Source organism: Cricetulus griseus, chromosome 4, assembly GCF_003668045.3.
Source record: "Cricetulus griseus strain 17A/GY chromosome 4, alternate assembly CriGri-PICRH-1.0, whole genome shotgun sequence".
NCBI classification, from domain to species: Eukaryota; Metazoa; Chordata; class Mammalia; order Rodentia; family Cricetidae; genus Cricetulus; species Cricetulus griseus.
In genome coordinates, this window is record NC_048597.1 from 221732423 (window position 1) to 221796244 (window position 63822).

The 63822-nt window shown below is 44.7% G+C and overlaps 1 protein-coding gene and 1 pseudogene across 1 annotated transcript; one reads left to right on the top strand and one right to left on the bottom strand.

Moving 5' to 3' along the window:
* The first annotated feature begins 21526 nt into the window (after positions 1 to 21526).
* Dync1li1 (dynein cytoplasmic 1 light intermediate chain 1) lies at positions 21527 to 59188 on the top strand. Its single transcript, XM_027415305.2, has 13 exons — positions 21527 to 21770; positions 21969 to 22042; positions 39670 to 39786; positions 40426 to 40656; positions 43380 to 43549; positions 46727 to 46820; positions 50881 to 51016; positions 51516 to 51627; positions 53359 to 53418; positions 54878 to 54922; positions 55539 to 55659; positions 56829 to 56981; positions 58289 to 59188. The coding sequence occupies exons 1-13, from the start codon at positions 21625 to 21627 to the stop codon at positions 58399 to 58401; spliced, it is 1572 nt and encodes a 523-aa protein (XP_027271106.1). The 5' UTR covers positions 21527 to 21624; the 3' UTR covers positions 58402 to 59188.
* A 222-nt stretch (positions 59189 to 59410) lies between these two features.
* On the bottom strand, positions 59411 to 59920 carry LOC100771079 (annotated as a pseudogene).
* Positions 59921 to 63822: the final 3902 nt, after the last annotated feature.

Sequence of the window (63822 nt, forward strand, 5' to 3'; positions counted from 1 at the left end):
TCAGACTTAGAGAAGAAGCTCTCAGCGAGGACAGCCTATGTCTCTTGGTGATCTGTTCCTGTAACCCCTGCCAGCTGATACATGGAATGGTCCCACCATGAGACAGAAGAGCCTAGGTAGACTGCTGGTTTTGAGGACCCCATGTGGAGGGGCTGCAAGCTAACAGCCAGTTGCAAGCCCACACTAGACTCTCTGGAGCCAGAGATGATGTCAGTGGATTGCACTGGCATAAGTAACTCCAAACAAGACTAGTGGGACCATACCGCTGAGTCCAGCTAGAAACCATGAGAAATAATGAGAGAGAGAGAGTGTGTGTGTGTGTGCACACACACACACACACACACACACACACACACACACACACACGCCCGTGAGCATAGAAGCCAGAAGAAGGCATCTGATGTCCTCATTCAGAAGCCTCCATCTATTCTTTTTATTTATTTATTTATTTATTTATTTATTTATTTATTTATTATTTTTGAGACAGCATTTCTCTGTGTAATAGCTCTGGCTGTTCTGGAACTCGCTTAGTAGACCAGGCTGGTCTCCAACTCACAGGGATCCACCTGCCTCTGCCTCCCTAGTGCTGAGGCTAAAGGCCTGCAACACTACTGTCTGGCTTCCATCTATTCTTTTGAGGCAGGTCTCTCCCTGAACCTGGAGCTCATGTTTTCACAGCCAGGCTAGAACCCGACAAGCCCCAGGGATCCTCCTTTCTCTGCCTCCTTCAGACAGGTGCTGCAGACACATGTGGGATGCTGGACTAGTTACTACCTGCGTCCTGGGATCTGAACTCTGGTACTTATAATTACCCAGAAATCCTCTTCCTGCCCTGCCTCCTCTCCAGCCCCAACAGCACTGTTGTTCCAGGCTGTAGCCCTTTGCAATGGCTTGCTATTCAGTCGTGGTGGTGGTGGTGGTGGTGGTGGTGGTGGTGGTGGTGGGTGGAGGTCGGGACTCAGCCTTCTCCAGTTTGCTTTTGTCTGGATTGCCACTGTTCCACATGGGTGAGGGGAGGAGGGAGTGGAGACATAAAAGGTGTAGAATTTTGAAAACAGAAATTCCTCTAAACTCATGCCCTGTCATCTCCCCAGCCCTCTGCACCACATGTCTCCGAGCCCTGCGCCTCCGGTGAGGCAGACCGCTGGCGACCTGACCCGACATTCTCTTTCCTTACTTAGTAGCACCGCTCGCTCCGATTTTAGCAATCTCTCTGACAAAAGCAGTCTATTTCGGAGCCTCTTTTGTAAGGAGCGACCGCAAGATGAGAAAGTATAATGGGCTTTAAATGGAAGTAGTCTGTGAGATTAGCCAGAGAGAATCCCCAAGCGGAGCTGACTACAGGAAGGGTTTCTTTTGTTCTTCTGTCTTTCCTTCCTCCTGTCTGGAACGCTGATGCCAGATGCGTTGGCTGGAGCTGTGGTTGTTACCTCGCCCCATGAGGTGACTAGCGATGAAGAACATGAACCAGGAATAGCAGGATTCATCGAGAAGACTGAGGGGCTGGAGAGATGGCTTGAGGACCTGGGTTAGTCTCCAAGCTCCTAGCTCCCCCCCTCCCCCGCCACGTGGAGGCTCATAACCATCTGGAATAACAGTTCCAGAGGATGTGATGGCCTCTGTGGGTATTGCACGCATGTGGTACATAGATATACATACCTGCAAAACACCCATACCCATAAAATAAAAAGAAAAAAAATTACGACGGGGGTTGGTGGAGCATGCCTTTGAGACCAGCACTCGGGAGGCAGAGGCAGGCGGATCTCTGTGAGTTCGAGGCCAGCCTTGTCTACAGAATGAGTGCCAGGACAGGCTTTAAAGCTACAGAGAAACCCTATCTGGAAAAAAAGAAAAAGCAAGCTTGAAAAAGGGAAAAGAAAGAGAAGACTGAATCCCTGATGGCTCATTGGAACGGCCATTTAGCTCTGTATTACCTATTTCCTTATTCCACGGAGGGAACAAGGAATAACTTTTTTGAGCTATGGTTGATGCCTTCACCAACGTGTCTGTAAGCTTTAACATTTATATCAATTGTGTTTCTGGCTCTGGTTTCTTAGATGGGGGGGTCCCACAATTACTCTTCAAAGGCTATGATGGTCTTCAGTTGTTTTTACGGTTGGTCCACAGGCTCATGGTGGAGCCGCACTGGAGGAAGTGGCTCTCTGAGGGGCTGGTCTTCAGGTATATAGCCCCACCCCACTTCCTGTCCATCTCTCACAGATAGTCCTTGGGATGTGGAACAGCAGCTTGAGGCTCCTGCGGTCACAGACTTGAGGGGCTGACACAACCACAGATTCTGGTGCAAGGATTTGATGAGGGGTACGGGGCGGGGCGTGCTGGGGAGCACCAGATATGAAGTCGGGGGTGAAGAGAGCAAAGGCAGAATGGCTAAAGATCAGACTCCTGCTTTAGGCAGCCGGGTCAGACGTGACAAAATGACAGGGGATCGGGAATATTTTGGCTTCAGCTCCACTGCTCGTGGGTTGCCGGGAGCAGTGGCTCTCCTTGCCTGGGCTGGCCTGCTTTCTGAGATGCGCCTGAGCAAGCCTGCAGCCAGGCCAGGGCTCAGGCGGTCTCAGTCACCACAGTAGGAAGTGGTCTGTTGGGAGCCGTGTGTGCTCAGGGAATGTGAGCCCAACTCTGACAAGGTCTGCAGAATAAACCCCAGACCTGGGAGGTCTAGTCTTCAACAAGATGTAGGTGATCTTGTGTGGTGCTTTGCTCTTTCTGGTGCAGGGTGTGTGTGTCTTCTGCATATGTGTGTGGAAGCCAGCCAGGGGTCAACCTCAACCATTGTTCCTCAGGTGTCATCAACCTTGTTTTTGTTTTGTTTTTTTTAAAGATTTATCATGATTATTTTAAATTACCTGTGTGTGTGTGTGTGTGTGTGTGTGTGTGTATGCCTGTGCACGCGTGCGCGCGTGTGTAGGCGTGGTTGTATGTACATTATTAGTTCAGGGGCCTGAAAAGCATGTCAGATCTCCAGCTGAAGTGGCACACTGTTGTGAGTCACCTGGTGCTGGCATCTGAACTCGGGTCCTTCCTAAGAGCAGCACCACTGAGCCATCTCCCCAGCCCCTCTGACCTTGTTCTTTTACACAGGCTCTCTCACTAACCCATTCAGCCAGACTGGCTGGCCAGCTAGCCCCAGGGATCCCTCCATCTCTGCCTCCCAGGGCTGGGATGACATACGTGTGTCCTGCCACATCCACCTTTTGTCACATGGATTCCAGGACCTGAAGTCAGATCTTTGTGCTTAGAGCATTTTGCTGACCAAGTCATCACTCAAGCCCTACTCCGGGTGTTATCGCCTCTCTGAACAGCAGACTTGGCTCCTCCCGAACATTAACTCTGGCTACTAGGCACTCCTCCAAACCTCATGGTTCATCCCAGTGCAGGAAGAGACAGTCTGTTTTACTGGGCAGGGCCAGCTGATGAAGAAGGAGGTGGCTTTTGGGTTCCTGATAACAAGAAGAACACAGCTGGCTGGCTGGTCATCTGGCATGTCCCCTTTCTGTGTTCTGATGCCAATGAGTTTCTAAAAACAGCCTAAGCCTGGAGTCTGAGGGCCTGGCCGGGTCTGGAGCAAAGACTCTGCTCTCAGAGGGCTTTGTCCAGGCCTGACATGGGTGTCCAGGACAAGTGGTGGAGAACTGCCAAAAACGACAAGTGACTTAATGCTTTGTCTGAGAACAAGGAGAATGTTAAAGGATCTGTCTAGGGCCTTTGCAAGCTCAGGGAGTCTGGGACCGAATGTTGCTGGCCTGCACAGTACTCTCCAGCCAAGGAAAGGCAGCTCCAGGCAACAGACTTTTTTCCCTTTTCAACATGTAGCCCAGGCTAGCCTCCAACTTGCTATGTAGCCCAGGATAACCCTGAACTCTTGATCTTCCTGCTTCTACCTCCCAAATGCTGGCATTATAGACATGTGTTGCTCTGCCCAGTCTGTGTGGTGTTGGGGACCAAACCCAGGGCTTTGTGCATGCTAGGCAAGTGCTCTACCGACTGAACTACATCCCCAGCAGACTTTTGGGCTCACTATCTTGTGTATGTGTGTGTCTGCAGTCTGTCTGTCTGTTGTCTGCATATATGTAGTATGTGCATGTGTTGCCTATGTGTGGGGGGTGCATATACCACATGTAGCTCTGTGTGCAGCTGCAGAAACTGGATGTTAGGATATATTTCCGCAGCGGCCTCGCCACTGTTTTTTTTTTTTTTTTTTTTTGAGGGTCTCTCACTGGACCCAGAGACAGACTATCTAGCCTGCAAGCCCCCAGAAGCCCCCAGAAGTCATCGGTCGTCACCTGACCTGTGCTGGGTTATAGATATGTGGGGCCATGCCCAGCCTTAAATTGCAGAGTAGAGTTGAACTCAAGTCCTCATGCTTGCCTAGCAGGCACTTTGAGCACTGTGCTAGCTTTTGTCAACCTGACACAGACTAGAGTTGTTTGGGAAGACAGAACCTTAATTGAGAAGATGGCTGCCATCGGATTGGCCTGTCGTTGAGTTTGTGGGACATTTTTCTGTAGTGGTTGATGCTGCAGTGCCGTCTTTGTGGGCAGTGCCACCCTTGTACAGGTAGGTGGCCCTGGGTTGCCTAAGAAAGGATGGATGAGCAAGCCATGGGAACAAGTCAGTAAACAGCATTCCTCCCTGGTCTTTGCCTCAGTTCCTACCTGACTTTCCTTCATGATGGACTTATAGCCAAGTAAAGCTTTTCCTCCTAATTTGCTTTTGGCCAGTGTTTTACCACAGCACCAGAAACCAACCTGGAGGAGCCATTGAGCCATCCTATCAGCCTGGAGTCATCATCATCTTTTGACCCTGTAGTCCTGTAAGGGAACACTCAGGGGCTGAGTCTCTCTCTCTCCCTCTCCCTCTCCCTCTCTCTCTCTTTCTCCCTTTTTCTCTCTCTCTCTCTCTTACACACACACACACACACACACACACACACACACACACACACCATTAGCCACAGTCAGAAACTCAAAGAAGAATGGCTAAATGATTTATAGCACAATCGGACATAGAATATAACTGCAATTCTAGAACTATTTCAAGTAATTTTCTTTTTTGTGGGTCTGGGGAATCCAACCCAGGCCTTGGGAACGTTAGACAAATACTGCATCACTGAGCTTCATCCCCAGCCCAAAGAACTTACAGAACCCTGTGAACTGTGTATGAGTCATAGAAAACTGGACATAAGGGTGCTGGAGAGATGGCTCAGTGGTTAAGAGCATTGCTCTTCCAAAGGTCCTGGATTCAATTCCCAGAACTCACACGGCAGCTCATATAGACACACATGCAGGCAAAACAACAATGTACATAAAATAAAAATAAAAAAATAATAAATTACTTAAAAAGAGGAAAACAGCGTATAAGACTATCCATGTAGAGGGATCCTAGATGGCTTCAATATTACAAAAAATCTGGAACCAGGCATAGAAATGCTGTCACCTCAGAACTTGGGAGGTAGGGGCAGGCGGATCAGGAATTCAAGGTCATCCATGGCTCTATAGATAGTTCCAGGCTGTCTTGGGTTACATAAGATCCTGTATCAAAACAAAAAGTGAAAAAAAATTAATTTGAAAAAGATCTGAAATTTATTTGTATATTTTATTTATATATTTCAAAAGCAAATTATAACTTCTCCCTTCTTTCTATCTATTTATTTATTTATTTATTTTTGAGGCAGGGTTGGATGATATAGCCCTGGATGGCCTGGAACTTACTATGTGGACCAGGCTGGCTTCACTCATAAGAGTCTCTCTGCTTCTGCCTACTGAGTGTCGTCGGGATTGCAGGAGTGAGCCACTGTGCCTGGCTTTTCATATTTCCTAAGTGTTCTATAGTTACCCAAAAAGCATACTGTTTTTTACAGGCAAAAGAGGTAAGAAAAGTGTTTTTGTCTCTTTAATGGAAGCATGAAAACAGTGTCCACGTGGGTCTCTTGTTTGTCTGCAAGAGCTCTTGTATGGGAACCAGGGACTGCACCGTCATCTCCGAGTCACTGAGTTTAATTGGCATGGCTGGAGGGAAAATCAGTATCACCCTCTCATTGCTTGCTATGACACGAGTCAGAGCTGTTGCAAGTGCTACCTTCTCAGTTTTCAGGTGAATTTCCATTCTGTCATCTGCCCAGATTTGCTGACTCTATAGAGAGAGGCTGACATCATTTATTCTTAGTAGGATGGAGTTGGGGGATGGGGACCACAAAGGAGAAGGTTCCCATTTGTGGTGGTTTGAAAGAGAATGGTCCTCAGAGGCTCTTATGTCTGAATGCTTGGTTCCCAGTTGGTGGAACTGTTTGGGAAGGATTAGGAGGTGTGGCCTCATTGGAGGATGACGTGTGTCACCGGGGATGGGTTTGGAGGTTTCAAGAGACAGCGTTTTTCCCTGTTAACTCTGTCTCTTGGTTGAGTTTCCAGATGTGAGCTCTTAGCTATGGCTCAAGCACCTGCCTGCCTGCTGATGATCACGAATGGCCTCTGACCCCTCTGAAACTGCAAACACATTCTTTTATAAGATACCTTAGTCACAGTGTCTCATCAAAGCAATAGAAAAGTAACTAAGATACCATTACAAATTACTTTTTTCCCATTGCCCACAGAAATAGTCATTTCTGCTACTTAAAGTCAAATAGATCTTGCAAGGCAACAGTGGGTTTCAAAAGACCCTACATCAGGGGCTGGAGAGATGGCTCAGTGGTTAAGGGTGCTTGTCTCTGATCACCTGAACTTATGGGCACATAGCCAGAAACAAAAATAATATAAATATTCAAAACTATTCAAAAGACCCTATCTTATTCTTATATGCCCATAATAAATAAGTGCTAAAAAGGTTTAAAAAATAAACCATGCATTCTCAGTAAAAGTATATGGTATGGAAGACAGGTGTAGTGGTATACACCTGTAAATCAGCATTTGGCAGGTCGTGGCAGGAGAATTAAAAGTCATTCTCAGTTATATATTGAGTCTGAGGCAAGCCTAGGTTACATGAAACTATCTCAGAACACCAAAAAATAAAAAAAAAAAAATTTAAAAAGGAAGAGGCAGCGAAATAGCTCAGCAAGAAAAGGCACTTACCAACAAACCTGATGAAGTTTGGTTCATTCCTGGAGCTGGCTCCCAAATGTTCTATGACCACTTTTACATATGTGCTATCACAAACACACGCACGCACGCACGCACGCACCCACGCACACACACAAATTAAGGTAGACAAAAACTAAAATAAGAGGCTAGGGATGTAGCTCTGTGCTCACACTGGAGCATCTAGGTGAAAACTGGCAGAGTGGGGCCCATTTGTAATCTCAATACTCACAGGCAGAGGCGGGAGGACCAGCAGTTCAAGGCTACACTTAGCTACATAGTGAGTGAGTGAAGCCAGTCTGGGATACATGAAACCCAATTTCAAACACCAAACAAAACAGAAAAAGCTATAGTAGAATTAGGGATATTAATTCACAAATAAAGGCTGTGGAGTGGGAAGACGCCCTAAACCCCAGTGGCTTAAAGCTCTCTGCACTTAAGATGATTAAACACCAGTTAAAATCTGGGTAGAAGGGAGCAGTGAACCGTCCTTGCTCCTACAGACAGATAATTCACTCTGGCTACTGGCTGGACTAGGAAAAAAAAAATCCTCTTTTTCCTGAAGGGCTGAGGACACTCCCCTGCCCCCTAAGCCAGTCTAGAGCTTTTTACATTACTGTGCCTAAAAGCAAGTGGGTTACAAGCCGAGGTGGTTGGTTCTTTACATCCACCTCCGGAGCAGCCGAACAGGAGCCCTGAAGAGAAGGGATTATGCAATGACTTGCTGTCTTGTCTGGGCAAAGCAGGGCACAGGCTTTCAGAATAGTGGCACAGGGTGACTGAGGATAAGACCAGAGGGAAGAGAAGGGCGAAGGCGTGTGAGGGATAAACAAAGGATTAACAGCAGGCTACACAGAATCCCTGGTCAGCCTGGGCTATAGTGAGCTGTCTCAAACAGTGTGACAACAGAAAATTAGAATGGAAGCATACTAGATGAACAGAACAGATTGAGACATCTCATTATACGGTTAATGAAATTGTTGTGCTGGCTGTTTTTTGTTTATTTATTTGTCAGCTTGACACAAGCCAGGATTGTTCGGGAAGAGGGAATGTCAATTGAGAAAATGCCTCCATCAGATTGGCTTGTAGGGAAATCTGTGGGGTATTTTCTTAATTAGTGATTGATATGGGAGGGACCTGAACACGAAAGGGAGGGCCACCCCTGGGCAGGCGGTCCTGGGTAACATAAGAAAGCAAGCTGAGCCAGTCACAGGGAGTGAGCCAGTAAGCAGTGTTCTTCTAAGGTCTCTGCTGTAGTTCCTGTCCTGATATTCCTTAGTGATGGACCATGACTCAGGATTTGGAAGCCAAATCAATCCTTCTCTCTGCAGATCAGTTCCGGTTAGTTTAATCACAGCAATAGAGAGCAAATTAGAACAATCGCGTTGTAAGGCCAGGTGAGATGGCTCAGTGGGTAAAAACGCTTGCTGTAATAGCCCAACAGCCTGAGTTAGAGCCCTGGAGCCCAAGTTTAAGAGAAAGCAAAGGCGGATGGATGCTGGAGGAAGGGGCTCCTGTAATCCCAGTATGCCCATGCCGAGATGGGCATAGGGGAAAGAAGCTCCTGGAAGCTTCAGTCCAGCATAGTTATCTACGAAATGACAGTTCCTTCTGTCATTTGCTGGTCTAGTTCCCAGAGTTAGTGTGTCTAAGTCTGAGGGACTTCGAGAGATAATGCATGAAGCACGTTTAACATGCAATGAGGAATCTGAGAGGCGTATGGTACCTGGCATGCAGTTGATTCCAAAAATATTCATTTCCTTTTTTGTCTAGAGCATAGGAAAAGACACTGAACTCTTATCTCCAACTTTACTTTGGAGCCCAGTAGCTCAATATGGACAAAAAAGCATGAAGGCCAATTAAAATATCTCACCTTGGAGAGGGGCTCATGAGGCCCCCAGCTCATGAAATGGTCTCTTACTAAACTGTATCTCTCGTTTACTTTGTAATTTTTGCTTTGAGAGAGTCACACTTGGCCTTGAAGTCATTCTATAAGCCAGAGAGGCCTGGGATTTGGGTGCATCTCTTATGAGTGACCTTGCCTTGAATGCAAAGTGACCACACTAGAGAAAGTTATTTGAGGCTGCTGAAGGAGGAGAGACGGAATCCACCGTTTGAAGTGTCTGTGATTCTCCATGCAGGTGGCAGGGGCTAGGCTATTGTATACCGTCGGGTATGCACAGTGTGTATTCCATGTAGGGGTGTCCAAATCAGACGGCTGTGCATGCAAACTCTAGTGACTGTTTGGGAATTTCCCGTCTTTAAAGTTCAGGAGAGACAATTTAATTCCACTTCCCAAGTCTGTGCAGCCCACTGCCTCATGCTTGCTGCAAGTTCGTCCCAGTGACAATGAGGCTGCTTCAATTCTGTGATTGTCAGAGTTGATTGTTACCTTGACAGACTCTGCAATCACCCAGGAGGTGGGGCTCTGGGCATGCCTGTCTGTGAGGGAGCATTGCTATCGCCTTCACTAAGGGGGAAGACCAACTGTGAGTGCCGTCACCCCTGGCTGAGATTCTGGATCGAATAGATGGAGAAACTGGCTGAGTATCAAAATGCATCCAGACCCCTCTGTTCCTAACTGTGGACATGATGTAACCAGCTGCTTCAAGATCCTGCCCCTTTGGCCACAGTGATGGACTGTGCCCTTGAACTGTGGGAACAAACACTTCTTCCCTTAACTTGCTTTTGTAGTTTTTTTTTTTTTTTTTTTTTTTTTATCACAGTGACAGGAAACTAAGACAAGTTTAGTGGCTCCCCCCACTGTATGAGCCATATTCATTGCAAGACCAGACAGACAGCCAGGGCTACACAGCGAGACCCTACCCCAACAACAATAATCATTAATAATAAAAGAGAAAAAAATGGTAAGCTTAATAATATGGTCTCAGTTGGTGTGCAATCCCAGAGTTCAGGGACTGAGGTAGGAAGATTCCCAAGAGAGTTCAAGATCACCCTGCAAGACACTGAATTCCATGTAGCCTGGGGCTACATGGTGAGATTATGTAACCAAACCAAACCAACAAAGCCGGTTTCTTACTACTGTAGGATGTTGTCTTGTGGTCCAGATACGCCTCTCCATCAGAAAATGTGTTAGAGATGGAAGCTCAATTGCAGAGCTACTTCAGGCCTTTTGAGTCAGAATTTGGGTGTTAAGGAGCTTCCACAGGCTCATGTGTGTGCTGTTGAGTTTTTACTCTCAACTTGACCCATCTGGGAAGAAGCACCCTCAATTAGAGGGATTTCCCAGATCAGATTGGCTGGTGGCCACATCTATGAGGGATTGTCTTGATTGCTAATTGACATGGGAGGGCCCAGCCCACGGTGGGCAGCCCCATCCCTATGCAGGTGGGCCTGGGATGTACAAGGTTCAGAGCTGAGCCCGAGCCTATGAGTAGCCCAAGGGCCAATGAACGTCATTCCTCTGTCTCCATGGTCTCTGCTTCAGTTCCTGCCCTCACATCCTGAAGTGATGGACTGTGACCTGGAACTATAAATTGAAATGAACCTTGTCCTGTCCTAAATTGCTTTTGGTCAGAGTGTTTATCACAGTAACGGAAAATCAAGCTAGAGCAATGTGCCCACTTAAGCCATTCAAACATTAAGAAACCACTCTGCCTGGCGGAGGTGGCACATGCCTTTAATCCCAGCACTTGTGAGGCAGAGGCAGGCAGATCTCTGAGTTCTAGGCCAGCCTGGTCTATAGAGCTAGTTCCAGGAGGTCCAGAGAAAAGAAACCCTGCCTTGAAAAACAAAAAATACCAAAAGTAAATAAAAAATAAAGAAAGAAACCTGGGTAGTGGTGGTGCTTGCCTTTAATCCCAGCACTCAGGAGGCAGAGGCAGGTGGATGGATCTCTGAGTTTGAGACCACCCTGGTCTATAAGAGCTACACAGAGAAACCCTGTCTTGAAAAATAAAAAAATAAAAATAAAAATAAAGAAATAAAGAACCTGCTCTACAAAGTAGCTTTATAAATATATCTCAAATAAGAATAAGATTAACCAGGGGCTGGAAATATAGATTAGTTGATAGAGTGCTTGCCTAGCATGCCAGAAGCCCTGAGTTCTATCTGATCTCAGTACAGTATAGCGCAGGCATGTCAGGCTGTTCCTGCAATTGCAGCATTCTGGAAGTAAAGGAGGGAGGATCAGAAGTCCAGGTTCATCCTCTACTACGCACTCAGTTTGAGGCCAACCTGGGCTACATGAGACCCTGTGCAAAAAGAGGGAAAGTGAGGAAGATGGCAAGGGGAAGGGAACAGAATAACCACAGGTGTGTTTGCTCACATGGAGTCCTCACAACGTTCCAGATGTATTTGCCTGTTTGTTTCTCACAATAACCCTAGTGTTATCTTTTGCTTAAATTAGAAATAAAAGAAGAGCGGGCACAAGATGAGACATGAGACTAAGAAACATATTAAGAGACATATTAACCGGTTCATTATAGGCCTGGCAGAGTAAAAAGACTAAGAGAGAAGAGGAACAGGGTTAATGGCTGACCGCCATGGCCAGTTGCCATAGAGAGGCAGAGAGAGCAGAAGAGAGGAGAGGAGAGGGGAGGGGAAGGGAGGGGAGGGGGGGGAGGGAGAGGAGGGGAGGGGAGAAAAGAGAAGAGAGAAGAGAGAAGAGAGAAGAGAAAAGAGAAAAAGAGAAGAGAAGAGAGAGCATAAGTGGGCGGGGTCTGTCTTTTAAAGGGGTCCTCTACACCTGTGTGCAGACTTAGTTGCCATGGAACCCTGGGCTGACCAGGGTACTGCCTGAGTGGATTCTGCCAGGTAACAGAGGCAGGCCAGCATAATGCCTGAACCTTTCACCTAGTAAGAGCCGAGGAAGCAGAACTCCAAGGTTACACTGCTAGTAAGTGGCCCAGCTGAACTAAGTTGGGCTGATTTTGGAGCCTGTACTGGGGAGGGGGACAGAGAGAGAGAGAGAGAGAGAGAGAGAGAGAGAGAGAGAGAGAGAGAGAGAGAGTCACATACTTTGCTCTAAACATCTAGTTCAAACGTTTTTTAAAAGGCCTATTTTTAGTATTTTAAATTATGTGTATGCCTATGTGTTGATATGTGTACGTACATGAGTGCAGAGGCATCAGGTCCCCTGGTGCTGGAGTTATGAAGACAGTTGTGAGCCATCTGATATGGGTGTTGGGAACTGAACTCAGGTCATCTGGGAGAGGACCTAGTGATTTTTGTTTGTTTTTTGTTTTGGTTTTTCGAGACAGGCTTTCTCTGTGTAACAGTTCTTGCTGCCCTGGAACTTGCTTTGTAGACTAGGCTGGCCTCGAACTCACTGAGATCCTCCTGCCTCTGCCTTGCAAGTGCTGGGATTAAAGGCGTGCGCCACCACACAGCAAGTGCTCTTAATGATCTATAATTTCTGATGCCCCCTTCTGGCTTTCAGGTGCACTTCCTGCATGTCATACACATACATATACCTAGGCAAACACTCATTCGCGTAAAATAAAAAATAATAAAAAATACTGCCAGGCAGTGGTGATGCACACCTTTAGTCCCAGAAGCAGGTAGACCTCTGTAAAGTCAAGGCCAGCCTGGTCTACAGAGCAAGTTCTAGGACAGCCAGACCTACACCGAGAAACCCTGTCTTGAAGTTGTCATCCCCTCCTACCACACACACACACACACACAAAAAAAAATAACATAAAAAAATATCAGAAAGATTAGGAAGAATAGTTCTTTCTTTTTTGTCTTTTGTTTTTTTTTTTGAGACAGAGTCTGTCTATGTAGTCTTGGCTGGCCTGTACTGCTCTTGACTCCATTTTCATCTTGTGTATATGTATAGGTTCTTGTGTGTGTGTGTGTGTGTGGGGCACGTGTGTGTGAACCTCAGAAGGCACTGGGCTCCATCCCCAGAACTGGCACTGGGGACACTGGAGCAGGAAGAAGGTTGTAAATCCCAGTCCAGCTTGAGCTACAGAGGGGACTCCCTCTCCAAAGGACAAAACTAGAGTGGGAATGGATGCTTCTACTGGTTAACAACCAGACAAGACCTAGAGCCTTTGGGCTTGCCATGAGGTGTTCTCTAGCTTAGGCTAGCCTATGGGCAAGATTATGAAGGATTTGAGGATTTGCTTTTTTGTTTTTTTCCTTGAGAAAGGGTCTTTCTATGTCGTCCTGACTGTCCTGGAACTTGATATGAAGATTGGGCTGGCCTGGAACTCTGCCTGTCCCTGTCTCCTGAGTGGTGGGATTAAAGGTGTGTGTGTGTGTGTGTATGTGGGGGGGTGCATGAAGGATTATCTTGATTATGTTAGCGGAGGTGGGAAGACCCACCCTAAGAGTGGTCAGCGCTATCCTATGGGCTGGAGTCTGACTTGATGAAAAGGAGGAAGCTGGCTGTAAGCCAGCATGAGTTTCCCTCTGCTTCTTGACTGTCATGCAAAGCAACCAGCTGCCTCAGGCTCCTGCTACCATGCCTTCCCCAGGAGAAAGGACCGTACCATGGAACACTGGCCAAAGTAAATCTTTTCTCTCTTAAGTTGTGTGTGCCAGGGGATTTTATCACAGCAGGAGAGGAACTAATATAGGGAATTCCATTTTTTAAAATATATTTTTTAAAGATTTTACTTATTTATTATGTATACAACATTCTGCTTCCATGTATATCTGCACACCAGAAGAGGGCATCAGATCTCATAACGGATGGTTGTGAGCCACCATGTGGTTGCTGGGAATTGAACTCAGGACCTCTGGAAAAGCAGTCAGTGCTCTTAACCTCTGAGCCATCTCTCCAGCCCAGGAATTCCATTTTAAGTATACTAATGGGGGCAACTCTCTTTATCACACACACACACACACCAACACACACACACACACACACAAAGAGAGAGAGAGAGAGAGAGAGAGAGAGAGAGAGAGAGAGAGACAGAGAGAGAGAGTCTCATTAGATAGATAGACAGACAGACAGACTGACTCTCGAGTAGCCAGGCTGGACTTCATCTCTTGGTCCACTTTGCCTCCACCCTCTGAGTGTTGGAATGTGTAACGCTGTATTTTCTATTTTTTCTTGTCTGGCATTTCCACACTTCTTCGTACTAAGATTTGAAGTTGAGTGATGGTTCACCTGATAAAAATCACTTGGGGGGGGGGCCTGGAGAGGTGGCTCAGTGGTTAAGAGCACTGGCTGCTCTTCCAGAGGACCCAAGTTCAATTCCCAGCACCCATATGGCAGTTCACAGCTGTCTGCAACTACAGGTGGATGCAAGGAGGATTGCCATGGCATTACTGTTTTTTTGTTTTGTTTTGTTTTGTTTGTCGAACGTCAGAGCTGTTAGGTGTTGCAGGGAGAGATGGAGGAAGAGATCTCCAGTATTGTGTAGGTGTTAGACTATTTAAATTCTGAGGCCCAATCCCCAATCCATGTCCTTTTTGCCCACAGTAAAACCATAAGGGCCCTTTGCTTTCCTTTGCTTTTGGCTTTGTGACGCTTTAACATCAACTGTGACTTGCTTGCATTTGGCAACGGTACATGCAGCAAAGCTTATCTGGCAGCCTAGGATTGCTGGTACAGCTTGAGCAGTGATGCTCTTGTCCCAGTTTCCAAACCCAGAGGGAGAAACCTCCTGCGGGGAGAGGAAGTGGCTCTCTTGTTCCCCCAATCCTGGACCTCAGGAAGGCCCCCTCCCAGGCAAACCAAATTTTGGCAGAGTACTTGTGTCAGAATCCCCAACTGTGTCCTCAGGGAAGCCGAGGAGTAGGCAGAAGATGCTACAGGAGGAAAGTAAGCAGAGAAGATAGCAAGCTCCCGGGAGACAGACAGCTGAGGGTGGGGCCTCTGTGACTCCACTTGGAGGGAGCAGGCCCTGACTGTCCTCTGGCTAGCATTCCATTTTCCCGGGCTTCAGCTGAATTAGAAACCAAACCAAACCAAAAAGCAGATCCATCTGGGGTACATCTGAGATGATCCAGTAGAACCTGACTCTGATGAGCCTCAGGGAGCCCAGAGCTTTCCAAAGTCAACCTGTGTTTATATAACCCAGAATAGTAAGTGTATAATGCACTCTTCAAGGATTTATAGTTTTAAGTTATTATCTTCTTTTTTGAGACAGGGTCTCATTATGTAGCCCTGGCTATCCTGGAACTTGCTATGTAGACCGGGATGGCCTTGAATTCCTGCATCTTCCTCCCCAGTGGAAGAACTAGAACAAAGGACTCAAAGCAAAGTGACACATTTCAAGGAACATCAGCAGAGCTGACCAGGCTCAACAGGAAAACGTAGGTAGAGAATGGCCAGGCAGGGGGGATACTGCATGGCTCTATAGATCCTTAGAAGGACTTTGGTTTGCCCTCTGATTAAAATCAGGAGTTACAGGGGTAAGAAGATGACTCAGTCAGTACAGTGCTTGCTAAGCAAGCATGAGGACCTGCATTTGGATTCCCAGCACCCACAGTGAAGCATGTCAGGTAGTATACCTATAATCCCAGAACTGGTAGGTAGAGACATATTGACCACTCATTCTAGTCAACTGGTAGGTTCCAGGTTCACCAAGACACCCATCTCAACAAGTAGAGAGCAACTGAGCAAAAGACATTGGCTTCTGGTCTCTATACATAGGTGCACATATGTGCACCACACATGAATACGCGTGAACATGTCTGCATACATGTACACACCAAAAAAATAAATAAATAAAAATGAGGAGTTGATGGGGAAAGTCCTTCTGTGTATATGTTTGTCTTATTGGTTGATAAAGTACTTTTGGCCAATAGGGGAGCAAGATAGGTGGGAGTAGGAGTCGAGGAGAATTCTGGGAAATGTAGTAAAGATAAGTCTTATGATCCAGGCAGGAAGTGACATAGCAGACTCAGAATATAATAAGCAGGGACAAGCAGGAAATCGCTCTCTTCCTCTTCCTCCTTCTCTCTTCTCTGGGAGCCTCCATGTGAGCCTGACAAGAGAGGACTCATGCCACTGGAGTCCTCAATCAGATAAGTCTTTATAAAATATATAGATTAGTAATTATGGTTGATAATTAAGACTGAGGTAGCAAGTAAGAAATCCTAGTCATTGGCCAGCAGCATTGTAACTAATATAAGACTCTGTGAGTTATTTGGGGGTGGCAGGATTTAGGTGGCTGGTGGTAAGATTTATCCTTACAAGGAGTCATTGTAGTGTTTTGGGCAAAAAAGTGATACTGTCTGTATAATGTTAAAAGATCACTTTATTGTGCTATTTTCAAGTAAGATCTCTGGCCCAGGCTGTCCTTGAACTCACTCCCTATGTAACTGAGGATGATCTTGAACTTCTAATCATCCTGTACCTACCTACACAGTGCTAGAATTACAGGTGAACAAATACAGGTGAACATGCCTGGCTGATGCAATGCTGGGGGGTCAAACCCAGGGCCTCCTGTATACTAGGCAAGCAGTCTGCCAACTAAGCTACATCCCCATCCAAAGATCACTCTAGATGCCATATTGGAGACTTTTTATAATTGAGACAAGAGATTAGAAATGGTCCACACTTGTTATACAAATACCTGATACAGAGACAGATCACAGCGGGTCAAGGGTAGCCTTGGCTACATAAACTACATAGTAAGTGTAAAGTCTGTGCTACATGAGACCCTATCTTAAAAACTACTGCCAATGAAACACCCCTCCAGTCATGCTCAATCAAGCAACTATAACTAAACTCAGTGGGTAACAAAAAACAGTAACAAGTCAGGAAAGTGGGATGGGGATGGGAGGAGCTTGACAGGGAGAGTGTTTCAGCAGGAGAGGGAGAGAATAAAAGAGGGGAAGAGTTTAGTGGAAATGGCCAAATCCCATTATAAACGCGTGTGAGATCAAAGAAGTAAAGAAGGGACTAAGATGAGCGATAAGAAGTTGCATTTTGAGCCCAGTGGTGGTGATACAGCACTTTAATCCCAGCACTTGGGAGGCAGACAAAGGCAGATCTCTGTGAGTTCAAGGCCAACCTGGTCTACACAGTAAATTCCAGGATATCTAGGGCTACACAGAGAAACCCTGTCTTTTTTTTTTTTTTTCCCCGAGACAGGGTGCTGGGATTAAAGGCATGTGCCACCAATGCCCAGCAAGAAACCTTGTCTTGAATAACAACCAACCAAACAAAAACCAACCAACCAGTCAATCAATCAAACAAAAACAACCAACCAAACAAACAAAAACCAAAGGACCAACCAGCCAAAAAAGTTGCATTGTGGAGTTGTCAAATTGCTCTGGGTGGGGGTGGGGAGTAAAAATGCTTGCTGTGCCAGCCCATGTAAAAGTGGAAGAAGAGAACCAACTCCATCCACAAAGTTGTTCTCTGATCTCCATGTAGGTGCTGTGGTATGTCCACACACACACACACACACACACACCACACACACACAAGAAGTTACATTGTGGGTATTTGTTGAAGGTAGGCGGGCACTCAAGATTCCTCATCATTTCAACTTGAAGTTTGAGGTTTGAGAGAAATAGAGAAGTTAAAAATGACTCATGTTTGGGCCTGAGCCACAAAGGGTCGCTCTGTAATGGAGAAGCTTTTGTGGAAGAAGGCTAGTTCAGTTTGGGGTACATTGAGTTTGGAATGCCTACTGAACATCTGAGTGAAGTTGGCAGGTGGGTATATTAATCTGAGTTCCAGAAGCAGCTCTGGGCTGGAGATATAAATGTAGAAGCCTGTATCAAATGCAGACGTCCGTGGTACCTGTATGGTGAGAATGGCGGTTGCTTTCAGGACCCCTGTGAATACCACCATCTGATGATTCCAAAGTCCCTGATATAAATACCATATTTGCATATAATCTCTGCATATACACTTTTTTTTTTTCTTTTAGACAGAGCCTTGCTTATGCTGGCCTTGGACTTTCAATTTGCCTGTCTCAGCCTTCCTAGGGCTGGGATTACAGGCGTATGCCACTATATCCAGCCCTTGATCTTTAAGTCACAGCTCCTTCAGTTGTGGACTGTGACTCTACATACCGTCTCATAACTGAACTGGGGGTTTTGACAAATTTGGCAACGGTAAAGGGATTCTGAACAGACAACTCCAAATTAATAAAAAGTCAAATGCATAATGAATCCAAGGTGTCTCTAGCCCCACTCACCTGTGTAGTACCGAAGGACTTCACCACAGCCATGGTTCTGAACACACATGTGTACTTTGCATGCAGTTATACTATGGAAAGCTAATGGAAGCTGCCTGAAACACCTCAGCAGATACACTCAAAGTGAAGGAACCAGCTTTCCTTTTGGCAGCCATAACGGCCGAACACGTGCTTCTATGACCTTGTCCCAGACACTAGAAAGTCAGATGCCTGTCTCGTGACAAGGAGCCAATCAGAAGTTAGCTGGTGATGCTATGCTTTACGACCCTGGGTGTGCTTTACGGACAAGCGCACAGCAATGACGCAGAGAGCATAGCAACCACCCTGGGAGGGCCTATGGGCCATAACAACCAGTTGACCAATCAACACAGGGCAAGCCCTCCAAGCCTGGAGGCACACCAATCGTGAGCTTGTGCGTACCCCTAGACACTCCCCTTATGCTGCCCTATAAAGATCTGTGCACAGCGGCTTCAAACTGTCTTTTGGGAGCCATCCGCCATGGCGGATGTGTGAAAGACCCGAGCTAACATGGGGTTAGCTCGTTAAATTACAATAAAGCCTTATGCAGTTTGCAGCAAGCTCTTGAATCCGCCTGGTGATTGGGGTGACCTCGAACGTGGCCTGGGACCCCGGATACTTGAGTTTTCGGGGGTCTAACAAAAGAAGTGGGTGTGTGAGTGCTGGCGCGCGCGTGTACACACACACACACACACACACACACACACAATCTTTTTAAAAATCATTAAATAAGAGGCTGGAGAGAGGACTCATCCGTTAAGAGTACTGGCTGCTCTTCCTGGGAACCCATGTTAATTCCCAGCACCCACATGGTGGCTTACAACCAAGTAACTTTAGTCCCAGGTGATCCAACACCTTCTGGCTTTAGAGGCACCAGGTACTCAAGGTGGTATAGACACAAGCATGTAGCAAACATTTATACACATAAAATTAAAAAAATAAAAATCTTAACTGGGCATTGGTGGCACACGCCTTTAATCCCAGCACTCAGATGCCAGAAGCAGGCGGATCTCCATGAGTTGGAGGCCAGCCTGGTCTCCAGAGCGAGTGCCAGGATAGGCTCCAAAGCTATACACAGAGAAACCCTGTCTCAAAAAACAAACAAACAAACAAACAAAATCCTAAAAACAAAGATGTAGATGGAAAAAATCACACTACATAGCATGCAGCGTGGTATATGCTGGGCATTTGTAAGCAATAATTTTAATCAGTTGTCTTAATAGGAGAATGCTACAAAATCACGGTAATACAACTTCACTGTTTTTCTTTTGGAAGTGACGTCGCATGTATTCCAGGCTGCCCTTGAGTAGACTCTACAGCTGGGGATGACCTTGAACTTCCCAGCCTCCTGCCTCCACCTCCTAAATGCTGGGATTATAGACCTATACAACCATACCTGGTGTATTCGGTGCTGGGGATTGAACTCAGGGCTTCATGAATGGGAGACTGGCACTCTACCAACTGAGCTACATGCCCAGCCCTATTAGGAATACAACTTTGACCTCACTTTAGGTCTTTAATTAGCCATCTGAAGGTTTGCCATTGTTATGAAAGTAAACACTTCTTAGACTAAGCAAATATGATATGGAAACCACAACTCTGTATAAACACAGTTGAGAAAATGCTGTGAGGAAAGATGACTGAAGCAATAAAGTGGAGCAGAAAGTGACCCATCTCTCGGAGGGGCCACCGCTCTACAGAGCGGCTGTGACTTGGGAGGGAAACCTAGGATGCATGGGGGAGGGCTCTGGTTCTTTCTCTAATCACGGCGACATGAATTTTAGCTCCAGGAATTCAGCAGGGCCACCTTTACCAGGCGTTGGCAAGATATGGTTTGAAAGGTTAAGGTGATTATTAATAATAACTAACTAGGTGAGGTGGTTTTCCCCTGTCATACCAGCACTTGAGAGGTCGGAGGCAGGGAGAGGGGTAGTTCTGGATCATCATCATTCACACACCAGAGTCAAAGCCAGACTCGGTCTCACACACCAGGAAGATGGGTTGGAGGGAGGGTGGGTGAAGCCTTGCAGCTTGAGGGCCTGAGTGAAGAGGCTCAGCATCCTCATAAAGTCAGGGGAGCAGTGTTTCTACATCCAGTGGGAGGCAAAGGCTGAAGAATCACTTACAAGTGTCAGGGTCAACTAGCCTGGCAGATATGCAGTGTCAAATCACAAATAAAACATGAAACCCTGTCTCAAACAAGGTGGAAGGTGGTTGATAGGCAACGTTGTTTTCTTGAGAATGCACACTCACAAACACGCACGCGCACACACACACACACACACTCAGGGCTGGAAAGATGGTTCAGCCATTAAGAGTACCGACTAATCTTCCAGAGGACCCTGGTTCAATTTCCAGCACCCACATGGCAGCTCACAACTGCCTGTAACTCCAGGATCTGACCCCCCCCCTCACACAGACATGCATGCAGGCAAAACACCAATGCACATAAAAATAAAAATAATAATTAAAAAAAATTCTAACAAAGAATTATCTGGGTGCTAGCTAAGGTTCTCCGTCCTTGCTGTATTAACTATGTGATGGAAAGATGACTAGTGTCGGGGTGGGGGCGGGAGGCGGGGGAGAGAGGGAGTCAGTGGGGTCTTTTCAGATCTCACAGGGTACATTTCAGACAGCAAGATCAGAAATGGGCATGGGGATGTGCGCCTTGGGACAAGCAGGCAGGAAGATCAGTTAGAGTCCAGCCTGGGCGATATGAGATCCTCACGTGAAAACAAACAAACAAAATAAAACCAAGACACAAATCCACCAAGACCATTAATCTTAGAAGTGCTGCCAACATTTATCTGTCATGCAGCTTCATAGAAACTGGAAGAACCGGCTCCAGATGTGGGTCCAGCTTGATGTCCTCATCATCGTCCCTTGAGGATGCATCGAGGAAAGGCCAGATATCTAGGACGTCAGGGCGACTGCAGCCCGGCGGCGGGGACAGGGGCAGCCGGTTTGTACCTGGGCGCGCGGTTAAGGCTGCGGACCCCGCTGGGACCGACTGAACGGTGTGGGCAGCGCGGAATTCACGCGGGCCCCGGGTTACCGCCCCACTGAAGGCTGGGCGGCCGTGCCGCTCACCTGACACACCCTGCCCGCCCTACCGTGGCAGCCCGGGTGACAGGTGATGCGCGTAGGGCAGCGTTTCGAAAGGCTTGGAGACCCGGGGGAAAAAACAGCGCCGCCACAAAGTCAATGACTGAACCGGGCCGCGCACGCGCAGTCCCACGGACCTGGACTCCCGCGCATGCGCAGCGGCGTCCCGCTCCTCCGGCAGCTCCGCCCCAGACCCCGCCCCCAGGCTTGGTCCCCGCCCCCGCAGGCGCGGTCAGCGCCAGAACCCCGAACGCCCATATCCGGGTTCCCTCCGCTGCCGCCGCCGCCGCCTCGCTCTCCCAGGCCTGTCAGGAGTGGTGTGATTCCCGACCAAGATGGCGGCCGTGGGGCGAGTCGGCTCGTTCGGTTCCTCTCCACCCGGGCTAGCCTCCACTTACGCCAGCGGGCCCTTGGCCAACGAGCTGGCGTCGGGCAGCGGCGGCCCCGCGCCGGGCGACGACGAGGACGGACAGAACCTCTGGTAACGACCGCACCCCTCTCTGGTTCCCCGCGGGTTATCGCCTCGCCGGGGCGGGCGCCTTCGGGATCCCGGAGCCCCGCGGGAGCCGGGAGCCGGGAGTCGGGAGCCGGGCGCCGGGCGGGGCCTCCCGGGAGCTGGGGCCGGCGGAGCCCGTCCTCGCCCGGGCCCGGCCTCAGCTTGCGCCTTGCTCCCCGTTAGGTCCTGCATCCTCAGCGAGGTCTCCACGCGCTCGCGCTCCAAGCTCCCGACCGGGAAGAACGTGCTGCTGCTGGGTAAGTGGCCTCCGCCGGGGCCGGGGATGCCGGCTCACCCATCCGCTCGCCCACTCCCTTTGTGCGCTGCGGACAGCGGGCCCGGCCGCGCCCCGCCTCCCGGCCTGCGGCTGACAGCTGGGGGACAAGGAGACCCCGGTCCTCCCGGCTTGGACCCTCCCGTCCTTTCTCCTCCCTGGGTCGTGGGGTGACCCTGTCATCTCCCCCTGGGAGACACATGATGAGCAGAACACCCGAGGGAATTCTAGTGGTCTGAGGGTCTGCCTAGACAAACGGGGGCAGTTTTTCCTTTCATAACAGAGATTGGTAGCAGGAGGGCTCCAGCGCAAACGCATGCATGCCATTAATATTTAATAGCTGACTCTTTTGTGTAATTGACAGGAGCCAGAGACCGGGCCTTGATGAGTGTTATTTGAATCAACATTGTCCCGGCACTGTGTACTCGGGTTGCAGTTGTCTTTTTTAACTGTCACCTAATAACTCTGAAATTTGTAAAGGGCAGTAGAACAGCGTTCTCATTTAGTTCCTTCAGCCGATGGCTAGAATAAGGGAGGCATGTCTCTCCCCCTTCTCTTAGGTATTTTTATCTCTACTGGCTGGAAAGTGGGGATAAAGGACCGAAGGACAGTAAGACAATTCCAGTCTCACATTTTTGCAAGTTTTTCCACCTCCGGGAGAAATTTCAAGCTTTTTTTTTTTTTAACATGCAAGATATTGGAGTGTATAATAAGATTACAGTTATATTTTAAAACTTCGATGTGGGTGTCTCAAGACTCTTGAATTTTAGACTGAAGAGTTTTTGTTATGTGTGCCTAGGAATTGCTAACTGAGAGGCCCCACAGTTGACTGTGAATGGGTAGGTAGGAAGAACTGACTCATTTTCTATGACCTCCTGTCATTATATGCGTACATCTTTCTGTTGTATAAAGTTGTGGTCCAGCTAGTTGGAAAAATCAGCTTTGTACCTTACCTTGGTTTTCGTGTGATTGAAGGCACCACGTGCAGATAGCTTGGGTTGGATAAAAGCCCTTGTCACATACAAACAGTGATCTTAAGCAAGTAGATAGATGTCTGCAAACCTGGCTTCCTCCATCTTTCAAATGAGAGCTGTGGAAATAACTGTGCCTGCCTCCTGGAATTGTGGGAGGGTCAAATGAGGCACTGTGGGAAGCCAGGCAGCAGAGATTATTAGATGGCTTGCCTGAATGACAAGACATTCCTGAGAAGACTTTTAACAAGTGAATTAGAGTTGCTGTTGTGCCTGCTGCTCCCATTGCTGAGTGCCCAGTTACAAACAAGAAAGGATTACTGCCTACATAAGTAATATGGATAGGGCAGAGATAAAGTAGGGTCCCAAAGAAACAAAACCAAACCAGTTCCAGAGAAATGTCTTTAATTGCTAATGTAGACAGATTACAACTAATTGCTACAGGGAACTTAAGACTGCATTGGCCACCTTGAAGTGGATTCTGTTTTAATTTCTCTGTTAGTTTTCTTTTCCTTCCAGTCTCCCCAGTGAAATGCAGTTTTTTTTTTTTTTTTTTTTTGGTTTTTTGAGGCAGGGTTTCTCTGTGGCTTTGGAGACTGTCCTGGAACTAGGTCTTGTAGACCAGGCTGGTCTCGAACTCACAGAGATCCGCCTGCCTCTGCCTCCCGAGTGCTGGGATTAAAGGTGTTCGCCACCAACGCCCCGTCGAAAAGCAGCAGTCTTGTTCCAGGCTGGTGTTGTCTAGATCCTCTGACTCTTGGTGTACTTGGAGGCCCCACCCTCCTTCAGCTCCCCTCTACCTAGTTCTGTTTTCTTTCTTAGGAACTTTTAGAAAGCTCTGTCTGGTGTCAAGTTATATAAACCTGAAATGGCATGGTTTTTTTTTTTTTTTTCAGTACCATTAGGGTTTTCCTGAGTCCTGCTTTGGAAAAAGCTGATGATTGATTTTTTAGACACTGTTTATGCAAAAATACAGTTACTTTCCCAAAATTCCTCTAAAGAATTTTAGAGCCATTTAATTATCAACTATTACAGCAGTGTTCAGTTTGTGGTGGTAGAGAAAGGAAACACACAGTAGGTGTCCAGTTGTCTTTGTTATGAGTTTGAGGCTGTCAGGCCAGGGAGGTAGGTGCTTGGCTCTAATATGTCATGAGTGAGGAGTCTATGTTCAAAGAAAAAAGAAGTCTGAGCCTGTTAACAAGGCTTTGTATTTCAAAAATAGCCCAGTAAGAGGGCTGACATAGGCCTCTGCCTGAATCCCTTGCATAGCTACACTGCACACATAGCCACACAGCACAGTTTAACCCTGAGCTCACTACCTCACCTTTCCTACAGTAGGATAAAGGAGTCAGAGCTATATGTAAGGGATTACCAAAAGTTATTTTCTTTGCTTGTGTGTGTGTGTGTGTGGGGGGGCGGGCGGGGTGGTTATATACGCATGCATGCAGAGGTATCAGATTCCCCTGGTGCTGGGGTTACAGGCAGTTGTAAGCTGCCTGATGGGGATGCTGTGATTCGAACTCAGGTCCTCAGCAAGAGCACTTTGTGCTCTTAACCACTGAGCTATCTCCAAAACATTTTCATACATATCTCATCTACAGTTCTAGTGCCCAATCTGGAGGGTAGATGGTAGCACCAATTTATAGACGAGGTGATGGGATTTAGATACAGTTACGTAGGCTCTCCAAGCTCATACTATTATTAAGGGTCCTGTGGTGTGGCACTGGTAGAGCTTTCCAACTGGATTGAAGTTCCTTCAAGGAAGACAATGCCATATACAAAACTCTTTACTACTCAATGGTTATTTATGACCCAAAATACCAGTAATTATTTAAAGGAAAAAACACGGTCTTAATGGCTAAAGCCTAAAGCACGAGAAACACAAATCCAGGAGCTGCATAGGAAGACCTGTCTTTAAAAAGAAGCTGGGTAATTTGGTGGTAAGTGCCTGTTGTCCCAGTATTTGGAGATTCAGGCAGGAGTGAATGCAAAGCCATTCCCAGTTACATAGTAAGATGACAACAACAACAAACCAAAAACACAAAGCAAACCTAGAGCAAGGGGCTGGAGAGGTGGCTCAGCAATTAAGAGCACTTGCCCAGGACCACATGGCTCACAGCCATATGTAACTCCAGGTCCAGGAGATCTGATGGCATCTTCTGACTCCTCACACAAGTGGGGCACATACACATGTGCAGGCTAAACGCTCATAAACACAACAACACCCCACACAAACAAACATAACAGACAACCTAACGGGAAAAGATGAAGAAAATCCAAGCACTTATTGGGCTTTGGGATGTGGCTTATTGAGGGATAAAAACTGCCTATGACACTTGTGAGTAAGCAGCCTTTAGTCCACCTGGGCCTGGCTCATAGTAAAATCCAGAAAGAGACTGACAGCACTCGCTCGTTCTACCTGTATCTGTATCTTTCTCCTTTTTCAATGGGGTGAGGTGGGTAGTAGGGATTGAACTGGAGCCTCACGCATAGTAGGTAGGAGGAGCAGGAATTAAAGATCCCCTAGGAAGCATGTTTTTATTAGTTATGCGATGTTGTTTCCTGGTTTAGTGATTGTGAGACTATGATGATGTCACTCTATTGTGATAGAGTGACAGAGAAGAGCATCTCTCATAACCTGAGTTGAGGATATGTTACTATTAAAAAATACACCAAATCCATTTTTTGGGGGGGGGGTTCAAGGCAGGGTTTCTCTGTGGCTTTGGAGGCTGTCCTGGAACTTGCTTGGTAGATCAGGCTGGTCTTGAACTCACAGAGATCCACCTGCCTCTGCTTCCTGAATGCTGGGATTCAAATCCAAAATATTATGAGGACCAGATGGCATATTGTTATCTTAAAATAGTCAGGACTGGTGGTGGAGCATGCCTTTACTCCTAGGACATGGAGGCAGAGGCTGGTGGATCTCTTAGTTCCAGGCCAGCCTAGTCTACTGGGTGAGTTCCAGGACAGCTAGGGCTACACAGAGAAACCCTATCGGGAAACAAACAAAAAGTCAAAGCCTGCCAAGGTTTTTGTAGAGGATCAGATGCTAAGTAATGTATGCTTTGTGAACTGTATAGTCTTTTGCAACTCCTCAGTTCTGCTCTTTAGTCCCCAAACAGCCACAGATGATACATGAATGAGTGAAACAAAGCAGTGTTTCAATAAATCCTTATTTGTAGAAACAGGCTAGTTTTGGTCTATGACCTGACGTTGGTAAATTCCTATAATCCCTTTGTTGCCATTAGTTTTGTCCCTAAGCAAGGGTGACAGTTAATGGAGGTTTTCTTGAATGGGTTATGGTATTTGGCACAGTAGATACTCAGTGAGTGTGTGCTGCATGGATGATGAATTAACTCTCGGTACGGTTGAGTAGAGATTTAAGAATTAAGAGGAGAAGACACATTTTCTCCAGTGCTACTGTCAGAAACAGAAAGCAGAGCCATTGCTGGGCGTTGGTGGCGCACGCCTTTAATTCCAGCACTCGGGAGGCAGAGGCAGGCGGATCTCTGTGAGTTCGAGACCAGCCTGGTCTACAAGAGCTAGTTCCAGGACAGCCTCCAAAAGCCACAGAGAAACCCTGTCTCAAAAAACCAAAAAAACAACAACAACAACAACAACAAAAAACCAGAAAGCAGAGCCACAATAGTGATAGATACAGACTGGTAGAATGGTTCTTCAGCTGGAGTGAAGCCCACCGAAAGAGAATCCCAGCCAAAGCACTTTGAGCATTCAGGAAGGTAGCTGGACATGGTGACATATACCCCAGTACTTGGGAGGTGGAGGCAAGAGGATTGGGAATTCAGAGTCATTCCCATTATGTAGTGAGTTAGAATTCAGCCTGCACTACATGAGACTTGTTTTAAAAAAAAAAAAAAAAAACCTTAAAAAAGCCCTGCATTGATGGGCAACCCTGTCTTGCTTGATAGAATACCTCTGCATTCATTTCTTCAGCAGTTTCAGAATTACACTGTGCAGAATCATCCAAGTGAAACTGGGCTGAGAGTCCCTTTCTGTCCTCCAGAAGCGTGTAAAGTCCTGTGGGGCGATGACAGAGTAATGCAAGTCCATGAAATGTTGGTGTGAAGCAGCAGCCGTGAGAGACTGTTGCTGGGAGTGACTGGGGAGGAGATTCTGGGTGAAGGACAGTGGAAAGGTGTGAGTGTCTGCTGAGAAAGGCTGAAGAACCTCAGGTGTGGTGGAAGGAGTCCCCCTACAGGCCAGGCAGCTGGGAGTGGATTCTCTTTCTGTTTTTGGAAGCCGAAGCATTGTGAACACCACCTGTAAATTGAGATAATTATATATTTCATGGTATTAAAAGAACCAAAAGACATTGTCTAAAAACCTTTAACGTTGGAAGTCACTAACTTAAAAGTTGTGCATGTTTCATGCTAGAGAAAGAAAAATAAAATGCTAAAAAAAAAAAAATGAAGCCAACTGCCAGACATGGTGGCACATGGCTTTAAATCCCAGCACTTGGAAGCCAGAGGCAGGCAGATCTCTGTGACTTTGAGGCCAACCTGGTCTACAGAGTAAGTTTCAGGGCAACATAGTGAGGTACTATCAGAAACAAAACAATACAACCCCCCCAATTATATATCATATTAATTATTTATATGAATATACATTTAAATATGTATTATGTGTGTGTTGTGGAGTGAGGACAACTTTGTTGAGTTAGTTTCTCCTTCCACTTTTTTAGTTTGAAAATTGACAACCGTTTTTATTATTAATTGTTAAAAGATTGGTTACATCACAACCAAATTTTGTGTTTCATACTTATGACCTGATCATTCTGTAGGCTGAGGAATTTAGTTTGAGACCAGCCTGTGCTACAAGAGAGTTCTGTGCCAGTTGGGCTACATAGCAAGATGTCCCCTTGCAACAGCAAAAAGCAATGAATAAATAACTTAAAACAATAAGAACAACAGCGTAAGAAACAGATTATGGCATTTTTTTCTACAAGATATTTCCTAAACTGCATGGAAGGAGGTACTTGTTTCCAATAGTAGTTATTAAATAAAGCCCCTGAGTTAGTGTATGCTAACTTATTTGTGCATCTTTATGACAAGCAAAGGTCTAGCAGAGTACTATGCATGTGAAATCAGTGCTGGTTGATAATAAAGCTGAAGCTCCCAGAAATTCGGCTGGAGCCTACACATGGGAAACCTTTCAGCATTATATGGATCCAGAGATCAAACTCTGCTACCTCTCCAGCCCAACTTTTATCTTTCCTTATTGAATAATGGTATACCTGATTGTATTGTAATTATGGTTGATTATAGGTCATTATTGTTACGTCTTACTTCCCATGTACCCAGTATTATCTTTGGGATAAATTCCTACAAGTGACATTGCTAAGTAATGCATACCATAGCTGCTGATAAAGAGCCTCTAGTTCAGTGAGACTTTGACCTCTGGAGCAGAGGAGCTGCTGAGCCATTGGGAGCAGCATTTACTGGCCTTTGTCTTTATTGAATTAAACTGATTTTTAATTCCCTTTTAATCTGTCTTTCAAGGCGGAGAAGGGAAAGAAGAAAGCAAGCCTGGATGAATGCTATTATAATAGTTATTTTATTTCCTTAGTCAGAAATTAGTCAGAAAAATAACTGAGAACAGGTTCTAATGTTTTCATGTGATGGGGATTGCTAAGTGATGGAACTATCCTGTTACACCAGTTACTCGTGCTGAAGTTCCCCCAGGTGATGTGTGTGTAGAGTTTCTGCTGTTTCATAGACAAGGGCTTTGTGTCTCAGGCCTCACAGTTTCACTAGTGTTCACAATTGGCTTTGTTAGTTTGCTCTGCAGATGCTCCTTGATGCTTCTGAGCATTTAGTCTTATCAGGTGTGCATAAAAGTTTACTCATGGCACCAAGCCCTGCTGCTGGGGACAGCCTATTCCCGCTGTACCTCACTAAGGAGGGAGATGCCCACTGAGAGCTGGTAGCAGGTCACAAGCCCCATCCCTTTGGATCCTCCACATAACCTGTGGAGGGCTAAGTGGAAGATCTGAGCCAAAAGTAGTTGCATGAAGATCCCTCGTGAGGCTGGGCGTGGTGGCGCACACCAGCACTTAGGATGCAGAGGCAGATAGATTTCTGTGAGTTCAAGGTCAGCCTGGTTACATGAGGAGTTCCAGGACAGTCAGGGCTCAGTAGAGAGATCCTGTTCTCAAAAAGCAAAACAAAACAAAAAACAAAAAGCAAGGTCTTTTATGGCTTTTGTCACTAGAACTTTCAGATGAAACATGCTGGTTTATGTTATATCATGCAAGATCAAATAAAGTTGTGTCTTGTTTTTATATGGCAGGTTGGGGATTCCTTCTCACCTGTTTATCATAATGTGTGCCCTGATGTATTTGTCAGTAGTGTGGAGATACCAGTCAAAGCTCTTCGGAGAAGGTGTGTGGCACCAAACCTATGCAGGTGTAGTGTCTTTGGCAAAAGAGAAGACAAAGAAAAAAGAATTCAGAGTGCTGTTTAATTTGACTTGTCATGAATGACAGGGGCTGATCCAACCACATGGTAGTAATGTGGCTTTGTGTTCATGAGGGCTGGCAGGGCTTAAGTTGCTTTGCATTTCAGGCAGTACCACCCACTTTCTAGTCTTGTGAGCATGATGTGTAGTAACTTCTGTGGAACCCTGGAACAGTGCTATGCTTTAGTGTTGGGGATAGCAGTTACATGCTGTGTGTGGCTTCTCACTTTCACCTGCTTCATGTTTTCATAATGTTCTTTTTAAAGTACCGCTGGTGGTTCTACAGGGGTTTCATTCTTTTTTTTTTTTTAAAGATTTATTTATTATGAATACAGTGTTCTGCCAGCATGTATCCCTGTATGCCGGAAGAGGGCACCAGATCTCATTACAGATGGTTGTGAGCCACCATGTGGGTGCTGGGAATTGAACTCAGACCTCTGGAACAGCCAGTGCTCTTAACCACTGAGCCATCTCTCCAGCTCCAGGAGTTTCAATCTTATAATGTCACAGATCCAGTGAATAATAATAGTAACAGAATTTCAGTCCACCACTTTGGACATGGTCCCAGAAAGTTCAGGTTCACACAGCTGGTGATGGGATGTCACAGAGGTAACATTCAAATCTTCACATTCTTCATCTGTAAATTGACGTTACAAAGTATCTTAATATGGGCTAGTGAGATGGCTCAGGGGGTAAAGGCTTCTGCTGCCAAGCCTGGTGACCTCAGGTTGTTCTCTGACACCACACACATGCACCATGGCACATGCACCCCCCCCAACCTCTACAATAAACAAGCAAATATATAATAAAAGTAATTTTGGACCAGCCGGTGGTGATGCACATCTTTAGTCCCAGCACTTGGGAGGCAGAGGCAGGCAGATATCTGTGAGTTCGAGACCAGCCTGGTCTACAAGAGCTAGTTCTGGGAGAGCCTCCAAAGCCACAGAGAAACCCTGTCTCGAAAAACCAAAAAAAAAAAAAAAGTAATTTTGGTATCACATCTCTTTGTTGAATCAGAGATCATCTTTCAGGAGCATACAGCACCACCAGCATATGTCTGTCCTCACACACTTCCAGTGTCCTTGTAGGTCTCCGGAGATCTTGTGATCCCTTTGTTTTTTGTTTTTTAGATTTATTTATTCATGTATACAGTATTCTGCCTGCAGGCCAGAAGAGGGCACCAGATCTCATAACTGTAGTTGTGAGCTACCATATGGTTGTTGGGAATTGAACTGCAGGACCTCTGGAAGAGCAGCCTGTGCTCTTAACCACTGAGCCATCTCTCCAGCCCCTCTCCCACTTTGTCTTTTAAATTTGAACTGAAGTTTAAGAATTGATAGCTGTGGTTGCTTTAGAGGAAACTGAAGTCTGGTAAGTGCTGGATCTTTTGAGTGGCTTATGTGAGCAGAGTATTAACAGATAACGTGGATTACAGGCTTACTTATGTGGAGAGTGTCACTGTAGTCTGTAGCAGTGACCAACAAGCCTCAGCTCCTTTGCTCATCTGTGGGTCAGACAAGGCTCTTCCCTGCCTTCCCTGCCTTAGGAATTGTCCATGGTGATTTTGAATGGCCAACAAGCTAAGAATGACTTTTGTTCCTGTTTTTATTTTTTTTAAAGGTTTTAAAGAGCTGGGAGGAAATAAAATAACTATTATAATAGCATTCATCCAGGCTTGCTTTCTTCTTTCCCTTCTCCGCCTTGGAAGACAGAGCTTCCATGTGTAGTCCAGGCTGACCTCACACTTAGGACCCTCCTGCTTTCGTTTCCAGAGGAGTTACAGGGGAGTGGGACCACACCCAGCTCTCTTTTGTTTTAAAAGCAGTTTAAAATATGTTTCCTAGGGGAGGAAGGTAGGGAGAAGGGAACTGGGATTGTCATGTAATTCAATCTTGTTTGTAATTCAAATATATAAAAAATAAAAAAAAAATATGTTTCCTAGGACTAAGGATGTAGGTCAGTGGTAGAGTACTTGCCTACATAGAGTATATGAGGTCCTCGGTCAGTTCCCAATGCTAGAGAAAAAGGGAAAGTGAAATCATGTTCTCCTTAAGGAAATCTACTTTATAAAGATGCAAATGTAGATAAGCTTATTTTAACATTATCCCTGCAGAGTTCTTGACTTTACAGGGCTCTCACCTTGGTTTGCCTACATAGGGACTCTACTGTGTAGACCAGAGAGATCCTCCTGCTTCTGCTGGGATAAAAGGAGTGTGCCTCCATGCCCAGCAGATAGCCTCAAGTTTTCTAAGCGTGAGTCACAAGCACTTTTAATGGATGTGGTGAAGGCCCAGGACAAGCAGGTACAGACGAGACACATTAGGAGCAGAGCTGTGGCGGTGAGTAATTGACAGGAATGCTGGGGAAGGGAGGGAGGGCCTTCAGCGCCTAAGACGGGGCTTCTGTTTGGTGAGCAAGTAGCTAGTTCTGCCGGAGAAGAATGGTGTAATTTCTTGTCTGGGACCTCTTCAAAAGCAAGTCCTTTATGCCCTGTGTATGGGAAAGAGCACCTGCCTACGGAGGCTTTGTCTTCTTTGTTTGAGACAAGGCAACCTACACTGGCTTGGGACTCACTGTTAGTCCCCAAACTCCAGGTCTCCTGCCTCACCTTCTCAGTTCTGGGATTGTGGTGCACTCCACAGTGTACTACTTGGGCCATTAAGATTTAATTACAGGAGGCTGTGAGATGGCTTAGTGGTTAAGAGCACTGACTGCTCTTCCAGAGGACCTGGGTTCAATTCCCAACACCTGCATAGTGACTCACAACTATCTGTAACTTCAGTTCCAGGAGACCTGACACTTTCACATAGACATACTTGCAGGCAAAACACCAGTGCACATTAAAAAAAAAAAAAAAAAAAAAAAAGTAGAAGCCGGGCGGTGGTGGCGCACTCCTTTAGGCCCAGCACTCAGGAGACAGAGGCAGGTGGATCTCTGTGAGTTCGAGACCAGCCTGGTCTACAAGAGCTAGTCCCAGGACAGCCTCTAAAGCCACAGAGAAACCCTGTCTGGAAAAACAAAACAACAACAACAACAAAAAGATTTAATTATGATGCCGGAGAGATGGCTCAGTGGTCACAGGTACTTATCATCAGGTCTAATGACCTGCATTTAGCCGTGGGACTACATGGTTGAAGGACAGTACCAACTCCTGCAAGTTGCCCTCTGACTTCTACATGCATACTTTTGCATATATGCCTGTATATACACACAGAGAAAATAGCTAAGTTTTAAAACAATTTTAAAAAAGATTGAACTATATTTGTTTTTCTTTCTGTTGCTGGAAATCAGACCCAGTGCCTTGTGCATGCTAGGCAAACTGTCTGCCATTGAGTCATATCCCAGCTCTGCCTCATTAAAATTCATTTATTTGTTTATTTATTTTTATTTTTTTTTAAGGCAGGGTTTCTCTGTGTAGCCCTGGCTGTCCTGGAACTTGCTCTATAGACCAGGCTGGCCTTGAACTCACAGAGATTCACCTGCCTCTACCTCTAGAGTACTGGGATTAAAAGTGTGCCACCACCACTCAGCATAAGTTTATTTATTTATTTTATGTGTGTATGTATGTGCATGTGTCTGTGCTTGAGTATGTGATGGATGCCCTTGGAGGCCTCAAAAGAATGTTGGATCCCTGAAGCTGGAGTTACAGGTGGTTGGAGCCACCTACAGGCATGCTGGGAGCTGAACTCTAGTCTTCTGCAAGATCAGCAAGTGCTCTTAACTGTAGCCATCTCTCCCATCCCATTCCCCAGTTTTACAGAGGCCATTTACCTGCTTTAAGAGTAGTATATTAGGAAATGGAAACATGTCTGTTAACATTCCTGTCATGTCATCTTTTTGCCCTAGCTTCTCAACATTTTGGTTTTGAGACCAGTTAACAGTAAATTTTTTTCCCCACCAAGACAGAGTTTCTCTATGTAACAGCACTGGCTGTCCCAGAACTTGCTTTGTAGACCAGGCTGGCCTCCCAAGAGCTGGAATTAAAGACATGCTGATGTCATCACATCTAGCCTAAATGATTCTTTAAAATAGGAAAGGGGATTTGTGAAAGTCACAAGAAGCTGTGCCAGTACTGAGTTGATGGCGCCTTTCAGTGGCCACTATGGAAGACTAGAGATGAGTAGATACTTTAGGCACACATTCCAGGCAGTGGGGCAGTGAGCAAAACAGTCGAAACACTTGACCTTCCGAAGCTTCAGTTTGGAGACTAAGTACAGTCCAGATGTGCTAGTGAGATCTGTGGAGAATTGTTGTTGTCATTGTTACTGTAGAGGGTTCTCTTCTCCCCACCCCCCCATAGGGTTTCTCTGTGTAGCTTTGTAGACCAGGCTGGCCTCAAACTCCAGAGATCCGCCTGCCTCTGCCTCTTGAGTGCTGGGATTAAAGGCATGCACCACCACTGCCCGACCCTCTTTTTTTTTTTTTAATTAATTTGTTTGGGGTGGGAGTGTGTGTGTGTGTGTGTGTGTGTGTGTGTGCGCGCGCGCGCGCGTGCATATATGTCTCCCCCCACCCCCCACATAGGTGCGCATGCCCTGGCATGATGTGGAGGCTAGAAGACAACTTACAGGGGTCAGTTCTCTTTACCTTCCACCTTGTGGGTTCCAGGGACTAAACTCAGGCTGTTGGGCTTGGTAGCAAGTGCCTTTACTCCTGCTGGCCATTTTAGTTTTGTTTTTATTTTAGGTAGTGTCTCTTAAGTTGCCCAGGTTGATCTTGAACTCACTTTGTAATTAGGACAAGACTTGAACTTGAACTACTTCTGCCTTAGTCTCCTGAGTGGGTACTAAGACCTGTGCTACTAGACCTGTCCCAGACTTAATCAAATATTTAAAGTGCTGGTGGCCCCCATCATTATAAGGACAGTTTGACTCTCAGCCTGGCGTGCTGGCTGCAAGCTTGCCCCTGATCTACTTTTTACATAGCCCAAGCTGCTTTCAGACTTGGGATCCCACCTCAGTCACACAGTGCTGGGATTATAGGCTATGCCACCACGCCAAATGTTTGTTTGTCCTTGTCAGAAGGACACTTCCTTTGCCTTGGTCTCTGCACTCCTTTTCTCTTCCTGAAATGATTAACTCCTCGTGGTTAATTAATCCTGCAAGGTTTGGCTGAAGTGTTGCCTTGTGTGCAAAGCTGTCTGACTTCAGGCATCACTAGTCTCCTTTCTTAGGACAGTGACTGTGGCAGGTGGAGTTTTATATTTCTTTTCTTTTTCGTTTTTTTGAGACAAGGTTTTTTCTGTGTAGCCCGGGCTGTCCTAGAACTCTGTAGACCAGGCTGGCCTTGAACTCACAGAGATCTGCCTGCCTCTGCCTCCCCCACCCCCCAGTGCTGGAATTAAAGGTGTATGCCACCACTGCCCTGCTGATTTCTTTCTTTCTTTCTTTTTTTTTTTTTTTTGTATTTCTGGTTCATGGTTTATAGACAGGCATTTTTCTCGTAAGCTTTCCCATAGCTCCTCTTAACATGGTGATTCAAATTATTTTTAGTGTGAGAATCTACTTTAGCCTCCTGAGGTGATGGATAGAAATTCTCTTCCTTATAACTCTCAAGCAATTTCAAAGCTATAAGTTAAATGCCATATTGCTATATAGAGCTGAGAGAATTCACATTGCAAGACCAATATAGCAAACACTTTTGACATATCCCACTTTGCAGCAGTTAGCTTTATTTCCAGTTTTTAAGCATGGTGGTTTATCATGGGAATTACTGTTATTATCATAGATATTACTACTTTTAACCTAATCTGTTGTTTTGATGGCTAGTTTAATAGTATACCATAGAAGTAGAATGGAATAGTCATTTAATTGCCACATTCTTTTTCTTAATTAGGTAAAATTATACATGCTTGCTGTGCACAACATACTGTACGGGACATATGCACCCTGGGCAGTGGCTTGTCATGTCATATGTTGCCAGTCTTGTGATAGAAGCCTCAGTGTGCCCTGGGCGGTCCCCACACCCTGAAGGCTGCTACAAGTCCTGGTGCTCAGTGCAGTGCAGGATGCTCCTGATACCACTTCCCCTTTCTACCCAGACTGTGGTCTTTGTGATCTCTGCCTCATCAGTTCCCCAGACCCTGGGGACCAGCACTGCACACACTGTTCTGTGGGCTCCTCTCTAGCTCCATATAGAATGGAAATCCCTGGGGAAGCTGTCTTTTGTGCCTGGCTTATCTCACTTAACATTGTGTCCTCTGAGTTCATTTTGTTTTCACAAATTCAGTATTTCTTTTATGACTTTGTAGCAATCTGCTGTGTATTTATGTTTCTTTTTCTTTTTTTTTTTTTAGGCAGGTTCTCATATAGCCTAATCTGGCTTCAAACTCATAAAGTTTAGGCTAGTTTTCCACTTATGATCCTCTTGCCTCCAAATCCTAAATATTGAGATTATAAATAATGCACCACCATGCCTGATTTTACTGAATTTTCTTTATCCATCTGGTAATGACTCCTAAGTTGGGTTTCATATATTGGCATTGTGGATAATGCTGCAATGAACAATGGAGGGCAAATACTTTTTCAACTTGCAGATCTAATTTAATATGTATATATGTAATATGTATATATATATGTATGTATGTATGTAATGTCAAACTTGTGATATGTATTTATGGTTATATTTACTAATAATGAGGTGTGAAAATGATTCATGAAAATAACCAGTCTTTGCCTACAGATGAAGTATGGTAGTGAATGTTGTGAGTACCTTCTTTTGCTTATAGTATATATAGTCTGGTTTTGAATTAACTGTGTAGTCCAGGTTAGCCTCAAGCTCTCGATACATTGCCTTATCTACTAAGTGCTGAGTTTATAGGCATGTACCACCACTTCTGGTGTGTGTTGGTTAGTTTTTTTTCTTACTCGATACAAGCTAGAGTCTTCAGGGAAGAGGGAACTGTAACTGAGAAAGTGCTTCCACCAGACCGTCTTGTAAGCAAGTCTGTGGAACACTTTTTTGGTTGATGATTGTTATGGAAAAGCCCAACCTACTGTTGGGAGTCCATGCCTTCCCTGGACAGGTGGTCCTGTAGTTATAAGAAAGCAAAGAGGAATGGAGAGAAGGTTCAAGGTTAAAAACACTGGCTGCTTTTTCAGAGGACCTGGGTTCAATTCCTAACACTCACACAGCTCACAGAAACCCGTAACTCCTCTTTAGACCTCCACGGGGCAGGCACACGTGAATAGACATGCATTCGAGTAAAACATTCATACAATAAAATAAATAAAGTTATAAAATGAGAAGAAAGAAAGCAGGAAGAGCAAGCCAGTAAGTAGCACTAGTCCATGGTCCCTGCTTCAGCTCCTGCTTCCATGTTCCCGTCCTGAGTTCCCTGCATGATGGACTATGGCAAGCTGTTAGGTGAAATACTGACACACACCAAAGTTGGTTTTGGTATCGGTCTTTATTACAGCAATAGAAACCTAACTAAGACTCTTGCCATCTGGAATACTTTGCTTTTTTAAACTTTAATTAGGTTTAGTGTGTGTGTGTGTGTGTGTGTGTGTGTGGAGAGAGAGAGAGAGAGAGAGAGAGAGAGAGAGAGAGAGAGAGAGAGAGAGAGAGAGAGCTAGTGCTAGTGCCTGTTGGATCCTGCTGGAGTTACAGACAGCTGTGAGCTGCTTGATGTGGGTGCTGAGAATCAAACTCAGGTCATCTTAACCACCGAGCCATCTCTCAAACCCCCAGGAGTTGGATATGCCTGTGTGGGCATTCTTGTCTCTTTCCTGTGTCACCTCTGTCTCCTCCTGACACGATGATTAGAAACACCAGTTGGCAGGGCATGGGGATGCACACCTTTAATACCAGAACTTGGTAAGTAGAGGCAGGTGGATCTCTGAGTTTGAGACCAGTATGGTCTATAGAGTGAGTTCCGGGGCAGGCAGGGCTACATTGAAAAACCAGAGAGGGAGGAGGGAGGGAAGGAAAGAAGGAAGGAGAGAAAGCAGAGAGGAGGAGGAGGAGGAAGAGGAGGGAGGAGGAGAGAGAGAGAGAGAGAGAGAGAGAGAGAGAGAGAGAGAGAGAGAGAGAGAGAGAGAGAGAGAAGAAAAGGAAGGAAGAAGGAACGAATGAAGGAACAGTGGGCATGTGGCCCCTGTGATCTTGCGGCAGCATTGAGGTAATAGAGGTCGTCACTCAGAAGATTCATGACATGAGCGGCCTCGACTGCTGCTGCTTCTTCATTGTCCTCTTTTTCTTCTTCCTCTTCCTCCTCCTCCTTCTTTCTTTTTCTCCAACATGGAAATGAAAACAGTCTGGAGAGACGGCTTAGCAGTTAAGAGCACTCACTGACTGCTTTTCCAGAAGACCTCTGTTCAATTCCCTGCATCTACATGACAGCTCACAACCAACCATGTGTAACTAGTTCCAGGGGATCTGACAGCCTCATTTCATCTCCACAGACATGAACCTTGTGCACACACATACACGCAGGCAAAGTACCTGTATACATAAAATAATAAAAATGAAATGAAAAATATTTAGACAAGATTTCATGTAGCCTAGCTGGCCTTAGACTCAGTTTGTAGCTGAGGATGACCTTCAACTCTTGAGCCTTTTGCTCTGTCTACTAAGTACCAGATTACATAGACCATCATACCAAGTTTATGTGGCTGTCTCAGGGTTCCTACTACTGTGAAGAAACACCATGGCCGCAGCAACTCTTTTTTTTTGTTTTGTTTTAACATTTATTTATTCATTATGTATACAGTATTCTGTCTGCATGTGTCCCTGCAGGCCAGAAGAAGGCACCAGATCTCATTATAGATGGTTGTGAGTCACCATGTGGTTGCTTGGAATTGAACTCAGGACCTCTGGAAGAATAGCCATTGCTCTTAACCTCTGAGCCATCTCTCCAGCCCCCATGGCAACTCTTATAAAGGAAAACATTTAATTGGGTTGGCTTGCTTACAGTTTCAGAGGTTTAGTCCATTATCGTCATGGTGGGATACGGTGGCGTGCAGGCAGACATGGTTTCAGAGAAGTAGCTGAGAGTCCTACATCTTGACCTGCAGGCAACAGGAGGTGATCTGAGTGTCACACTGAGCATAGCAGACCTCTAAGCCAGCCCCCGATATGACACACTTCCTCCAACAAGGCCATACCCATTCCAACAAAGGCAAGACTCTACCAACCAAGTCACATCCCAGTCCCTAAACTTTATATATTTGATAAGTTTAAGTGATACACTTTTCCTGCCATTAATATTTTTAAGAATATTTCCTACCTTTTTGTCTGTTCCATCTTCCTTCTCTTCTTTTCTCTTGCCCAACTTACTATCTTTTCTCTGCTCTCCCAAACCCATGTCTCATGGTTAATAATGGAACCCAGTTCCCTGTCCTGACCAGTCAAATAAGCCAATGCGGTTGTGATCAGGCTACTGTCAGGTCAAGGGTGGTAGCATTCCTGTCGTCACAGTTGAGACAAGCAGATCACGAGTTAGAGACCAACCTGGGCTATACAGTGAGATCTTTCAAAAAGAAGGGATGGAGAGTGCTGGAGAAATGGCTCAGAGGTTTAGAGCACATGTGCTTTCACTGAGAGTCTGTGTGTTTCCCACCACCCATGTTGGGTGGTTCACAACCATGTGTATCTCTGTGTCCAGGGAGATGAGATTCTCTGGCCTCCAGGTGCCTGCACTTCTGAACACATACTCACGCACATAACTTTTAAAGTAAATATTTTTTTAAAAAACCTGAAAAGAGGGTGGTGGCTCTGTTGCCATCCTTACCCTCTTCTGTTTGTGGTATACTTTGTAAGCTTGCCTGTCCTCTGATCTGTAAACAAACAGAAAAGATGTCTCGATGTAGCTGGGATTCTTCAGACTGAGGGCTAAGAGGGAGCCCTCTGCTCCTTATAGATTAAACTAGGATTGCGTTTTGGGGGCATTTCCTGAAGCCATGACATCCCACTTTACACTCTCCCCATGGAAGACACTGTTTGTAGCAGGATGAAACAAGATTTAGCCAGCGGAACAGCAGCCTTGGGAGAAGGGAGTCTGGCATGGAGACTTTGTTCTCAGTGATCCCCTGCTGGATCACTTTTGTGGCTGATGCTCTTAAGCTGGCTTTTCACATGGTGCAGGAAGTGTCCTTGTTTCATATTGGAATTAAAACAGACTTTTTCTTTTTTCTTTTTTCTTTTTAATATGTCTATCTAGGTGAAGATGGAGCTGGAAAAACAAGCTTAATAAGAAAAATCCAGGGGATAGAGGAGTACAAGAAAGGAAGAGGGCTGGAGTACTTGTACTTAAATGTACACGATGAAGACAGGGATGGTAAGTGTGGCTCGTCTGACCCTTGCCTCCTGAGGTCAACTTTGAGGGACCCTGCTCTTCTCTACTGCAGGTGGCTTCCCTCAAGTTTGTCATTGCTCAGCAGGAGATCTGGGATGTCACTTGGGTCACTGAATAGTTAAATATTGCCATGTAATGATGTGAAGTTGGGTTTCAGATTGTATGGTTTTAAGTATCTTACAGTATTCTCATGTGAAATGTTAGCCTTCTTGTCATCCTTAAAAAAAATCAGTTTTGAGGTTGGTTCTCCTGCAGTATGGTGATTGTTTTGTCCACCCTCTTTTCACCTTTTCCTCCAATACTGTAAGTGTCCCCATAGTTGTTTTCATTTGCTCAGCCTTTTTTTCTTCTATAGGCTACTGTCCTATTTGTATGTGTAATTTCTTGAGTATATATAGTTTGAACATGGTATTTAATATCTTGGCCTTGGTTAAGGAATAGGAAATAGAGAGGGGGTACTCTGTCCTATAGTCACCTGTTACATAATTTTAGGCCTTCTGAATTGTCATACTTGACCCAAATAGTTGAACTTTACCAATGATAGCAGACACCTCTTATGGATAATCAAATGGCTTAATAGTGCTGCTGAAAGAAACTGTCTGGGTTCTTTTGTTTTTGTAGATCAAACAAGATGTAATGTGTGGATCTTGGATGGAGACCTGTATCACAAAGGGCTACTCAAGTTCTCTCTGGATGCCCTTTCTCTGAAGGACACTCTGGTTATACTGGTCGTTGATATGTCGAAGCCTTGGACTGCTTTGGACTCCTTACAGAAATGGGCAAGTGTGGTGAGAGAACACGTTGACAAGCTGAAAATACCCCCTGAAGAGATGAAAGAAATGGAGCACAAGTGTGAGTGGTCAAGAAACACTAACACGGGCTTCCGATCGAGATATCTTAGCTGGCTATAAAAATCATTTCTATTGTTTTTTCTACAGACAAGATTCAGTAAAGAGCGGTGCGTTGGTGGCGCACGCCTTTAATCCCAGCACTCAGGAGGCAGAGGCAGGCGGATCTCTGTGAGTTCGAGGCCAGCCTGGTCTCCAGATCGAGTGCCAGGATAGGCTCCAAAGCTACACAGAGAAACCCTGTCTTGAAAAACCAAAAAAAAAAAAAAAAAAAAAAAAATTCAGTGAAGGAAATATGGCTTTCATTTTGAAATTCAACTTGAACGATGCACTGAGTTTTAATATTATTTATATAATAGATACATTTAATATGTTTAACTATTACATATATATAATAGTAAATTCTTTGGTAGAGTGTGTGTTATTCTTGCCAAACGGCTATGTATGTGTTGAAAGGTCATTTTTATGGTGAAAATGTGAACCTTTCTTGAGTTACTCACTGGTAGTCTTGTCAACTTTGTAAATGTGAAAAGATTTTAATATAAGATGTTAATATAAATAAAAAGATGTTAAGTTGGTCTTGTTATTTACAGAGTACATTAGAGTGTGTGTGTTTTGCCTGTGGAGTCATTTCCCCTCCTCCTCCTCCTTGTTCACGCTTGTGCTAGGACCATTGCTCTCTGTTTCTGGTTTGCACTCTTATGTATATTATGTTTATTGCATTTTTTATGTTATATACATGCTTGTTTGTTTTTGCTACAGTGTCTCCCTTTGTATCCTAGGCTGGACTCAGACTTGAATTCTTTGTGCTTTTCTTCCCCAGTGCTGAGGTTACAGGCATGTGCCACGGCACCTGACTGTCTTCAAGATTGTAATCTGTGCTTTTCTTTCATTGATGATCATTGCCAGTGGAATCGTTTCTCTCCCCAACCCCCAATCCATGCTTGTGCTTGAACCATGTTTGCTTCTAGTTCACACTCCTGTGTGTGTTATGTTTGCGTCTGGGTGGACATGTGTATGTAGATCCCTTCATTTCTAATTTTGTGTATATGTTGTAGGAAATGTGCACATGCGAATGTAGACCCTTACAGCGTCCTGAGGAATGAAAGCTTTGGGTCCCCTAGAGCTGGGGTCCAACAGTGTGAGCTGCCCATGGCACTGAGAACCAGATTATACAAGAGCAATATGTGCTTTAAAATGCTGAGCCATCTTCCCAGCTTCTCCACCTTATGTTTTAAGACAGGGAGGGTCTCTTGCTGAACCTGGAGCTCATGTCTTCAGTTTGACTAGCTGGCCGTAAACTGCAGACATTTGCTTGTCTCTGTATCCCCAGTGCTTGGATTGCAGGTGTATACCACTAGCTTTTGTATGTGTGGTGGAGATCTGAGCTCAAGTCCTCATGCTTGCCCGACAGGTGCTTTTCCAGTTTAGGCATCTCCCCAGCCCCTGCTAGAAACTCCTCAGTAGTCAAGGAATTGTGAGCATTCTTAATTAAGAGTTGTATCCATGCAGGGCATGGTTGCTCACCTATGATCACAGCACTCAGGAGGCTGAGGTGGGCTCCAGGCCGCCCTGAGCTACATAGGAAATACCTCTCACAAGAGAAGGAAGTACCCAGCTGAGTGTGGTGTCTCATACCTATAATCCTAGCACTCTGTAGGCTGAAGCAGGAGAATTTAAGGATGGTCTCAATTACTCCAGCCTCAGGTTATTCTAGGAAACAGGTGTATTTCATGCTTAGTTAGCACTGTTTATTTATTCTATTTTTAAATTTACTTTTGTTTTATGTGATTGGGTGTTTTGCATGCATGTCTGTCTTTGTGCTGTGTGGGTGGAATGCCAAAGGTCCCTTGCAACTGAACTTACAGATGATTGTCAGTCACCTTGTGAATGCTGGGAGTTGAACCCAGGTCCTCTGGAAGAGCAGCCAGTGCTCTTAACCACTGAGCCATCTCTCCAGCCCCAGCACTATGCTTAAGTTGTAGATTCCTTTTCTTCCATATTTAGTTTTCTCTAATCCCTGCAGTACCTTTCCTTTAGAGAAGACAGAGGGCCAAAGCTTCAGGGTTGGTGTGTGTGTGTGTAATGCACACATGTGAAGAGTGTATGCAGGATACACACTAAACGCAATGAATTCTATTTTTTTGCTTGTGTGTGTGGCTGCAGGTGTACTGCATGTGGAGGTCAGAGAACGTTTCGCAGGCGTTGGTTCTCTCCTTCACTTCATGGGTCCCAGGTATCAAGTCCATGCAGCAGGCTTGGCAGCAGGTACCTGTAACACCGAGCTGCTCTCTAGCCCCCAGAGTGTTACACAGTTAACCGCACAGAGCCCCACAGTGTAGAGCCGTCAGTACGATACACCAGGAATGTGGGCCTACTTTGCATAGTTTTCTTTTGTATCCATAGCTCTTCTAAAGTCATTTTTTGTTCCTTCTCCTAAGTAAGATGGTATCTCGCACCGGGCGTTGGTGGCACACGCCTTTAATCCCAGTACTCGGGAGCCAGAGGCAGGCGGATCTCTGTGAGTTCGAGGCCAGCCTGATCTCCAGAGCGAGTGCCAGGATAGGCTCCAAAGCTACACAGAGAAACTCTGTCTCAAAAAACAAAACAAACAAACAAACAAAAAAGATGGTATCTAAGCTCAGAAAAAAATAGACTTAGGTTGTGGCAGAAATAGTGGAGGCTCACATAGTGCCATTTCTAACCTATGTGTACTTGGACTTTCAGTGATCAGAGACTTCCAAGAGTATGTGGAGCCAGGAGAAGACTTCCCAGCTTCCCCGCAGCGAAGAGCCACAGCTACCCAGGAGGATCGAGATGACAGCGTTGTCCTCCCCCTGGGCGCAGACACACTCACACACAACCTGGGCCTCCCGGTGCTCGTAGTCTGCACAAAGGTTGGTTTGCTTTCTGGGAGAGCATGCAGCTGTTTTGCTTTGGGGTGCCAGTTTTCCTACATGGCTTTTTTCTTTTGAGACAGGGTCTTCATGTGTCCATAGGCTGTCATCAGATTCACTTTCCTCGTGTCCTGGTCTCTGGGTGATGGAACCACAAATGTGCACTACTGTGCTAATGAAATGTTTAGGATCTGAAACAGTTTCTTTGAAAGAAAATGGTATTTCAAATAGACCATTCATGGTTGAACTTCATTTTCATATTTTCAGTTAGACCTCACTGTACCATTAACTTATTAGAAATAGCCATAGGTGCAGTGATATTATTGTAGCTTGTTTATTCTATTCTGTATGTGTGCGTGTTTTACTTACATGTATGTCTATGCACCATGTGCATATAGTGCCCTCTTGGGCCAGAAGAGGGTGTCAGGTCTGCTGGGACTGGAATTTTAGATGATTATGAGCTGTCGTGTGGATACTAAGACCTTGATCTTCTGGAAGAGCAGCCAATGCTCTTATTTGTTGGACCTTTTCTCCAGTCCCCAATAGCTTATTATTTTCATATAAAATAACTTTTTTTTTTTTTTTTTTTTTTTTTTGTTCATTTGGGTTTTTTTGTTTTGTTTTGGTTTTTTGGAGACAGGGAGTAACTGTAGCTCACTGTGTAACCTTGGCTGCTCTGGTACTCAGCTTGCTCTGTCTCTAGTGCTGGGGTTAAAGACGTGCATCACTATATTCAACTTAAAATAAAATGCCTTCCAACATTACCTTTTATTATACTATCTTAACTTTTTTTTTTTTTTTTTGAGACAGTTTTGAGACAGGGTTTGTCTGTGGCTTTGGAGGCTGTCCTGGTACTAGCTCTTGCAGACCAGGCTGGTCTCGAACTCACAGAGATCCCCCAGCCTCTGCCTCTGCCTCTGCTGGGACTAAAGGTGTGTGCCACCACTGCCCGGCATCCTAACTTCTTGTTTTTGTTTGCTTGTTTGTTTGAGACAGGGTTTCTCTGCATAGCCCTGACTGTCCTGAACCTTGCTCTGTAGACCAGGCTGGATTCAAATTCACAGCTCCATTTACCTCTGCCTCCTGAGTGCTGGGATTAAAGATGTGTACCACCACCATCTGGCTACAGCTGACTTTTAAGTTCCTTGTATCACCTGTTATGTAATGTTGATATGCCATTATTAAGACCTTGTTATTTGTGTATTTATTAAAAGGTGCTGACAGACTCATGTTTCCAAAAGTCTGTTGGCTTACTGGGGATGGTGGCATACTCCTGGGTCTCATGAGCTCCAGACCAGTTTGTGCTACATAGCTAGACCTTACCTTGTACATAGAAGATAAGCAGATATTTCTGTTAACTTTTTTTTTTTTCTGAATGTATTTTGTACTGAAAAGATACTTCTTTTGAAGCATAGCTTATCTGCCAAGCCCGTTTTCTGTCTACTTGGTCATAAGTAATGTGTTTTTACTATTTGTCCATCGTGGAATGGTTGAGAAAGTGTCAGAACATAAACCGTTCTGTTCCCTTCCATCAAAACACAAGGCCTTGTATGTGCTAGTCAAATGGTCTGCCTTTGAGCCTTACTCCCAGAACTAACATAACTCTAAAGGCATAAAATTATTCCTGCTTTTTATACTATGGAAAAGGTGCTTGTAATGAGAAGAAAGTGCAGAAATCTGTTCGACTTTGGGATAAAAATAATTAAAAACCAAACCCTAAAGACCTGGCTTAAGTTTTATTTTAAATTTTACAAAGATTATCAGTAACTAAGGAATAGCATGGAAGTATTTAAATGAGTTCAAGCCTGTTATCTGCTTTTCAAGTGGTGACTTTGCTATAATGCATTGTTACATCTTTTTCTGTGGAACACTATTTTACATACACTAGAATCTGTGTGTAGTTCATGGTTGTTTTGCAGCTGGTTATTGGCAAATATGTCAGTGTTTTAGAACTACAACTTAGTTCATAAACACAATTTATGTTTTATATGCATGTGAGCTTTTCTATAGTGATCAAATGGAGGTCAGAGGACAATTTGTGGGCAGCGGCTCTCTCCTTCTACCATTTAGGACATGGGTTAGAAAGCCTGATGTCACCCACTGAGCTGCTCACCAGCCTCTCCCCTGTTACTCTTTCAGCTGATGTAGTTGAACCACATTTCCATCCCTCTAAGGACACACATTCTTGGTGCTCAAACTTTTTGTTTTCTTTTCTTTCCCCTCTACACATTTTTAAAGCTCATGCACTAAAGTGCACCTGATGGTGTCTTAAAATTTTATGAAATACAGTGTGCCACTATCCTGGCTCAGTTAGCTCTTTTTAAGAAGTGAGAGGATGCTGGGAGCTGAATCCAGGGCCTCACACATGCTCTACCTCTGAGCTACATCTCCAGTCTCATGTATAGGTTAAAAGCTGTTTACTAAGCTGCCATACTTCACCAGTATTTCAGCAGTACAATAAAGTGTCTTTAATGATTTGGGATGTCTCTCAGTAGTATATAAAACAGGCAAGCCAGTGTTCATGATTACCTAGGAAGACTGTTCTGTAATGTATGTGTGTGTAACAAATCTGTATATGAAATTTGACCCCAGACTATTGTTGCATAATAATTAACAGTATACAGTGTTTATATATTCTACACTTTGAATTTGGAAGAGTTCCAGCGAAATTATTTGGATGTCGCGGTGTTTGAATATCCCTCTTTGTATTGTCCTTAGTGTTTTTTTTTATAGCAAGGAAGCATTAATCTTGACTGTGCAGGTGGTGTTTCATAGTGGCAGGGGCTGTAATGCGGTGACTGAAGCACCAGGGAAGAGATGGGACCCCAGGTGGAGGGAATACACAGCTGTGTTCTGTAGAGCTGAAATAGGGTACATGAATTCATTCATTTTAGGAGCTTGGTGGCTGAATGGCAGATGTGACCACTGGACATAAGTCTGTTGGTCTTCATTCTTTCATGTACTGAAACTGTCTGGAGCATTCTGGCCAGGTGAGGGTAACACAGAAGGATGTCTCTGTTGATATTCCAGGTTTTGCTAGTCGGCCACCATAGTGTAATGGTAACTTGCCATGTCCTCTTATCAACAATTGAACTGTTTGGTTGTTTAAATTATCCTATTGGGTCTCAGTGTTTATAATTACTGCAATGCCATCTTATGATTGCTTTATCTCCACAGTGTGATGCCATTAGCGTATTGGAGAAAGAGCATGACTACAGAGATGAACACTTCGATTTTATCCAGTCACACATCCGCAAGTTCTGTTTACAGTGTATCCTTTAACAGTGCCCCACCAATCTCAACAGTTACGATGACTTTAGAAAGTCTTCGAGTATCCTATCAGTCTAGCTGTCCGCTTGCCCCGTCACTCACATGTGGGTGTTCTGAGGTACTGTGACTAGAGTGTTAGGTTTGTACTGCTCTCTCTGCTCTGTTGAAGAGAAGGGAGATGATCGGTAGTAAATGGGAGAAAACAGACTTATCCAAGGCTGGTCCTGAGCAGGTTTGTTCTCAAGTCTCTGTCTTGGAAGAAGGGCACATAGATACAAAGGTCTTTTATAGGATACAAAAGGTATCCAGCCAGAGAGTGAGCAGGAAATCCCCAAGGCAGGGAGCGGGGGCAGGACAGGGCGTGGCTGGCTGCTTTTCTTGGAGTTTTGGGGTGTGTGTGTGTGTGTGTGTGTGTGTGTGTGTGTGTGTGTGTGTGTGTACTTACTGCATTGGGTGCCAGAGACGGAGGATGCCTAGGGCTAGCTGGCCAGTGTGTGTAGCTGAGGCAAACTGTGTAGCCTAGCCTAGGCTAGCCTAGAACCCAAGTGCCTCCTGTGTCAGCCTCCTCTTAAGTGTTGGGATTATGGGCTGTACCTCGACACTCAGCTCTGGGTGGGACCTTTTCAGAAAGGGCATCTCCCTCTGAAAACCATCTGGGTCAGCAAGTACAGTTTTTTTTTTTTTTAACAGATACATTGATTTTTTTGAAGTCAGCTCATGTGAGCTGAAGAAAAGAAGGTCATTAAAGAAGCCTCTTTTTGTTTATAGTAGCACACTACAGGGATGGTTCATTAAAAAATTGGGGAAAAGATTGGGAAGAGGGGCACAACTAATGACTCTTGCCTACTTTGTTACACCTGAAGGCAAGAATTGAAATATGAAATGTTTGTTTACCATGTTTAAAGAATTGTGCTTAAGACAATTAATTACCAGGTTGTGATGGTTTGAATGAGACTGTCCCCCGTAGGCTCATGTATTTGAATACTGGTTCCCAGTTGGTAGTGCTGTTGGAGAAGGTTAGATGGTGTGGCCTTGTTGGAGGAAGTATGTCACTGCAGATGGGCTTTGTGTAGAGGTACAGCCTGTAACCCAAGCACTTGGAGACTGCCATAGGAGGCTCAAAGTTACAGACTACAGAGTCTGTCTCTATTCTCTCTCTCTCTCTCTCTCTCTCTCTCTCTCTCTCTCTCTCTCTCTCTCTCTCTCTCTCTCTCTCCCCACACACATCAACCAACCAAACTCCAGAGAAAAGAAAAGCAAGCAAGCCCTCACCTGAGCCTGGGAACCATAGTATTTTATATTTACCTACAATTACATAAGATACCTATAAATATGTACTATAGATAGATAGATAGATAGATAGATAGATTTTAGAGTTAAGACTCAGCCTTTCTGCTTTGTGCTATGATAAAGGATGTGAGCTCATGGCATTCTGCTCCATGCCTGCCACTTGCTGCCATGCCTGCCTGCCATGACAGACTGTTATCCTTCTGGAACTGTAAACCAAATAAACTCTTCCTTCTGTAAGTTGCCTTGGTTCTGGTGTTTTACCACAGCAACAAAAAAGCAACTAATAAACAGGTATATGTGTAAAATTATAATGTAACAATATTGTCAATCTACCTCATTCAAAACTATGCATGGCATGGTGAAACATGCCTATAATCCTAGCACCTAGGAGGCTAAGACAATAGAATGGAGTTTAATGCTAGCCTGGGCTATATAAGTTCAAGGCCACCCTGGGCCACATCCTGAAACTGTCTCAAAACCTAAAAAGCTGTATCCATTTATTCTGTCTGTCTGTCTGTGTCTACCTGTCTGTCTGTCTATCTATTTTGGTTTTTTGAGACAGGGTTTCACTATGAGGTTCTGACTGTTCTGGACTCATTCTGTAGACCAGACTGACCTTGAACTCAAAGAGTTCTTCCTGCCTCTGCCTCCCAAGTGCTGGGATTAAAAGCATGTGCCATCACACCCAGCTAGCTGTGCCCATTTGTTAGTGAGTGATAGGGCAAGATGAGTCTGTAGGTTTGGTTTTCATTTTTAAATTGTTTTCTATGTTACAAAGAGCCTAAGTTAGTGGTTTCAGAATCAGGCTATGCTTATCAAAGTCTTAGATTCTAAGACCTCTTAGTTTTGTGCATTCCAAGTCGAGAATGGAACAATCTGCTTTTAACATTTCCTGGGGAGGGGTGCTGGAGAGATGGCTCAGTTGTTAAAAGTACTGGCTGCTCAGCTGGGCGTTGGTGGCGCACGCCTTTAATCCCAACACTCGGGAGGTAGAGGCAGGCAGATCTTGGTGAGTTCAAGACCAGCCTGGTCTTCAAGAGCTAGTTCCAGGACAGCCTCCAAAGCCACAGAGAATCCCTGCCTTGAAAAACCAAAAAAAAAAAAAAACCAATAATTCTAAATTACTAAATATTGGTTTGTAAGTCGAGCAGTGATGAATGCCTTTAATGGGTGGAGGCAGGTACATCTCCATGACTTCGAGGCCAGCCTGGTCTACAGAGCAATTCCAGGACAGGCTCCAAAGCTACACAGAGAAACACTGTCGCCAAAAAACAAAAACACAAAACAAAAAAATTGGTTTGTATTATTATGAGCAAGATGATTAATTTGGAGTTTATATTATTAAGTTTTTCTTAAGATTAATAGTTCGTTTGTGCCAAGTTAAATTATTTTTAACAATATTTTAAGTTTGTAAGCCTAAAGTCAAGTTCTAGAAAATATGAATATCCCAGTGAGGAATACTCCTGGCATTTCATGTTGGCCTCAGTCACCCTCCTTTCTCAGGAGCACAGTGGCCAGTGCTAGACGGATTCTTCTAGGTGGTTATAGAAGTTGGAATAGCCACTCTGAAAATATTGTCTGTCAGTGGTCACATGCTCTTTTCCTCAGGCCTGTAATCCACCCTGGCTTCTAGATAAAAGGTTAGGGAGGTCAAAGGACAGTTTACAAGAGTTGGTTCTCTCCTTCCACCATGTATGTCCCAGAATTTGAACTCTAGTCTTTAGGATTGGTGGCAAGAGCTTTTACCCCCTGAGCCTTCTCTCAAGCTCCCAAACAAACATCTTACTCATTTTTGTTTATTATTTGTTTGGTGTGTGTGGTGTATGTAGTTGCCCATGCCATGTATGTGTAACAGACAGAGGAGAATGCCGGGTGTCTTTCTTTGTTGCTGTCCACCTTGTCTTTTGAGACAGTAAGTAAGTCAGTCAGATCACCAGAGCACCAGTCAGTCTAGGCTGAGTCCTCTTGCTTTCACAGCAAGCACTCTTACCCATGATGCCATCTCTTAGCCCCTCCCCTCATCTCATTCCCCTTTAAAGACCAGGCATCACTGTGTGGTTCAGGCTGGCTTCAAAGTGGTGATACTTCTGTCTCAGCTTCCTTGGTGCCACCATGCCCAGCATTTTCATGTGCTTTAAATATGATAGTGGTATCATTATTGTTAAATTTACTGATACTTCTTAGCCTACTGAAGCATCTATCCTCCTAAAACTAAATTATACAAAATTATTCTATTTTCCTCGTAGCACATAATTATTCTTTTTAAAAAAAATCATCTGGCAGCTGTTACTGCATTTTTTTTAAAGATGTATTTATTTATTATGTACACAGTGTTCTGCTTGCATATATGTCTGAAGGCCAGAAGAGGGCACGAGATTTCACTACAGATGGTTGTGAGCCGCCGTGTGGTTGCTGGGAATTCAGCTCAGGACCTTTGGAAGAGCAGGCAGTGCTCCTAATCACTGAGCCATCTCTCCAGCCCCCATAAGTATTTTTACTTTTGAATTTTTTTTTTTTTTTTTTGGAGACAGAGTGTCATATCACTGGTGTTAAAGTCTCTGTGTAGCTGAAGATGACTTTGAACTTCTGACCTCTGGCTTCTCCTTCCTGAGTGCCGGGCAATTCAGAAATTCTTGCTAACTGTCATCATATTAGATACCCTGGATGCTTCCTCCCAAGCCACTGTGCATATATATGTGCATGGTAAGTTGAAAACATGGTTTATGGTACCTTCATGAATCTTGTACTTTTTTCCTTAACGAGAAGACTAGACGGTGCAGCGCTTATTTACACTTCAGTAAAAGAGAACAAGAACATAGACTTAGTTTATAAATACATCGTCCAGAAGCTGTACGGGTTCCCCTATAAGACCCCTGCGGTGGTGGTGGAAAAGGATGCAGTGTTTATGTAAGTGTGTGCAAAGTGCAGTTTATGCTGAGATGGGCCTGGGTGGCAAGTGGGTGGGATAGTTTGCTTATGACCTGCCTGGACCTGTATCTCATTGCCTCTCAGTCTTAACTGCCTGCCCAGCTTTTGCAAGTTCTGTGCTGTTTTAGTTAGATTGTCTGTGAGGTGCCTTATTAGGGTGTCTAATTCTTCAGCTGTTACAGTATATGATGACCAAAATGAAGTGTGGACTTGGTTTTACATTTTTCCTGGGTGAGACTGGTAGAATGCTTCCCTAGCATGCATGAAGTCCTGTATTTGGTCCCTGGGGCTGTAGTTCAGTGGTAGAGCTCATGACTGATGCACGAAGCCACCACACATTCAATCCTTAGTGCTGGAGAAAAAGAAAAACTCAATCCTTTAGTACTGTGCTCCCTCAACTCCCCAAAATTGTTCCATGGGTTAAGTGGAAAAAATGATGGTATAAATGCTTGATAGTTTTATGTGCTTTTCTCTCCAGTCCAGCAGGGTGGGATAATGATAAGAAAATAGGAATATTACATGAAAATTTTCAAACTTTGAAAATAGAAGATAATTTTGAAGACATCATAACCAAACCTCCTGTCCGAAAGGTAAGTTTTAGAAATGGTCTTACTATCTAGACCTAAGCTGAGAGTTAATCTATAGTCTGACATATTAGGGTCCAGAAGAAGACGGTCTCCTTAGCTGTCATGAGAGATGCTGAGTATGCTTCACACATGTTATCTATCCCAGCAAATGTCAGCTGACTACATTAGTCTTTCTGTCTTGATATTTGCAGACACTAGCACTGAATGGGTTTCTAACATACTGTGGAAGCCACGTGAGTGGACCTGTGTCTCTTGATCACTTAGAGTTCATGGAGACTGTGGAGTTCTGAGGCTATAGCTCTTCCCAGACCCATTGAGAACAACAGGACAGTGCTTTCCTCCACTCTACCCACTGAGAACAACAGGACAGTGCTTTCCCCCCTCTACCCACTGAGAGCAACACGACAGTGCTTTCCCCCCTCTACCCACTGAGAGCAACACGACAGTGTTTTCCTCCCCTCTACCCATTGAGGCAGATCTTGGATCTTGACCATACTCAGTGATTACCTGTACTGGCTCATGGCTATTTGAAACTTCTTATTTTGTTTTAGTCTTGGCTAAGGTTTTACTTTAGGACTGTTAAATCAGGTTATGTGTTCCTTATGTGTACATCATGACTTTCTATTTAGCTGTAGTACATAATGTTCAGTAGATTAATACAGATATAGATGTTTCTGAAAGTGACATAAAATAAATATTTACATGTAATCCTCCTCGAAGATTTTACAGCATTTTAGGAAAAAAATAATATTGATGTGATACATGTTCTAACCCTTACTGAGTTGAAGCATTCACAGTGTAGGCACCTGTTTTCAGGTTGCTGAGCAGTGAGAAAAGCAAGCTCCAGTGAAAAATGAATCAGCATGTTAATTTGCTTTGGATAGCTAACAAAAGAAATAAATAAAAAAGAAAAACACACGAAATCGCTCCCCTTTGTATTTGTGTATGGGTGTGCATTTTGATGTGGGTGTTTGTATGCAGGAGCAGAGGTGCCTGTAGAGGTCAGGAGAGGGCACTGTATCCCCTGCAGCTTCGCTACAGTGAGTTGTGAGCTGCCCAGCGTTGGAGTTAGAAGCCTAATGCAGGTCCTTTTCGGGATCAGTACACACTTTTAACTGCCTCTTCATCTCCCCCACACTCCCTTCTTAGCCAAAGTGATTAAGCTTTACGGTGTCCTTCTCTTTCATGCATTGCACTCAGGCTCTGTCTAGCTACAGAGTGCTAAGATGGAGAAGGATATACATAAGATAAATGATAAGCTGACACCTATCTGGGCCTGGTGGCACACACCTGTAATCCCAGCTCTTTGGAAACAGACCTGGGAGGATTGCCACAAGTTTGAGGCCAGCCTGATCTGCATAATGAGTCCTAAGCCAGCATGGACTGCAGAGTGAGAACCCATTAAAACAACAGCATGAGCTCTAATACATGGGTCATCTAGCAAGTGACGATGAAAACTGGGTGGTAAGGGCCTGAGGGGCTGTTGTAGGAGTGGCCACTCACAAGAAGAGAGAATATCAGAGCTGGGCATACAGCTCGGTGGTGGCCACTGTTCTGTGTAGCTTTTCAATATAAAGCTAACAAAATAACACAGCCGCACTAGGACATCACTTAAGTAAAGAGAGGTAAAGTTCAAGCTCTTGAACCGTCTTTCAGTTAGCCTAAGCCACAGTTATTGGTGGTGGTAGCAAAATGCATTCAACTTATCCATTTCATCCAACTTACTCCTTTCAGTTTGTGCATGAGAAGGAGATCATGGCAGAAGATGACCAAGTGTTTCTCATGAAGTTACAGGTATGAAGTCACTTTAGAGGTGGTCTTTGTAGAATTAATTATGCAAAGATGAGTTCATTTGCCTTCAAGCCCTGTGTGTATCTATATAACTATCACATGCTTACATTTTTATTACATTATTTGTTTATTTAATGTGTGTGAGGTAGAGTGAGGTGTGCATGCGTGCCACTGCTCCTGTGTTGTTAGAGAACAACTTTTGGGGGTTGATCCTCCCGGGAATTGAATTCAGTTCATCAGGCTAGATGGCAAATGTCTTTACCCTTTTAACCTTCATGCTAGAGATTTTTATTTTTATTTTTACAAGACAGGGTTTCTCTGCGTAGCCCTGGCTGTCCTGGAACTCACTCGATAGACCAGGCTAGCCTTGAACTTACAAAAAAATTTGCCTCCCAAGTGCTAGGAATAAGGCATGCAGCACTACCACCCCAGCTGTTTTTAGTTTGTTAAAAATTAAATTATTGGGGCTAGAGAGATGGCTCAGAGGATAAGAGCACCGACCATTCTTCCAAAGGTCCTGAGTTCAATTCCCAGCAACCACATGGTGGCTCACAACCATCTGTAATGAGATCTGGTGCCCTCTTCTGGTGTTGCAGATATATATGGAAGCAGAATGTTGTATACATAATAAATAAATAAAAAAATCTTTAAAAAAAGTTTAAAAAAATTAAATTATTTTAATAAAAAATGTTTTCCATATATGAATGTTTTGCTTGCATGGGTATGTGTACCATGTGTGTGCTGGATGCCCAAGGAGGTCAGAAGAGATCTCCTAAGACTGGAGTTTGGATGGTTATGAGCTACCATATGGGAGCTGGGAATTGAACCGTGGTCCTCTGGAAGAGCAGCCAGTACTCCTAACAGCTGAGCCATCTTTCCAGCTCCTCATTTACTTATTTGTGGATTGATTGGTTGGTTGGTTGACTTTTTGAGGCTGGGTTTCTCTGTGTAACAGCCCTCACTGTTCTGGGACTTGCTTTGTAGACTAGGCTGGCCTTGAACTCACAGATCCACCTGCCTCTGTCTCCCAAGTGCTGGGATTAAAGGCAGGTACTACTACCACTTGGCTAATTTATTTATTTTTGACACGAGGTCTCACTGTGTAGCCCCAGCTGGCCTGGAACTCACAGGGATCTACCTGCCTCTTCCTTTTGAGTGCTGGAATTAAATGTGTGCATCACTATGCCTGGCCCATGATTACTTTTAAGGTTAATGTGCATACAGATGTAAAAGTTAAGCCGTGGCCAGATGCTGGTGGTGCACGCCTTTAATCTCAGCACTTAGGCAGAGGCAGGCAAATCTCTGAGTTTGAGGCCAGCCTGGTCTACAGAGTGAGTTCCAGGACAGCCAGAGCTACGAAGAGAAACACTGTCTTTAAAAAATAAAAAAAATTGTATATTTTCTTTAAAAAGACAGTAATGTAGACTATGAATGTCTAAACTAGAATTCTTTTTTCCTCCAGTCCCTTTTAGCAAAGCAACCACCAACTGCAGCTGGAAGACCTGTGGTCAGTATTACATACTCTGACAAAACTATTAATGTTCAACACATACTGTTATAGTTCTCTTAAAAAGACACATGATTGGGTATGTGCTCTCGTGAGCGCTCGAGCACACATACACAAACACACACACGGTATGCTTCAGTTGATAATTCTTCTGTACTCCTTTTTAGAACACTGAAATGTTAAGATCTCTTCAGTACTTTTCTTATGCCTCTGTGCCATTACATAAGCTGTGTGTATGCTTTACAAACCCTCAGGACAGTCTTACAGAGGAGTCCTGTTACATCATAATTCCATGTTGTAGATGGACTGGTAAGGGGGACGAGAGAGGACACCATGACACACCTCATCACACAGCTGGGAAATCAGCTCTGTCTGCCAAGCTTGTGCTCAAAGCTACACTTCCTTACCCAGCACATGTCCCCCTTTCTGCTAGTGTACTCATTGGTATCCTAAAATGTGATAGGTCTGTAGTGTTCCCTAATGAGGATGGGATTCTTAGTATTTTTATCAATGAGTTGTAGTGTAAAGGCTAGCAGAATAGGTGGGGCTAATAGCAGAATGTTTTTTAATATTGTGAAGGTTTTAATTTTTAATATTTGTGCTTTTTTTTACCTAGGATGCATCTCCAAGAGTCCCTGGCGGGTCCCCTCGAACACCAAACAGATCTGTGTCATCCAATGTTGCCAGCGTGTCTCCCATCCCTGCAGGATCAAAAAAAATTGATCCAAACATGAAAGGTATGGATCTGTCTCTTGGAGGAAGCAGTGCATTACATTTGATAATGAATCTACTGAAATGTTTTCCTTTTTTGCTCCATACTCTGAGCTTCGTTTTGTAGATAGGAGCTCATAATCAGGCTGTAATCACCACGTGTCTTTTCAGTGCACCACTGTGCTCATGGTAAAAGCTTTAATTATTCTCCTATGGGAGACCACTGGAGAAATTAATTTTGATAATTAATAGGTAACCTAGTGTTGGCGAAATGGTTTAGCTGGTAAAGGCACTTGTCACCAAGCCTGACAACCTGAGTTCAATCCCTAGAGCTACCCACATGGTGGAAGGAGAGAACCACTCCTGCAGGTTGTCTTGTAACCTACACACACACACACACACACACACACACACACACACACAGAGGTAGCTGGGCAATGGTGGCACATACCTTTAATTTCAGCACCTAGGATGCAGAGGCAGATGGATCTCTGTGAGTTCCAGGCCAGCTTGGTCTACAGAGCTAGTGCCAGGACATCCAAGGCTATACAAGGAAACCCTGTCTTGAAAAATAAATAAATGAATGAATAAGTAAATAAAAATTTAAGAAGTGTGTGTGTGAGAGAGGTATATTAGCATCTAACATGTATGTTTAAAATACTTTTGGCCCAAGGCTGCCTATGGCTCAGTGGTTTAGAGCACTGCCTGCTCTTGCAAACGACCTGGGTTCAGTTCCCAGCACCCACATGGCTGCTCAGCCATATGTAACTGCAGGTCTAGGGGATCTGATGCCTCTTCTGATTTCTGTGGGCTCCTACACACATGTAGTCTGCATGCATACTTACACATACAATAATATAAATAAGATAATAATAACTTTGGCCCTTTAAAATACTACTTTAGGGCTGGCAAAATGGCTTAGCAGGTAAAGTGCTTGTGGAAGCCGTAGACGACTTGATGGAGTTGGTTCTCTTCTTCACACTGACATGCACTGGGGCCTGTACTCAGGCTTGCCAGCAAGCACTCTACATACAGTGGTGCCACACCCACTACCACCCACACACAGATCAGACACACACAATAATAATGAATAAATTCAGAATAAACATCTATCCTTTCGATTGCTTTGTGTATGAGTAGACAAAACTATAAGTAGTCTTCATTCTAAAAGACTTTTTGTTTGTTTGTTTTAAAGCTGGAGCGACGAGCGAAGGTGTCCTGGCAAACTTCTTCAATAGTCTGTTGAGTAAGAAGACTGGCTCCCCTGGAGGCCCCGGGGTCGGGGGCAGTCCTGGAGGAGGGGCTGCAGGGGGAAGCAGCGGCTTGCCACCCTCCGCCAAAAAGTCAGGTAGAGCCTCCTAAGCAGGGCACTTTTCTTGGAATGTAGCCTCCTGGGTGTGGTGTAAGATGAAGTCACATGTGGCTTTAGACACTGTCACAGAATCTAGTTACAGATCATGTTCATCTCTCAAAAGAAAGTCAAGCTTTCCAGGCCTTCCAGTGTTTGGGCCACTGGTCTCCTTGTCTGGGGCCTGCCTAGCTGGCCTTCACACAGCTGCAGTCTTAGCAGTGTGTCTTGTTTCCTGTGTTCTCAGGCTCCTCTGTGAAGTAGCCTGTGGCACAGCTCCTCTTCTTTTCCTGGATCAATAACACATTCTTGTGTGGATGAGCCACATTTTATTTGGCTATTCCCTCCCTCCCTCCCTCCTCCCTCCCTCCCTCCCTCCCTCCCTCCCTCCCTCCCTCTCTCCCTCCTTCCCTCTCTCCCTCCCTCTCTCTCTTTTTCTTTTTTGGCCATTTTGAATAATGCTGCTATAAATGATAATTCTTAAGTGAACTTACATTTTTAATAAGTTGGGGCAATATTTGAGATTGGAGTTCTGGGTCATGTCATGATTCTATATTAAATTCGTGTGGGGAGGTCAGAAGACAACTTTCTGCCTTCAGTTTTCTTCTACCATGTGGCTGTCGGGGATTAAACTCAGGTCATCAGGCTTGGTGGCAAGTGCCGTTACCTGCTGAGCCATCACACCAACCCCTGCATTTAAAGATGGGAGAATGACTGGAGTTTCAGAGCAATGGACCATGTTACCCCTCAGCAGGTTAGGAGGGTCCTGGGGCCCCTGTCATCTGTATCAGCTGCTCTTTTAGAGGCGGTTCTCACTCCCCTCTCTAGATCTCCAGCTCTGCTGTTTTCTGGATTGCTCACTGCCCTGTGCCCTAAAATAGAAACGACAAAACCCCCCATATGAGGTTAAATGATAGGTACTGCTTCTTGGTTTAAAACAAGGACCTGTATTTTTAAGGATGTTTATATACCTTAGTAGACAACAAAGTTTTTTTGAGATATGGCCTCAAACTTATCATGTGGCTCAGGTTAGCCATGATCTTATGGCAGTCCACCTTTCTCAGCCTCCTCAGCGCTGCGATTATAGCATTGACCACCCTGCCCAGCTATTGTTTTCACTTGCCACCTTCATCCCCAAGACAGGGTCTTGATATGTAGTAGCCTACCCAGCCTTGAACTAACTCAGCAGTCATCTGCCTTAGCCACCATGGTCAGCGCAGGAAGGGTAAAGTCAGTGGAAGCATTGGCCAGTTTTAAGTAGAAGACTATGTCTAACGCTTGTTCTTTCTTTTTGAAACACACTGTAGGCCAGAAGCCTGTGCTCTCAGACGTTCATGCAGAGTTAGACAGAATCACACGGAAACCTGCTTCCGTTTCTCCTACAACACCTACATCTCCCACGGAAGGCGAAGCCTCCTGAAGACACCAAACAAAGCCATTTGTTCATTCTCCTGGGTAACGTCAGCTTGCCTCTGCCTTTTCCTTCCAAGTTGGAATTAGGGAGCTGGAAACTTTTACAGACAGACAAAGGAACTTTTTTTTTTTTTTTTTTTTTTTGTGGCTGCCCATTTTTAAAAGAGGAGCTACACAGAAGAAAGACAATTTTACATTATGTAGAATAACTGTTTGCATTGCCGTTCTGCATAAAGAAATAATTTTGGATTTTGAAAAAAATCTGAAAGTGTGTAAGACTGCACTAGAACCAAGTGACCCTGTTCCCCAAGCTGTGTAAGCTGCACAGGACATTTAGGGAAGGGCAGAAAAATGTATAATTGGGCAGTTGATTAACTCAGAAGTCTAAATTGTTTTAGGTAAGACTATTGAAATCATTTTTAAAGGCACCATATGGTTTTCTGAAGAACACTGATCAGTTGTCAGATTTCACACCAACAACAGTGTAGTCACACCTGAGGCACAGTTGTCTCACTGCGTGATGCTGTAAGTTACCACCAAAAGGGTTAGAACCATTGGCCAAGATGCACCTCTGATCAAGAAAGCAAGCACATGACCTGAGTGTGAGAGATACAGAAATTATGAACATGTAAAGAGAGAACCGGCTTTGCAGTTGTCTATACATATATATATATATATGTATATGTATATATATATATATATATATGGCTCTGCCTTAATATACTCCTTTTTTGTTCGTGACTTTCAACTGTAATCAGTTAATAAAGTATTTATTCTCTGCATTCAGGGTCAAATAACGTGTTGCCTTTTCTTATATTCCAGTTTGATTTGTCAGCTGAAGAATGAAATTTGTTAGTAATTTGAAATGATTGACTTGATAGGATTACTAAACATTCTGATCTTTCTCAGAGGCAAATGAATAGGTGAAATTCACTCACCAGCTTTCTTTTTCTTTTCTTTTTCTTTTTTTCTTTCTTTTCTTTTCTTTTTCTTTTTTTTTTTTTTAAGAAAAACCCTTTACAGTCCAGGTCTTTTATTTCTTTTTGTACATTAGGCCATGAATTCATATGGGATGGGCTCCAGCAGCTCAGGCTGCTTCCCGTTAGTCCTCACAAAGTGTGCCTCTCTGGGTGGTACAGGCTGGCACTTCAGCTGAACCCAGGTGCCCTTCTCCTTGGCTTCCTTCTTCTTCTGGTCATTTTCCTTCACCTGCCTCAGGAAGCTGTCTCTGCTCTTAGAGTGCTTGATGTGTTCCATCCGCACATTAATCCTCTTGGCAAGAGTCTTGCCCTTAACTTGCTTGTTTATAATGATGCTCCCGGCATCTTCCTGTTTTGCCATGGTAACATTTATGGGGCATTGCTTTTTGAACAGTGCCCATTCCCTTGATGTCACCCTTCTTGTAGATTTGCATGCACCTGGCCAAAGGAACAACTCCATCCTTCCTAAAAGGCCTAGAGAACATGTAGCAAGTGCCCCGCCTCTTGCCCTTTGTGTCCGTCATTTTGGCGAGTCACTGGAAGATGGCTGCCTTGGCAAAAAAAAAAAAACAAGAAAAAAACACCAGCTTTCTTAATTTGGAGTTCTTGATCAGCACCTTCTCCCACAGGCGTGTAGAATTACAGGGTTTTTTTTTGTTTGTTTGTTTGCTTTTGAAACAGGATGCTATATATCTCCTGCTAACCTTTAATTCACTATGTAGTCTAATTTTCCCCTACCTCTTTGTTTTTTGGCGGGGAGGATGTTTGAGACAGATTCATGTAGACAAGGCTAGCCTTGAACACCTGATTCTTCTGTCTCCACCTCCCCAGTGTTAGGATTGTGGATGTGCACCATTGTACCTTTTTTCCTATGGCACTAAAGATTGAATGTAGGGCTTTATGTGTGTTAGGCAAGCACTCTACCCACTGAGCTATGTCCCAGCCAGGACAGTTTCTTTTTTCTTTTTTCCCCTGAGACAGGTTTCTATGTGTAACAACCCTGACTGTACTGGAACTTGCTTTGTAGATCAGGCTGGCCTTGAACTCACAGAGATCCACCTGCCTGTGCCTACTGTGCTGAGATTAAAAGCGGGTGCTACCACTGCCCAAACAGGACAGTTTCTTATACCAATATTGCTATGAATAAAAATAGCACCTTAAAGAACCAAAACTTTGTATGTGTTTGTGTCTAGGAACTCACATGTCCTGGTACATGTATGAATTTAGAGGTCAAAGGACAACTTGTACAGTTGGTTCTGTCCTTCTACCATGTGGGTCTTGGTTGTCAATTTGGCAGTAAGTGCTTTACCCAGTGAGCTGTCTCACCAGCCCTGTAGACTCGTATTTAAAGGGTATAGTTGGGATTTTCTGGTTTTGGTATTTTGGTATGATTTTGTTTTTATTTTTTAAGAATATATGTACACATACATACAACATATTTTGATCATATTCACTTCTAATTCTGCTGAGCCTCCTCCAACACATCCCCTTCCCAGCATGCATCTTCTTTTATATTTTTTTATAACCCACTGAATCCAGTTAATACTGGCTGTGTGCACATGGGTTTGGGGCTATCCAGTGAGCAGCATGGGCAACCTACTAGTGGCCACATCCCTCAAAGGAAAATGACTCTTCCCACAGCAACGAAATCAGCCAAACTCCTTAGCTTATGAGCCCCTTTCCCATCTCTGCTGGCATGTTGCCTGATGGCCTTGTGCAGGTACAGCTGCTGGAAACTGAAGTGTGACGGCCATGTCATATCCAGAAGACAGCCCTTCCTGGCAATCCTGCCCATTGTTTACATTATCTCTGCCCCCTCTTTGGTGGTCTCTGAGCTTAAGGAGCAGGTGTTGATCTAGATGTCCCAGTCAGGGCTGAACACTCAACAGTCACTCTTACCCTTTGATAGGGTGCAAGTCTCTGAATTAACCACTCCTCACTGCAAACTGAAACTTCCCTGACTAAGGTTGAGAGCAGGACAAATCGACAGCCATAAATACAAATACTTAGATGGCTGTTGGACAGCATGACTGTATTGCAGGACCATAGTGGGTTCCCCTCTAAAGCATGACTTCTGTGAGCAAGGGCTTTTGGCCAGCTTTACAGAACCAGGCTTGGACATCCTCTTGTGGAGTAGGGCCTCAGATTCAATCAAAAAGTGTATGGTTATGCCCTTAACCGCCACACCACTGTTGTGTTAGTTGGTACATGTTGCCTAACATTGAAACCATATCCTACTATGTAGCTCAGCCTGGCTAGAATTTGGGATTGTCCTGCCAACGAGTTCCAAATGCTGGGATTACAGACATTCACCTTTCTGCTCCCAAATTAGAAGCTATTCTTAAAACTTGGCAATTGCTCTAGAGTAGTGAATAGGTAAAACCGGTGTGACCAGTTCTGCATTTTTTCCTCATTATTATTCTTAAATTAGTAACAAGCTTGCTTCACATGTCAATCCCAGCTCCCTCTCCCTCCCCTGTCCCCCCACTAGCCCTCCAAGTCCCCACTCCATTCCCCCTCTGCTCCCCAAGGATGGTAAGGCCCTCCATGGGGGATCTCCATGGGGGATGTCATATCATCACAGGCAGGGCCTAGGCCCTCCCCGATGTGTCCAGGCTGAGAGAGCATCCCTCCATGTGGAATGGGCTCCCAAAGTCCATTTGTGTGCCAGGGATAAATACTGATCTACCACCAGAGGCTCCATAGGTTGCCGAGGCTTCCTCACTGACACACACATTCAGGAGGTCTGTATCAGTCCCATGCTGGCCTCTCAGCCATCAATCTGGGGACCCTGAGTTCCCCCTTGTTCAGGTCAGCTGTTTCTGTGTGTTTCATCAGCTCGGTCTTGACCCCATTGCTCATCACTCCGTCCTCTCTGCAGCTGGGTTCCAGGAGTTCAGTTTAGTGTTTAACTGTGGGTGTCTGTCTCTGCTTCCATCAGCTACTGGATGGAGGCTCTAGGATGGCATATAAGGTAGTCATCAATCTCATTATCAGGGGAGGGCATTTAAGGTAGCCTCTCCACTATTGCTTAGATTGCAAGTTGGTATCATCCTTGTAGATCTCTGGAAATCTCCCTAGTGCCAGATTTCTCTTTAAACCTATACTGTCTCCCTCTATTACGATATTATCTTGCTCTCCTCTATTCTTCCCTTGACTCAACCTTTCTGCTCCCCCATGTCCTCCTCTCCCCTCCTCTTCTCCCCTTCTCTTTCTCCCATTTACCTCTCCCCTCCCCACCATGCTCCCAATTTGCTCAGGAAATCTTGTAACATTTCCCTTCTCCGGGGTACCATGCATATCTCTCTTAAGGTTCTCCCTGTTTCCCAGACTCTGGTGGTGAGATTGTAGGCTGGCATCCCTCGCTCCATGTCTAAAATCCATAAATGAGTGAGTACATACCATGTTTGTCTTTTTGTGACTGGGTTACCTCAGGATGATATCTTCTAGTGCCATCCATTTGCCTGCAAATTTCAAAATTCCATTGTTTTTTTCCGCTGAGTAGTGTTTAAATGTACCACATTTCTTTATCCACTCTTCAGTTGAGGGGCATCTAGGTTGCTTCCAGGTTCTGGCTATTACAAATAGTGCTGCTGTCTTCAACAAATGGTGCTGGCATAACTGGACCCTGGTATGTAGAAGACTGCAGATAGATCCGTATCTATTGCCATGCATAAAACTTAAGTCCAAATGGATCAAAGACCTCAACATAAATCCACCCAGACTGCACCTCTTAGAAAAGAAAGTGGAAAATACCCTTGAACGAATTGGTACAGGAGACCATTTCTTGAACATAACACCAGTAGCACAGACACTGAGATCGACAACTAATAAATGAGACCTCCTGAAACTGAGAAGTTTCTGTAAGGCAAAGGACATAGCAAGACAAAACGGCAGCCCACAGATTGGGAAAAGATCTTCACCAACCCCACATCTGACAGAGGGCTGATCTCCAAAATAGACAAAGAACTCAAGCTAGTCCCCAAAACACCAAATAACTCAATTAAAAAGTGGGATACAGAACTAAATAGCGAATTCTCAATAGAGGAATCTAAAATGGCTGAAAGGCACTTAAAGTGTTCAACATCCTTAGGCATCCATGAAATGCAAATCAAAACAACTCTGAGATACCATCTTACTCCTGTCAGAATGGCCAAAATCAAAAACACCAATGACAGTTTATACTGGAGAGGATGTGGGGAAAGGGGAACACTCCTCCATTGCTGGTGGGAGTTCAAACTCGCACAGCCACTTTGGAAATCAGTATGGCAATTCCTCAGGAAAATGGGAATCAGTCTACCATTTCCAGCAACTCGACTTCTAGACATATACCCAAAAGAAGCACATCCATACAGCAAGGACATTTGTTCAACCATGTTCATCGCAGTTCTGCCTTTTTAATGAACTCAGTTTTGAGTGCTTGTTTTAGTATGTCCTTAATCAGGTGA

What these genes read in the sequence shown, in the direction of transcription:
- Dync1li1 (XM_027415305.2), top strand. Translation starts at nt 21,625, where the DNA reads ATGGCGGCCGTGGGGCGAGTCGGCTCGTTCGGTTCCTCTCCACCCGGG. An exon ending in GAAGAACGTGCTGCTGCTGG is followed by an intron (nt 22,043 to 39,669) that starts GTAAGTGGCCTC and finishes ATGTCTATCTAG; the next exon opens with GTGAAGATGGAGCTGGAAAA. An exon ending in ACCCTCCGCCAAAAAGTCAG is followed by an intron (nt 56,982 to 58,288) that starts GTAGAGCCTCCT and finishes AACACACTGTAG; the next exon opens with GCCAGAAGCCTGTGCTCTCA.